Source organism: Paramisgurnus dabryanus, chromosome 13, assembly GCF_030506205.2.
Source record: "Paramisgurnus dabryanus chromosome 13, PD_genome_1.1, whole genome shotgun sequence".
Lineage (NCBI taxonomy): Eukaryota > Metazoa > Chordata > Actinopteri > Cypriniformes > Cobitidae > Paramisgurnus > Paramisgurnus dabryanus.
The window spans coordinates 25,552,735-25,611,274 of NC_133349.1; the positions used below are offsets into that span (position 1 = coordinate 25,552,735).

A 58,540-nucleotide genomic window follows, 5' to 3' on the forward strand; every position below is an offset into this window, starting at 1 on the left:
GGAGCTGCAATTGTAACCTTTCTTCCCCTTTGGCAAAAGATTGACAAAGATGAACGCGTCAAGAGTTGAATTGGTTATTAGACCACCTGAGGCATTTTATAGTTACGTCACGTTATCAAAGGAAATGAACAGACCTCTAATCTTGGATGGGCTGGTTAGCATCGGAGAGTCTTTAGATTACTCTGAGAGTTCATTTTGCTTTGCTAAAATTGACTCAAGACTAATGAGTTATTTTTCTGGAGTGCTCCAATTTCCCCTGTGCCCTGGAAGGAGGATCAGTCATAGTTACTGGCTCTTTGAATAACCTGAAATTCACAGGCCATCAATCACAAGGCTTCCTTTCGTCAGTCTTTCTCCTCTTCAAGTCAATTAGAGATGGGCTTTTGGGCTCTCTTGGTACCCGACTCATTTAGACAAATTGAAGTCGTAGTGGAAGAACAATTCAATAATTCTGTTCACTGGATGTGGTGTAGAAATATGTCTGTCATTTCAGGCGATCTAGCCAACTGAAATGTAGCTTAAATGTTTTTTTAAAGCACAAAAACAATAGGTGTATTGATTTGTCGTATTTAGAGGTTGGTATATGCAAATTGTTTGCTATTTAATTTAATTGCTCCCAGTTATCTTATCAATAATAAACTCTCAGTATGATTTGTGCAGAACCTACATACCATTAGAGGAAAATACAAAACATATTACAGTAAATGATGGTTATCAGGGTAGATCAAAGACAGCTTGACAGTAATAGCATTGCCATTTGCCAACAAACATTTCCATTTGTACCTAAAAGTCAAATATATTCATATTTAAAGGATTAGTAAATCTATCCGTATTTTTGTATTCTTTTTTCATCCTTAAGCTAAGCTAGTTGCAATTTTGCTTGTTTTGCTAAATTCATTAGTAAGAGACTCACCATTTCATTAGTAGTTCAATTTGTAAAACTACATTAGCTAATGGGAAACAGCAAAAGAGTACCAGATCTGTTTAAAGAGGCAGACAGAAAAAAGTAATTTCATCTAAAAGTACAGCTCAACAATAATCTCCAACAGTAAGTGGTTTTAATAAGATACTCATTTGTAAATTGTATTCATCACAACATTACTAAGACTCTGAAATCTGATTGGATGAGCTGCTTTTAAATAGCTGATAGCACTGGCTTCTGGCTTTATGACACACATGCCTACTACATCTAATTTGAAACAATTCAACCTGTATGTGAGCATACTTTTTGACTCAAGGGCCACAGCAAGTTTTGTGAAGGACTGGATACTGTTATGTAAATGACAAAGTAGGCATTTTTATTCATTACAATACAAATCAACACTCACTTACTACAGATAGGATTATAGACATGAAGCTCATTACCATCTTCAACCTTAAATTTCCGGTATATCTCTTGTGCATGTCACTAGATATACATCACTGAGAATACATCGGTTTCACATGATTTTGAATTAAGTTTTCGTAAAATTATTATTTTTAATTATATTCAATTATGTACACCAGTTCAACATGATTGAATCAAGTTTTCTTAAAATGGAAGTCTTAAAATTTCTTAAAATTTTCTTAAAATTTAATTTTAAGATCTTAATTCATTAATGTGCAATCGGTGTCCACAAGGTATTTTTCAGTATACAAATGTGAAAACTCGTAAAAAGTATTACGATTAAGTGAAAATTTTGACTTCATCGCAAGACAGCAGAACTCGATGTCCCAACAGAAATCTACAGCCCCATCTATTGGATTTTATTTGTATTGCACCCCCAATATAATCCCTTAGAAAAAAATACAATTGATTTATTATAATAAAATTGTATACCTGTTTTATTTAGCTGATTGATAAAGGCTTCCATCGTTTAAAACTCCCTTACTAAAATACCCATGTTTTTGTGGTAAAAGTGTAGTAACCATGGTTTCTTGGTGAAATGATTATTACTACTATAGCAAAACTATAACCAAACTAACTACAAAATAAATAAACTGACTAACTACAGTAACCATGTATTTTAACTGTAATAAAACCATGATGGTTCATTTTTGTAAGGGCTATAAAATACCACAGCTGCAACTATGGTTAATGTAGTGAGACCATGCTAAATTTGAAGTCACCTATTTGTTTTACGACAAATAAAAATAAATAATCGTTTGGTTAATTTCGGTACCGAAATCATTTGACGTCACACACCGATTGGCTTGCGCAGCGTTCCAGTCACGTGCATTCAACTGCAGTTTTTTTCACGCCGGACCGAGAGGTGGCGAGCGCGCGCACGATCAGCCGTTTAAACATCGCTCGCTCGCGCGGCGGTTGTGGGTAATATTAATGGCGGAAATCTGAGTCTGCTCTTGGGAAAATAAAATCTTCAGTTTTCTCTCTTTACACATTGAATACTTGGATTAATATACACCTTCACCTGCCGTGCAAGTGAATAAACATCAGTAAACTTAAGGGAATGGCTGAAACAGGCTCAGGTGAGCGAGCTTTAAAAAATTCACTTAGTAATAAATGCTACAGCAGTTACAGGCGCTGCTGTCAATGTAAACAGATGATTTCTCACAAACACGGGCTTATTTTGAGTTTAGTTTATATAGTTATTAATATTAAATCATATTATGTTTACAGTGCGTGTTGTAATAACGACTTTTGAGTTCGAGTTGAATATATTTAATTAAATTCAGTGAACTGGCCCACCACTGTTTATATACGCAGGCAATGTCAGTCAAGTTTGTGGCTTTAAGATGCAAGTTTACGTTTTAAGAAATGCTTTCCCCCCTTAAGTTCTAAATGCTTTTTTGTTAGTTCGTTTTTTTACAAATATCAATATTAAAGGTTTAAAGCTTATGTGGGTTACAGCGTTTATAGTCGTATAATGATAGTAAATGCTGCCATTAGTTAAGTTGAGTCAAACACGTGTGACCAAACTACATCTGTTCCCTCTTAAGAACAAACTGGTGACATGAAACATGACAGCTCTTCATCTCCTGGGATCTCAGATCAAGAGAAGGAGATGGCAGCCAATGCCTTTGAGGCTTTTAAGGTAAGTGTATTAAAGAAACTGAAACAGATGATCTATATGCACTGTTGCTTTTGTGGTCACTCTTGAAAAGATATATTGTGTTGTTTTGTAGGCTGAAAATTATGACGAGTCCCTGAAACACCTTGACAACCTTCAGGAGTTGAACAAGGAGGACTATAAGATTGCAATGAATAAAGCAGTGGCAGAATTTTATAAAAGTGGACAGACAACAACCAGCACACTGAAGCATGCGTTAATGACCTTGAAGAATCAGGTTTGATGTTTCATTTGCCTTTATAGTTGGTCATTTATTAAACGTGTTAGATGAACTGGATTTTGGTAAGTTTCTCATGTTCCTGGGTCAACATTATTGGCTATGTTTACATGCGCAAAATTTTGTCAAACCGACTGAATTCAATCTGATTGCAGGTTCCCACAGTACAGTTTACATTCTGATTAAAATTTCGTATACATGTACATTCTATATAATCCGAACCAAACGTCCTGCGTTTCAAAACCAGCCCAATGAATATTCAAAACTAGCCTTAAAAGCATCCCAATGACTATTTACAGTCCAAACACCAATAACTTATTAACGAAATACTTTCATCTTTAGTCCACAGAAAAAAATCAACTCGCTGAAAAGGTTTGAAAGTAGCCCAAATCTGAAGTCCGCCAAAACTTGGCAACGCAGCATACAGCATCTTTCATCCAGTTCACGCTTTATCTTTGGATAAATGTACAAAGTCAAAATTCAGTTGGAGAAAGTTTTTAGATATAGGCAAAGAAAACACACTTTTCAAAAGGAACGGCACTATTTTATTGCTTTATGTAATGTTATTTAAGACATGAATGCTGCAGAATGTACAACACATGGCCACTTTAAATAAAAGTCATGCACTTAAGCACAATTCTTCTGTGCATGTGCACAAGATATTTTTCGATTAATCGTTTTTTAAAACGTGGTTGATTCAGAATCGATTCTCAAAGAGCATAATCGATTTTTTTTCCCCATGATTTTTTCTGCAAACATTGAACGTAAGATTAACGTTAATCAAATTACTAGTCTTCTTCACTAGATGTCACTCTCTTTTTTGCCTTGCGCGATGTTACCAAGGCAAGACAACAAACGTTAGTGTTGTGGCTTTTACCTTCTTTTTATTAATTACGCACTTGTAAACTTCTGTTCACTGTTATTTTTTTTCAATATAGTATTTGTAGTAAATCTATATTCATTGTGTTGAATCGAGAATAAAAACCAACCCGAGAATCGGAATCGGAAATAGAATCGAGAATAGAAATTGAATCGATTTGATAGCTTGTGAATCGAAATTGAATCGATCTGGAACATCTGAATCGATACCCAGCCCTAGATAATACATACTGCATGCATACTTTTTTCCTGATGATCGGGTCACAGATCGGACTACACCACTTCTTACAATTCGATCGAAATGTGCAATTTAATCATATTGATTAAGGTGTTTACATGAAGGCTTTTTAATCTGATTAAGCCACCAATACAATTACAAACTGATTGTTTGGTTGCTTGTAGGGATGCACCGATAGGATTTTTTTGGGCGGATACCGATTTAAACAGACAACTTCTGGACGATACCGATGCCGATATTAAACACTTGTGTACAATACTATACAGTTGGTCTATTAGCTAGTTTATTTCTGCATCAAATTATTTTTACTGAACATGGATTTTATCTAATTAACATTCAACTGACCAATCTAATAAGAGAGGCACAAAATAAGCTCAAACAAATATAATAAGACAGCATGACAACCTTTAAAGGTGGTTTTTGCTATTCAGCATTTATTTTATTAACAACATTAACTCATTTTTTACATATAATGGATTTCTTTATGGAGTTAATTAATAAACAATCTGTATCGGCCTTTCTCGTGCTATTGCCGATATGCCGATGGTTTAAAATTCATCAAAAATCGGCCGATAAATATCGGCGGCCGATACATCGGTGCATCACTAGTTGCTTGTAAACGTACCTATTGTTTGTCCAACCAATCAGATTTCAGGGTTAGGTTATGCACAACAACAGGATTATTGTTACAGGAATACAGATGATGTTAATCCAGGAATGTGCATTACTTGGCAAAACCAAGCTGGGTTGTTATAATTTAATGCTTGATCTTGGTAATGATTTGTATTCTATAAATATAAAGATCATGGTATTTAGGCCTTGTCCACACAGACTTTTTTTACGCACTTCGGCAGTTCATCCACACAAAACGCGGTATCCGGTCACTGAAACCGACATTTTTTAAAACCTCTGCCAGGGTGAGGATTTTCAGAAACTGTGGTTGTTGTGTAGACAGTAAAACCAGGGTTTTTGCTTCTGATTAAGGCTTCTGATTGGCCAGTGTGGCTTTACAATTAGGGTTATATAACTGCCTGCTGTTGTTGTATGCTCTTGACAGCGTATTTTTGCGTTTTCATGTAGGCAGAGATTTCTTTTAAATCAAGCTTGTGTGGATTTTTTTTAAACCGCAGGAGCAAAACTGTGGTTATGTCCATGCGGACTAGGCCTTATTTAGTAAGATGTTGTTTAACAAATGCAAAAGCATGGATTACTGATGATCATTTATCATTGCTTGTAGATGCACACAACCGTGGATGATATCGATGGTTTGGATGATGTTGAAAACAGTATCCTCTGCTACAATCAAGCGGTTATTCATTACCACATGCGACAGTATTCAGAAGCTGTAGCCATCGGGGAGAAACTTTATCAGTTTCTTGAACCTTTCGGTATGTTTCAGAATACAGCAATATGTACAATAAATTTTTTGTAGTGCACTAGACCAGCGCTAAAAATAAAATGGGTCTGGTGCTATAATGTGGCATGGCTTGATGATGTTCTCTGTCCTAGAAGAAACGTTTGCTCAGTCCGTTTGTTTCCTGTTGGTGGATCTTTACCTGCTCACCTTTCAACCTGAAAAGGCGCTACATCTGTTGGCCATGCTGGAGAAACTGACTGTAAAAGAAGGAAACCACAAGAATGGCAAAGGAGAGGTGATAAAGGCATGCTGCTTTAAAGTGGACATAAACTGTTAATCTTGCTAAAGGAGTAGTTCACCCAAAAATGAACCACGGCGGTAATCCATAAGATGATAATTAGTTCTCGACTTTCATGATTGTGTGTTTTGTTAAAATCAGACAGGGCTTAAGCCTAGCTCATACTAAAATGCATCTTTGAGCTGACTTAACTAAAACCTGCTTGCACTTTCATATCTTAACATAAATCAAATATATGTATCAAACTATGCCTATTCAGTGTTGTTAATGTGTGACCTTGTCTGTGAAATTCTCATAATGTAATGATGAGATTAGGAGCATCCAAGTTTGATTTTTACGTTGATTTCCCTCTTTAGCATGATCTTACTTAAAGATATCAAGGTTATATTTTCACAGAATGATCTTTACATTATGTAGGATGATTTTATGTAGAAAACAGTAAATCATAAAAAACACTTTAGTTCACAAATGTGTACTTTTTACTCAACTTAAATTTTGCCCCTGTATGATTCCTAACAGAACACAAATAAAGATTCGGCCGCTCAGAAAGCAGAGTTCACAGCTAAGATCGAGGCAGCCAAGTCAAAAATGCATCAGGTAAGTGGTGTAAGGGTGTGACCGATGTTAAACCTGTTAGGCTGTAATGACTGTGCTGTACAGGGATAAAGCATAACCTGAAATGTAACTGCTGCCTTTAATAGGAATTGCATTGTAAATAAATACTATATAGCTATACTTAATCTCAAAGTTGGCATTGGAAAGAAGTGGATCAGCTTCCAATCATGTGTTAAATCTATGATATGTGTGCATGCAGTATAAAGTACGAGCGTACATACAGATGAAGTCGTTGAAGGCCTGCAAAAGAGAAATCAAATCTGTGATGAACACATCTGGAAATGTGAGTATTTTTTTTTTAGTCACTAAGGGTGTTTTCACACATTTTGTTGCACAACGTGGTGCGGCCTCGGAGTGCACCAAAATACATTATATAATTTTTCGGTTAGTGCAGTTCGTGCTCACATATGTTGTTTTTACCATACTCGAAACGCCGCACCGTACACCGTGTGACAACAGTCAGCGCTGTCATTGGTCTCTGACAGCGCTTACCCCCACGTTTCCACAACAACCAGCCTGACAGGAAGAGCGAAGCTAGCAAGATAAGGATATAAATGATGCATGTCTTTGCGAAGTTTCTTTGCTTTAAAACAAAATTGCGCAACTACTCTTTTAAAGCCCTTCTCACGGAGCCGTTTGCTAAAAATAATGAAAGTGTCACTATTTTTTGTGTGTAGAGGACAGCTATGCATTTATAAAATCATCAGCTCACAGCGCCAGTACACAGCGAATATCTACAACAGACCAAGATGGCTTTATTTGTTGTTTACCCACAATATAACACCTGGCTCACGTCTAGGGATGCAGCGATTATAGATTTTGATGGTACGGTTATAGTCTGATAAATAATCACGGTTGTACGGTTATTACGGTTATTAAGGATTAATTTATTTCACAACATTAATGTATAAAATCACATGAATAAATTTTTAATCAATTGCTACATTTTTCTGTATTTTCAGTTTGTGTATTTTCTCTACAATTCTTGGACAAATGATAATAATAATAACTTAGCTGGCTTTGACTTAAACAGTATAGGTGCCTTTAAAACCTGTAGGCTATTCATTTTAATGATCTTTTGAATAAATGTAATTTTACATTTGGACTGAATAAAGTTATATTATTTTGGTTTGTTTGAAGTATTGAAGTAAAATATATGAAGTAAAAATGATAAGAGCCTCTCAAAACGAATAATAACACAGGGTCATCCTGGGCCAGGCCAGTCATTTTGACAGGTGTAGCTTAATATTACACAAAAATCAAATATAAATATTAGGGGTGGCAAGATTAACGTGTTAACTCATGCTATTCATTAATTAATCATTAACGCGTTAAAATAATTCAACGTAATGAAATGCAGTCAGACCACCAGGAGCCCCGCCCGGGTTTGATCCGCGAGCAGGAGGTTTTTAATGCTGTACAGAGTAGACCGATTGAAGTGTGGCTCTTTCATGTACGGATGCAGGTGCGCGCGCGCACACACACACCCACCCACACACACACATACACACTCACACACAAACCAGATGCACGAACAACCAAGAGACGCGTCACGCGCACATATTCTTTTGAACGCGGAGCTTTGTCATACAATGCACAAACCAGATGCACAAACAACCAAGAGACGCGTCACGCCCACATACTCTTTTGAACGCGGAGCTTTGTCATACAATGCATCATGACGCATGCGCCTCTTGGTGCTTCGTGGATCTGGTTTGTGCGTGCGTGAAACAAAAACACACGGTGTAGCGAAGGCTTTACGGTTACTTAACCGTGACGTTTTAAAGCGCGGTTAATAGTGAAACCGGTTAATCGCTGCATCCCTACTCACGTCACGACGGAAGTGGCTCAAACATGTGGAGAACTTCCTGTATTTAGTTCAACCTGAGGTCAAGCAGCGTTCACACCACAAATGGGTCGCACCTGAGTTCGGCGACAGCCGCTCGGAGACCACCTGTTTAGAGCGGTCTCGATGCGGCCGTTTAGTGCGCACCAGAGTGCGGCTGTTGTGTTCACACTGACGCAAACTAACCGCACTTGGACCGACACGTCATTTGTGCCGACTTAAACAGTGCATGTGTGAAAGCACCCTAAGACATGTTTATTTTGAAGCAGCCTAATTTAGACACTTCAGGAATACGTTAAACTGTAATTTTCGCTGACTGTATGTTTGTTTGCGCTTCTTTAGTCTGCACCCTCCCTTTTCCTGAAGAGTAACTTTGAGTATTTGAGGGGAAATTATCGTAAAGCTGTGAAACTCCTCAACAGCTCAAACATCGCCGAGCATCCAGGACCACTGAAGACTGGTAAACCCACTATAATACAATAACCAGTAGTCAATAACCACCTGTATCAGCTTTAGAAAGAAAAGCAGTGATGTAAAGGCAAACAAGCCAACCAGCATTGTACCCTTAGTCTGTTCAATGAGGTTAACTGTTTGTGTGATTTTATTAGATTACCAGTGTTACTAGCTGCTTACCTAAAACCGTAAAATAATTTTTCTGTTTGTTTGGATTTAACATAAAGATTTATCATTAATAGGTGAATGTGTGAGGTGTATGTTCTGGAATAATCTGGGCTGCATCCATTTCGCCATGGGGAAACACAACCTGGGTCTGTTTTACTTCAAGAAAGCTCTACAGGAGAATGACAACACGTGTGCCCAGCTTGGGGATGGCAGTAATGGACAGGGTAAGAGAAAAATCTATAAAAAACAATGGTCAAAAATGATCCCAAGCTGTCACTGGGGCAGTACCCTTTTAAAAAAAAAAATGTAATCTGTATCACTTGGGTACAGATATGTTTACATTTGGTATCAATATGTACCAATAATTTTGTAATTTTTCAAAATCCAAAGGTCCAGCTCTGAACCAGAAAAAGTGGTTTTTAAGTAGCAATAAAACATTGGTGGTCTAGAATTAAGAACCGATTGTGTCAGGGGGTGAGGTTTCTGAGACCGAAGAGTATGCAACAAAGTCGCTTTTCCATGTGACCACGTCGGAGCTTGCCCTGTTGTGTGGCAAAACATTCAACAAAATGGCTGTTTTTATAGCGGCTGCTGTGAAAAATGCCAGTAAAAGTGACTATTATCAGCTTAAATTGAATTTAGTTGACCTTAACAGTGACCCTAACAACTTGCAAAACAACCAGTAGTTCATGGACATTGGCATATGGCCAGGCATTGCTTTTCCTGACATATATGTTTGTCTTGCCTAACACTATTAAACCATCCCACCTTTCTAGAACACACGGCTCATCATAATGGATGTTTTTTTAATAAAGGCTCACTGACAAAACTTTACAATTACACAGAATAAGAGTATTCATTGGTGTATTTTAAAAGGATTGTTTATCCCAAAATTTAATATACCTGACATATGCCTACTGCTACTGCTTTAACTCTCCTTTCAGTGTTTTTTGTAGCTCCAAATTTTTGTTGAATATGTTAGCACAGTCGATCACACAACTACTTTTCCCATTTTAGACGCGTTTTTCTCGCAATGCTAATGCTGTCGCTCATACTTTTTGCCACTTAGTGGGCATAAACGCAGTCACTTTCGCCAAAGGTGACATCACGTGCATACCCCCTATATTAGAAGGGTAGCTACATGCTAAGGCTAACCTTGTTTTGGGTAAACTATAAAATATGTTATGCCCATAACGTTACCTTTGTTTATATATCACGTCAAGCTGCACTTACACGTTGGATTCGTCACATTTGGATGCCAATGTAGTCAAGCAAAGTCATGACCATAAATAGTGTTTCGATAAATTACCCCGAGCTGCACGTTCATGTTGATTTACCGCCTTTGGATGCCCAAAGCTGTAGGTGCACAAAGCCATTAATAATAACACAACATCTGTCATTGTCAATGGTTTGTCTTTGTTTGGCGCTACCACCCTAACATTGCTGGAAAACATGAGACGTATACAGTGACGTGGACTGCTCTGTGGTGGAGCTCTAGTACGTGGAAAGGCAAACCGGTTCATAGGAGGCTCGCCAGTCGAACCAACTTCGAATCAGCAACAGCACTAGCTCTGAACTAGCACCCGGTTCTTTCTGGTGGAAAGGGGGGTATAGGTGTAAGGTGGGTTCGATCACGGTTGGAGCTAATCTTTGTAGGACAGTGGCCCTCCTGCACCAGGAATGCCCACCCCTGACTTAAGGTGTACTTTTTGAAGGTGCACCACCACCCTAGTGACAGCTAGGGACTATTTTTCTGACAGTGTACAGTTGAATTTGCAATTTAGTTATCGGTTAAAGAGATTTCAATTACAAGTGTTTTACTGCAGTAATTATGTTTACATTTTCTCTCCACAGCATCTAAAAAGTTTTTGGGGATCCCCATGTGCGCTCTGTTAGCCAATAAACGCTACGAGCTGCTGTATAACTGTGGGATTCAGTTGCTTCATATCGGCCGACCGCTGGCAGCATTTGAGTGTCTGATGGAGGCGGTGCAGGTGTATCACTCGAACCCTCGACTGTGGCTCAGACTGGCAGAGTGCTGCATCACAGCCAATAAAGGGGTACAGACGATTTTAGCTTTATAATATTTATAACAAAAGATCTAATACATCTCTCATTTGTTTTATTTGGTTAAAAGCCTGTTCATTAAATTTGTGTAGTATTGCGATGTTTGAAATCTTGTACTTGTTTTGCACACTGAGAACTTTGACATGAAAGTGTAAACTTGTTCTTAATGTGTACGGTATGCAAGCTCTTTGTTAATTTTTTTCCCCTGAAAATGCATAAAATATGTACATTTTGAAGGTGTTTAATTATGTGAAATTTTCTTATTTTCTTCAGAGCTCAGAGCAAGAAACAAAGGGTTTGCCCAGTAAAAAGGGGATTGTGCAAGCTGTTGTTGGTCAGGGCTACCATCGCAAAATTGTTCTGGCATCACAGTCTACACAAAACACCATTTACAGGTGACAAACACTTTTTAACTTTGTGTAACTGAAGCAATTTACTAGTAATTGAGAATGTATAATGTTTTTTTGTGATTAGAACAGACATAGCAAGGGTTCAAATTGAAGGGTTGAAGTTGTGTAATGTCAAATTTTCTCCAGTAGATGTCATCCTAATACACTTTTCCATAGAAGTGACTAAACACATTGAAAGTATGTTGCTCCAAACCTGTATGAGTTTCTTTATTCTGTTGAACACAAAAGAAGATATTTTCTAAATGATGGTAGGCACACAGTAGACTGTACCCATTGTCTTCCATTGTATTTTTTTTTCCTACTATGGAAGTCAAAGGGTCAACTGTGTGCTTACCATCATTATTAAAAATATCTTCTTTTGTGTTCAACTGAATTAATAGATTCATACAACATGAGGGTAAAGAAATGATGAAATAATTTTAATTTTTGAATGAACCATTCCTTTAATCACGTAATCTTTTGGATCTAAAACACTGGATACTAAAGAAATGGTATCAGAAATCTGTAATGCAGTGACCATGCTATTGTTTTGTAACAACTCTTTCTGCATGCTTGTTTGTGTGTGCCCAGTGAGGGTCAGTCGTCAGCAATCCCAGTGGCCAGTATGGAGTTTGCGGCAATCTGTCTGCGAAACGCTTTACTCCTGCTGCCAGAGCATCAACAGTCTGACAGCAAATCAGACAACGGCTCCAAGAGCTGCAGCCAATCGGGCAGCACAGAGAGCTGCGGCGAGACCGGTGATGCCTGCAGGTATCCAGCACCAGACCACCCTCATTACAGCTTCTGTCATGTGCTAGAAATATTAACAAATACTCAGAGTTTAGCTGTTTAGACACAAACCAGTGCTTTGACCTGTTGACCTTTTTCTTTGACTGACAGTGGAAAGACCCAAGAAGCAGACAAGTTTATTCCTGCCACCCCGTCGTCACCATTGAGAAAGCAGGAGGTGGAAAACCTCAGGTGAGATTACAGTGGACTGTTCTGGAATGAACGCGTCTCACTTTATAACGTTGAGAAAAACAGCCTGAAGACACTTGAAATGACTGGTTTTGGAGGTGTGAGTCAGCTTAGCCCACTGAGTCATAAATCTTGTCAGCTAATAAGTTTCCTATGAGACACCAAGGTACAACATTTGGCACACAGATGTCTCAAAAATCTAATGTTGTGAAGTTTTAATGAGATCGTAAGTATAATTACATTGATTAGTTCCAAGTATTTGGACCTTAAAGGAAAACATCAAAATTTTTGAGTATTTTACTATGTTTTTATCTCAACTTAGACAAATTAATACATACCTATCTTTTTTTTTTCAATGCATGCACTTAATCTTTGTACAGCGTGTTGTGAATGTGTTAGCATTTAGCCAAGCCCCATTTATTCCTTAGGATCCAAACAGAGATGAATTTAAAAGCCACCGAACACTTCCATGTTTTCCCTATTTAAAGACTGTTACATGAGTAAGTATGGTGGCACAAAATAAAACGTGGGGATTTTTTTTAAGCGGATAAAAAATGACAACTATATTGTATGGCGGGAGAGCACTCAGTTTGTAGCACTTTGACCTCGGGCGCAGTAATATTGATGGAAGTTTGAGCGAAAGAGGGTAGTCAGAAGTGAAAATAACCATGTTTTATTTTGTCTTTACTTATTTTATTTTTATTTATTTTGGCTTCTAAATTCATCCCTGTTTGGATCCTAAGGAATGAATGGGGCTAGGCTAAATGCTAACACATTCACAGTGCCACTATACAAAGATTAAGTGCACGCATTGAAAATTATAGGTATGTATTAATTTATATAAGTTGAGGTAAGAACATAGTAAGATATTGAAAAACGGTGGTGTTTTCCTTTAAAATTGCATTTTCAATTGACATGGGAATACTCCATCTGTTTGCTTACATTGCGGACGCAAATGCATGTATCCGATTCATATCTGATTTAATTCCACATATGAATGAAGCCTTAAAGGAGTAGTCCACTATATAGATGGGGCCCATTGACTTGCCGTAGTATTTTTTTTCCTACTATAAAAAGTCAATGGACCCCATCTTTAAAGTGGACTACTACTTTAAACTGATCTGAGAATATGCACTTTTTCCTGCATACGCGTTTGTGGGTCAAATCCGATCTGTGCCACATGAGGAAAAAATCGGAATTGAGTCACTTTAAAAATGCGATGTAAATTGGATCTATTATTTAAACCCATTCAGTGTAATGCTCCTTTGGTAGCAGGCTTTGCTTCAGGTGTAGCCTTTCTGGCATTTAATTGTGAAAAACCCTCCATCTGACTCACCCAGCACCTCTCACTTATTTTATGTCCTTGCTTCACATAAGTGTGTGTTTTTTTTTCCTTTGGGGATTGATTAGAGCCTCCACCCGTCCTCTCGTTCTCTCCCATCCCCCTCACTTTTGATCCAGCGGGCTGGCCGGATGTGGTTTCTAGTGAAGGGAAGGGGTGTTGCCTGTGGATTGTGTTGACCCTGCATTAACACACCGATACAGTGACACTTTTACGAGACCGAGCAGTGCACCATTTACTCAAACAGCTCTTCTTGGAATCCTGCAGGCTTTTGTGTCATTTCCTCTTTTGCCCTCTTATACTCTTTTCCTGTAATGAGGAGTTTGTAGTGAAGCGTGGTGTTTAGGACACCAAGCAAACATGATTCATCTGCTTGATCATTGTTAAAGTGCAAGATAAAATTATCATACGTTAAATTTGTGCCTGTGGTAGTGCTTTGCAAAAAGCTACAACTTTTTAAAGCGATAATTCACCCAAAAATAAAAATTCTATCATTTTATCACTCTCATGTGTTACAAACCTTTTAAACATTTCTTTGTTCCAATGAACACAAAGGAAGGTTTGAGGAATGTTCTTAATTAAACTGATCATGAGCCCCTTTCACTTCCATAGTATTCTTTTACCCTACTTCGTTTTTCCTAAATAAACAGCCAAACAACTCTCATATGACAATAGCAGTTAATTAATTCATGCTGCAATGCATGATTGGTAAAATTTTCAAATCCAAAGACTTAAATAAGTTAAATAAGTGGATTCAACTCAAAATTTCTTGTTGAATGATCAATTTGTGCATTAAACTTAAACACTTGCGTAATGGAGGAAATTTTCAGGGTTAAGGTTAAAGGATTAGTCTGTTTTCTTAAAACAAATCCAGATAATTTACTCTCCACCATGTCATCCAAAATGTTGTTGTCTTTCTTTGTTCAGTTGAGAAGGAATTATGTTTTTTGAGGAAAACATTCCAGGATTTTTCTCATTTTAATGGACCCCAACACTTAACAGTTTTGTTCAAAGCAGCTTCAAAGGACTCTAAACGATCCCAAACGAGACATAAGGGTCTTATCTAGGGAAACGATTGTCATTTTTGACAAGAAAAATAAAAAATATGGCCTTTTAAACCACAACTTCTCGCCTATCTCCGGTCCTGTGATGCACCAGCGCGACCTCACGCAATACGTCATCACGTCAAGAGGTCACATATGATGTATGCGAAACTACGCCCCAGTGTTTACAAGTGTGGAGAAAGAGGACCGCGCCAACGTTGTTGTATGTCCAATGATACTAATTAATGTCTTTGTGTCAGTTATTGTTTAAAATGGTCCGCAAATGTGCGTTTCATATATGTAACACGTGACCTTTCTGTGTCACTACGCAATTGCGTGAGGTCGCGCTGGCGCAAAGTTGTGGTTTAAAAGTGCATATTGTTTTTTTTTCTTGCCAAGAATGGCAATCATTTCGCTAGATAAGACCCTTATGCCTCATTTGAGATAGTTTAGAGTCCTTTGAAACTGTGATTTTAAACTGCATTAAAACTGTAAAGTGTTGGGGTCCATTAAAGTCTATTAAATGAGAAAAATCCTGGAATGTTTTCCTCAAAAAACATAATTTCTTCTGGACTGAACAAAGAAAGACATTAACATTTTGGATGACATGGGGGTAAGTAAATTATCTGGATGTTTTTTAAGAAAATAGAATAATCCCTTAAGTGTTCTTATTTATTTGAGTTAAAACAAAATAAGGGGTTAACAGTGAATATCTCAGCTGTTGCATTAACTATAATGAAACAGATTTAGTTGTATTGTTTGTTCATAACAGACCAGTCGATAGTCACTTAAAACTGTGAAATGTGCTTAAAGACTCACTTTTATCTTTGTTTTCGTCTCTCTGCTCCAGATGTGCGATTTTAGCATGCAGTGCGTATGTGGCTCTTGCTCTTGGGGACAACTTAATGGCTCTTAACCACGCAGAAAAGCTCCTACATCAGACAAAACTGTCAGGATCACTCAAGTAAGTCCATCTCTCTTCTTCAATCTGATTTAAATCTTGTATATGTCTTCCACATTAGCATTCAGGAAATATTTGAGCTTCTCTAATGCCACTATGATTGACAGCTGCTCTGGCCAATCCTGAGTGATTGGAACATTTGAATTAGTGATTACATCTGTGTTTAGTTTGGTAGCCGTTTCTGGTCGGTTTGTTTTTTTTCTATCTGGATTTCCCAGACACAGATGAAGCTCAGACTAAGTAGTAAATTACCACTCTCAATACGAAACAGTCAGTTTACCTTTAGTCTTTGTCTTGGGAAGTGGCTTTAAATAATGGATTCTGAATCAATATTTGATGAGGTGTGCGCTGTGCTCTCAGGTTCCTAGGTCACCTATATGCCGCCGAAGCCCTGATCTCACTGGACAGAATCTCCGATGCCATCGCACATCTCAACCCGGAGAACGTAACCGATGTGTCTTTAGGCTTGTCGCCCAGCGAACAAGACCAAGGTACACTAACACACAATAAAATGTTTAGGTGTAAAAGAGCACATGGGGTGTCGGGTACTGATGTGTGTTTGTGCTGACCAACAGGTTCTGATAAAGGAGATCTGGATCCTGTTGAGTCCTGTAAGTAACATTGTGATTCATCTTCTCTTTATTAAAATGTTATATTTTCAAACTTTTTTTATGCACCATCAAATTCCAGATTTTCAAATATCGTCTTATCCTTACAAAGTACACATCAATGGAAAGCTTATTTATTCATGCAGCATTCCAATGATTTAAGTTGTGTGATCTAGGTTCAAATTGAGTAAATAATGAAGTTACAGTTTGTTGATGTGTTTGCGTGTGTTGCAGCAGGGAAGCAGACCCCATTATGTTACCCAAGCTCAGTGAGTTCTGCCCGAGCCACGATGCTTTTCAACCTGGGCAGTGCGTATTGCTTGAGGAGCGAGTATGATAAAGCACGCAAGTGCCTCCATCAGGTAAGCGCATGGTCCATGTCAAGCATTTGTGTCTTTCGTTCACGTAAACGTTCACAGTCACGTGACTTTCTGATGTGTCTGTATACTAGGCTGCTTCAATGGTGAACACTAAGGAGATTCCTCCAGAAGCCATTTTACTGGGTGTTTACTTAGAACTGCAGAATGGTGAGTCACACGCTTCTCTAAGGACTAGATTGTGTATACTACGGGTTTACCACTGCAGATGTTTGCATCTCAGTCCAGTTTCTAACAGTAGGCAGCAAAATTATTTGAGTGCATTGTGGGGATTTTAGTGAAATTTTAATTGAGTACTGCACATTTAATTTTTATTCACATTTTATTATAATTTTGTCTGTTGTGATTAGAGTATCATATTACTTATATGCTAACTTAAAGGATTAGTAAATTTTCTTAAAAAATTAATTAACCCACCACCATGTCATCCAAAATGTTGATGTCTTTTTTGTTCAGTCGAGAAGAAATTATGTTTTTTGAGGAAAACATTGCAGGATTTTTCTCATTTTAATGGTCTTTAATAGAGCCCAACATTTAATACTTAACTCAACACTTAACAGTTTTTTTCAACGGAGTTTCAAAGGTCTATAAACGATCCCAAACGAGACATAAGGGTCTTATCTAGCAAAACGATTGTCATTTTTGACAAGAAAAATAACAAATATACACTTTTAAAGCACAACTTCTCGTTTAGATCCGGTCCAGCGCGACCTAACGTAAATGCGTAGTGACGTAGGGAGGTCACGTGTTACATATATAAAACGCACATTTGCGGACCATTGTAAACAATAAACTGACACAAAGACATTAATTAGTATCAGTTGACATACAACAACGTAGGAACGGTCCTCTTTCTCAACACTTGTAAACACTGGGGCGGAGTTTCGCGGTCGTCCTCTGTGACCTCTTGACGTCATGACGTATTGCGTGGGGTCACGTTGGCGCATCACGACCGGATTTAAACGAGAAGTTGTGCTTTAAAAGTGTATATTTGTTATTTTTATTTTCAAAAATGACAATCGTTTGGCTAGATAAGACCCTTATGCCTCGTTTGGGATCGTTTAGAGTCCTTTGAAACTCCGTTGAAAAAAACTGTTAAGTGTTGAGTTAAGTATTAAATGTTGGGCTCTATTAAACTCCATCAAAATGAGAAAAATCCTGCAATGTTTTCCTCAAAAAACATAATTTCTTCTCGACTGAACAAAGAAAGACATCAACATTTTGGATGACATGGTGGTGAGTAAATTATCTGGATTTTTTTAAGAAAATGGACTAATCCTTTAAAGCTACAGTTTGAGAGCTGGGCATCAGCAGGTTCTTGTACTCCACTTTCATAAAAAAATCTGATATTTACTCACCTCCCTGTCATCCAAGATGTTGATGTCTTTCATTGTTCAGTCGAGAAGAAATTAATTTTTTTGAGGAAAACATTCCAAGATTTTTCTCTTTTATAGTGGACTTCAGTGGACCTCAACAGTTTTAAGTTTCAATGCAGCTTCAAAAGCCTCCAAACAATCTCAACCATGGCATAAGGGTCTTATCTAGTGAAATGATAATATTCGCCAAAAAGAAAAAATAATTTTAAACCACAACTTCTCGTCTTGCACTAGCCGTGTGACGCGCCAGCATGACCTTACATATTACGTAATTACATCGATAGGTCATGCATTACATATGTGAAACGCACAGTTGCGGACCATTTTAAATAATAAACTGACACAAAGACATTAATTAGTATCATTTTACAGAACGATCCTCTTTCTCCATACTTGTAAGCATTGGAGCGGTAGTTTCGGATATGTCGTGCTTGACCTTTTGACGTGATTATGTAAAACATAAGGTCACGCTGGCTCGTCACACAGCTAATGCAAGACAAGGAGTTGTGGTGTAAAAGCACTTTTTGGGCAAAAATGACAATCGTTTTGCTAGATAAGACCCCTAAGGCCGGGTTATACCTTTTTTCTGAGTCGGCTGGCGTGTGCACGCGTCCGCGCAGCTTTCCAAGTATACTCCCCGCGGCTACACGTGGATGGCCGCGTTGGACACGTATACGCAATACAAATTATTTCTTATTCAAATTATTAGTAAAATTATTATTGATTTTCAACATTTACAGTACATTAAAACATTTGGATAGATGAAGAAAAGTATGGGTCCACTACTGCAAACAAAGTTTAGAACAAACAACAGGAAAACAAAGAACAGAAACCAAAACAACATGGTGACAAAAGTGCTCCACAGCTTTCTGTTCTTGGTGAAAATAAATGAAGAAAAGATGATGGTGTGCGCAAATGCTGTCTATTGTAGTGTAGTGTCCTGTCTCAACATTTTCACTTGCATGCACGGTCTTAAATTTTGGGCAGCACATGGACGTTGCACGCGGACCCTCCACGCATATGCGGACGTCCTTAGTATACCTTCGGTTGAAATCGTTTAGAGTCCTTAGAAGCTGCATTGAAACTAAAGTCCAATATACGGAGAAAAATCCTAGAATGTTTTCCTTAAAAAAATTATTTTGTCCCCGACTGAACAAATAGAGACATAACATCTTGGATGACATGGGGGTGTGTAAAATAATTGAAATTTTTATTTGAAAGTGGAATATTCCTTTATTTTTTGATTCTTTGTAAAACATGACAATGGTAACTAGCCAAATGATTTTCTGAGGTTAGACATTCACCTTTCCAATTCTTTCACTTTCAATAATTTTTCGAATTTTGCTCTTGCAGGAAACACACATCTGGCCTTACAGATCATCAAGAGGAACCAGCTCCTCCCCTCCATCAAGCCCGAATCCTCCCCCGACCTCCGCAAGAAACCACCTCCCTTCCACTCAACACAGCCCATACAGACACCAGCCCCCTTTACGCAAGTACAGCGCAAGTGATTCACTCGCACAACCCCCGTCCCCCAAACGCGCCGAAACACATCTTAAATATTATTTATGAGGCTGCAGCAACTCCGCAGAAAGACGGACGGATTGGAGACGTGGACCGATTGTCTGTTAAAGACTGATAGAAGTGTGTGATGACTTTTGGGGGTCTATGAAATTATAAATAAATTTTATTTACACTCAGTGGTGTGACGTTTATGAGTGGAGACAAAGCACCACCTATGAAGACCAAGTCTCCTGAGAGGAGAGATTGACGTGACTGCATGACCTCAAAAAAAATCATCATTGGTCATTGTTATGATCTTTTAGCCTAAAATCATGAACGCTCGTAGTAGGATGAGATTTTCCTCTCTTTTAAAGTGTATAACTTTCTCTTCTACTGGTGCATACAAACTCAATAATAAATACTAAATGTGCACGCAAGTCTCGTCTCTGGTGCTGTGCGTGGACAGATGTCGGCTTGCTTTCATGTGTGGTCTCTTCTCTTTATGCCCTCTTTCCTCAGGGTGGCCCATCACCTCTCCCATGCTGGCCCATTCTTATGCTAAATCCCCCTGCACCCCCAACCCCACGCCTTCTGTTTTTCCATCCACATTTCTTTTCATTGTTACCCAGATCTTCCCTCTGACGTGCTGTCAGTGATCCGAGAGGTCTTCTTTAAGCTTTGATGGAACAGATTTGGTTTTGCAGCCATCTGATGCTTAAAGTAGCGGATTATGTTGTTTCCAACCCTTTTCATCGTGATAATAAATATCTTCATCTTGTAAAATCAGGATATGCTATTATTTACAAAAACATCAAATTCAGAAAAAGCACCCACATAATTTTAAATGCCAATCAATCGAGGCATATTTACCCTTATCCTAATCTATCTATAGAGCAGCTATCATTGTTTACAGCCCAGTCGGTCCCATCTGCCAAACCACAAACATTTTCCTGCAGGCTTGAGCTGGATTTGGTTGACCTCCTGGGCTACGCCCCTCTCTGACCTTTGACCTGTTGGTATGCAGGGACGCCCATTCCTCAAACAGCATTGGGGGCTTTGTGAAGCTTTTGTCAAGTAATTTAGACTGAACAAAGTCTCTTTGTGATAACGCTCCTTAAACAGGATGACCAAATATTTCACACAGTGATTTAAGGTGCACTGTTAACCATAACCTTGTATTCATAAACCATCTGAGAGATTATTGGTTAGCGGCATTTAAAAATACTAAATTAAAGGTACATAGTAGTAAAACACTCATATGTGTGTGACTCTGGACCACTAAACCATTCATAAGGGTCTTTTTTTAGATTTAAACATTATTATACATCTGAATAAATAGGCTTTCCATTAATGTCTGGTTTGTTAGGATAGGATAATATTTGAGAGATCCAACTAACAGAAAATCTGGAATCTGAGGTTGCAAAAAATTAAAATATTTAGAAAATCTATAAAGTCCTTACTAACTCATATATACTGTAGGAGATTTACAAAATATCTTCATGGATCATGATCTTTAATGATTTTTGGCATATATTATAGAATATTTTTCTAATATAATTTTGACCTGTAATGTATTTTTGGCTTTTGTTACAAATATACCCGTGCTACTTAAGACTGTTTTTTTTTTGGTCCAGGGTCACACATAGCTTTTTAAGTTTTTTAACATCCATCATGAGCTGGAGGGGAATTCCTTTGTGTCAATAAAACATCGACACTATCATTCAGAACAAACCCAGCTAGTTAGATGACACGCCTTTCGACGGAGAACAGATTATTTGCAGAAACCTCATGGCTGCCTTGCTTTTTACTGTCAAAAGGCCGACTCTTGCGGGACATCTGAGTGTTTAAAGCTTGACAAACTTGCTTAGGTTGTTGAAAAGTCAGATTTTATCTGACGGATCATTTGGACCTTCTAAAAGTGATAGTTCATCCAAAAATCATTTTCTCACTCTCATGTTGTTACAAACCGTATACATTTCTTTGTTCTGATGAACACAAATCTTATTTGTGTTCATCAGAACAAAGAAATGTATACGGTTTGTAACAACATGAGAGTAAATGAGGACAGAATTTTCATTTTCTGATCTTTTTAACACTACAATGGTTAAGATAGCTTAATTCATACAAGGCTAAGCTAAATTCAGGACCTGGTCTTTGATAAATTAAGATAAAACAGATAAAAATTATTGGTGTTGTATCTTGAGATAAATCAATGGCACTGGCTTATTTTAAGATCTGTCAGTGCAAGTTATTTTCAATTGAGACAGCTCAAACATGTATTTTAGTCTTGGACTAGCCTTAAGCCTTTTCTCTTAAACCAGGGGCCTCATGTATAAAACTGTGCATAGGATCCTTACTAAAAGTCTACGTATGCACAAAAGCCAAAAATGGCATACACCAAAAAATATGAAGACTTATAAAACAAAGCAATGTTCCCTTTATAAATCACAGATCACCTGCAAGTGTGCGTACATGAATCATCCTAATATCCCACCCTGCAAGCCCATTCTCCCATCAAGTTTGTTTTTTTATAAATCACAACCTTTGCGTGGGAAATGGCGTACGCACGTTTCCAGCCCAGTTTTGTGCGTACGCACGCTTTGTAAAAGAGGCCCCAGGTGTATTGTCCAAAATAGTCAAGATCTCCATGCTCTGATGTTTTGACTGGTCAACCTAAACTCAATATAATATTTAAAAAAAGGAAATATATATATAAAAGGAATATACCTGGAACATTATTCCTGTCAATGAAACGAATTCCAACTACCATCTCTCCTACCTTCATGTGCTATCTGAATTATTATAATCCAATTCAGATATTCCACATAATGCACCCTAAAGTAATCATATTAATATGGGTTTCATGTCATAAGAAGCCATAAACTGTGTGGCACAAACTAACGCTTTGGCTCTATTATTAAAAAATTATTTTAATTAGATGAATCATTTTTTTACACAATCAATACACAGATTTTTGCTACAAATGAACACTTAAAGTTTGTTTCTGGGACGTACTGTTATCGTACAATTACACCGAAAGTGACAGGAGTGCAAAGGTTACAACTTACCCCATAGGTGGGATTAAAAATAATTCAATAAAATTCTGTCTGTATACTAAAGGTGGATATTGTTTATGTATCTGCCTATAATAGATAGATATCCACACATTCATTATTTAACTATCCCTGTATTATGCATCAATGCATAAAAATAGATTTTTTTTAAACGGCTTCACAATTGTAAGACAAAAAAATCTTAATTGTGAGTTGTTTCCCGTGATACTGTATGAAGAGTTATTACATTAATCAACATTATTTTCATTGTTGTTATTTCATCATCATTGTGTACCTGAGGCTCAATTGTAACACTGCGTTACAACTAACCCCGCTGTGTAAAAATGTTTTCAATCCCAGCTATCAATCAGTTTACCAGGAGTTGCTGACATGTTTCAAAATGGTGCTATGTTTTAGGTGATTAAAATAATATAATGTTTGAAACTCAGATGAAGACATTTACTTCCATGCCTCCAAAACACTCTTTGTTCAAAATCTTAAAGGGGTGGTACCACTCCTCCCGCGGTAGTAACTCCTTCTTCATTTTTTCGTACATTATCGGAAAGATTCGGTTAAGCTAATCTTTCTTTTATAAATGTGATTCAACTAAAGACTCTTCAGAGATATAAAGGATGTCATACTATATAGGTACTTCTGATTAACACCAGAAATGCAGAAACAGCTTGTGTTATGTGAGCTTTAACCAAAACACATCAAAACTGTTCAGAAATTCACAGGAGATCATCTTCTAACAGTAAGAGAAAACGACCTAAAGCACAAATTGCTCAACCCTGTAGAGATACACTTGTGTTCAAATGCTTGACTGAATTTTTTTTTTTTTGTGATCTTAAAAATCTTTTCAAACATTTAAGCATGCACCTTCAAATGAAATGACTTTCAAATGAAATAAATGTGCTAACATTTTACTTTTCTAATGATAGAAATTACTCTTATATTCCAAGAATATTTTTGAAATGGATGACTTGGACTGATTAATGAAAGGAAAGCAGTCAATGAGTCCAAAATAGATGTGAACTAATTTAATAAAGTTTAAAGAAAGCATCTCAGGGTGAAACATCAAGCAGCTGCTTGATAAAATCCCAAATGGTACATTTCTGCAAACTCGAGGAAAATGGGGACTACAGTGAAGATGATAAAATACGCTTTCCATTTATTTTGAATGATTATTGCCATTTGTGTTATTCCCTTGTTTTAACGAGTTTACCATCATTTAAAATGTGGACAATATAAACCTTTGAACAGTAGTGTATATATATTTGACACTGGACCACAAAACCATTCATAAAGTTTTTTTTTTAGACTAATACATCTATAAATAAGCTTTCTATTGATGTATGATTTGTTAGGATAGGAGAATATTTGGTTGCGATACAACTAATAAAAAATCTAAATATTCAGAAAAATTCTCTTTAAAGTTGTCCAGACAAAGTCCTTAGCAACTGCATCCATCAAATTTTTATATATTTACAGTTCATTAAACATGATCTTTACTTAATATACTAATGATTTTAAAGGACATTAAAAAATGTCATTTTGATTCATACAATGAATTGTTGGCTGTTACAAATATACAAACAAATGAAGAGTTTGGTTCCAAAATCCAATAATTTTGACTGATTTCAGTAAAAATGTGTTTCTATATAAGAAAGTGACGAGATGAAAACCACTATTTTCTGTTAAACTTTCGCATAGCATCTTTAGGTTATAATAACATTAAAAATTCAAATCCACAATTTAATTTTCAAAGATTTATTATGATTTTTTTTTAAATGCTATAAATCTTTTAAATCAATATATAAATAAATGTGCCATGTTATATTCATTTAGTTGACTAGAGGTATACACTGATAAAAAAATAAACATTAATAGCATTAATCAAAACACTTACTGGCTGAAATTTTTTGACAGCGAACAGCTGTAAAATGTTTTAGTCATGCTCTTTTCGTTGACTTTGAGTAAAATAATGGAAAGTTTTTCATAAGATCCTCTGGGATCATTGTGTTAGCATGACAGAAGCTTGATGCTGTTGCTAAGGACAAGCAACAGCCGCCATTTTCCCTTCACCCGAGTGCCTCTCACATAAATTATTTGATGGCTTCCGTTTCTTCCCCACCACAGGTTTATCAATGCCATTAAAAGTATTATTTTGCTTTTGTTTGTTGATCACAAAGTACAAAGTAGATGAGAAAAACTAGGATTCTGTGTATATTCAAAGCACCGCCATTGTTGTTTACAATGCATGGAATGGTGCGCTGTGATTTGTTGAGCAGATTTATTGCATTCCGCAAAGAAGGAGGACTGCCGTTTATTACGTTTTGTGAAAAAAGGGAGAAAAGATGACGCAGTAACACAACAGATATCGGATTTTTTGTAAAAATTAAGAATTTACTTTTTAATACTGACCTGATAAAATACTGATTTTGGTGGTAACTACTTTTTTTTAATGGCGTTAATCGCGTTTTGGAATCAAACTCTTAAAATATACCTGCGTTTCTTGTGGTCCACGGTCACAAATAACAATTACTTGAACAGACGGAAAAACAGAGCCAATATCTTTAGAGGTTGCACCAAGCAACTTGGCAAGGTTGGCACGGTTGTGGTCATGTTGTAGGATGCCTTGTTTATACTCAGAGGCGACCTTAACATAGAGGCATAGGTAGGCGGCTGCTTGGGGCCCCCTACCAGCGGTCATATTGGGGGCCCTCAATTAACCAACAATAAATATTTGGTTTCAATTTTTTTGCATAAATCTGTTAATCAACCTCAGTCCCGATTAAAACTGCTAAATGTTTGATAAAAAAAAATCCAGGATTTTAACTCTTTAATTGCCAATGAGTTTTTCAAAAACTCAAAACTGATTTGGGGAAACACACATACAATTACTTATTTTTAACCCTGGACAACCCAAGAAGATTTTGAGTAGCAGCAATTAACATTGGCCAAATTTGACCCCATGGGTTCTCCAGGGTTAATATCAAAAGTGATTGAATTTTTTTTTCCTTTTATCTCAGTCTTGGGCATGTGGAAGATTAGTAACAACACTGGCCTTGATGCATTGCTAGTTTTTGTGCAGCACCAGATTTAAAAAAAAAAAAAAAAAAATCTCCCTCATTTACTGTTCGTGGCTGTTTTTGCCCCATTGACTTATTCTCTATTGGTTTGTGTAGTCCTATACTTTGTGTGTTCTTTGCTTTCCATCTTCATTTTGGAGTAAAACAAAATTTTTGTTCTCTTTTATAGATCGGATAGGGGGGCTCCATACATACCTAAGCCTTGGGCCCCCAATTTGCTAAATCCGCCACTGTTTATACTCCTTGGATTGGTCAGCTAATGCAGGGGGGTCTCCAACCTTTTTGTGAGCAATAAAACTGTAGGGCTAGTTCTTGATATAGTCACAACTTTTATACTTGATGTTTTATCATTGTTTAAAAACATGGAAGAAACCCAGCTTATATAAAAATATGTAATAAATTAAAATTGATTAATAGGATGTGCTTTGGTGGGCAACTTACAGACCCCGTGCGGGCACCATGTTGGTGACCACTGGTCTAATGCTTCAGTTTAAAAACACATTGTGTAATGCTAATAGCTTACTTTTGATTTTATCAAGCTAGTCATTTCAAATTCAGAATAAATAAACACAAAACAAATGCAGGATCCAAAAAGGTACAACTTTATTTATTTGTAAACAACCAAACATAAAAAACAAAACAAAAACCTGCATAGGAAATGTTTAAAGTCCACAAAAGACGAGAGAACAAGACTGCAGACCGCTAAATATTTTCTATAGTCTCATCAGCCTTATTCTCAAAGTAAATCATGACAGTTGTGTTGCTTTGGTTGAGGGGGTGATGGATGGAGGGACGCCGAGTGCCGATCTAAAAATTCAAAGAGAGATGGAGAGAGTCAAGCGCCTCTTGGAGGGGCTCCTAAGCCATTATCATCTCCACCTGAGAGGACAACTGACCTGGAATCAGAATTGCTACTTTGATCCTACTTTAATCGTTATATTTTAAAAGGCAAAACCGATGCCAGGTCTGAGCTTCGGGCCGATTCTCTCAATATCTTTTGGTTGATCCAGTTTCAATTATAACTGGTTCTTGAAAAGCAATTTCTGGAGCTTTAAGGCATTTCTGATTCAATTCTGTAGCAGCCATTAAACTTGAACAGATTTACCATAGTACATGACGTAAATCCAATTAAAGAGGCAAACGGCAAGCTGTTTTATATACCTCCAAGGTCAAGACTATAAAATCAAGTGTGAGGTTGAGACATGCTGGTTTAAATGTTATGAGTTCACCCCCTCCCTGACTCTTAAACCGTGATGTGGTTAAAAAGGATCCCGTGGAATTCAACAACAGTATTTTTTCCATCATAACACACAAAAACTCATGAGTTACTAACAAAGGATTTACTATCAAACCGTAGGAAACAAATATTGAATTTTAATCAAATCTCTACAAAGCTACCTGAGTTGTTTTAATGTGTGTAGACACATTTTTTTTCCATAAGATAATACAATCATAAAAAGGGTCTATGACCATACAATTCTGAACTGTTACATTTTTCTGTTTTTCCCCAGTAAGGAAGAGGTCATAAGCTGGAATACACCAGAAATGGTGACAAAACCCGTACAATTAGAGACCGTAGGTCCAAACAAATAACACCAAACAAAAAAAAAAAAAAATAGTAGTACACAATGTGAAATTCAAAGACACAAACTGAGTTTGATAACAGCGTCTTTCATTAAACTTAGCAAAAATTATATATATATTTTACAGACAGCGACATTATTTGGATGACACATCAAACACTGAACCTCTATAGCGTGCTGATTTCTGTCTGAAAATTCACCTTTTAAGATTTTTTTACATAGTGGTTTATCAATACTGATCTCGCCTGAGAACCACAACCCGTAAAACGTCTGATTCCTTCACCAAACCCAACGCGACCAACTGGACATCAGTGTCCACGAGTTTAAACATCTTCAATTACGTGTCCTACAGAGAACTAGTAACAATCACGGACACATAAAAACATCATCTTACCTCCATCTTTAAAGATATCAAGAACGTGTTCATGATCTCTATGCCAAACCTATTCATCTTTGGGCAAAAATATAAATACATCTAGACACTGAGGTTTCATTTGCACAAGGTCTTTGGCAGTTTTCCAGTTCTGTCGATACCAAAAGCTAAAGCTAAGGAGGGTCGTGATCGTGGTAAGGCTTGTGTACCTTACTCCGTAAAGCTATCCATAAAGAGTATTTATCTTTATCTCTCCCCCAGTCGTTTTTGGTATATCATATAAGTATCTCCTTTTCGAACATCCATATTTTACATCCACCCATCTGCAAAAATATCAAATTTAACCATTCCCTCTTAAAGAGAGCAGGGATGCCATACTTAAATATAAAACACAGATCAATGTGATAGTAATAATACTGTGAGACCTATGTGTGTGTTCGAGGGGTGGAGCAGCAGCAAATCTTTTACTCTTTATTGCATAAGCTTTTCGTTTCCATCAATCCAGGCCTTGTGACCCTTGCTGGTACTTTTAATCGATAAATACGGTGGATGTCTATCTGCGAGACATTCAGCTCTTACTTTCCAAGCAAAATCCTATAATTAACACATCCTTTAAAATGTGACATAAATAAACCCGATGATCCACAAATCGCAACAAATATGTTTATAACAACGTAATATATTTAAGAATAAAGACTGATGAATAGAGTACTAAATGAGAATGCTATTGTGACTATTTTTTGGCACATGTCCGTTTTTTATCATTACCGTTTGGCAAAACATTCAAATCAGATATTTTAGCATCACAAGGCACCGCTAACTACATGCAAGCATATTAATACTCATGATTGGATCGGGTGGACACAGGATAGCCAAGACAAAACAAGTCATTCAGCTTTCCCACAATTTGTTAATTTAAATGTTTTGTCACCTAAACGTTAAGCGGATTAAACCCAAAAGTGATATGAGTAGATAAGATGTATAGTATGTATAGGGCTACATCAAAGTCGAGGCAAGCGAGGTGGTACAAATAGTCCAAAACTTAACCAGTTAGTACTTCTCATTGCCGATTACATTCAGGCATTTGTGCAATTCCGGTCATATCCGTTAGATCACTAAAATCGGAAAAACGTGTGCTTTTGTTCAGCTGTAAACCAGTGCTATAAATTCCCCAAATGCATTGCTTCCTCTTTTTCCTTTTAATCAATCGAGCGCAGAAACAAACGGCACTTTAAATTGGTTATTCGCAAGTCAGGCACGGTCTATCCAATTTTAAACTGGGCTCAATTGATTCAAAGTGGTTTTAAATGATGTTACACCGACAGTGAATGGTCTCCTTGGAAATCTTTCTTTATGGCCTGCACTGCTTCCTGTGTCCATTTAATCAATAGAACAACAAAAACCAAACTGTGATCTAATGCACCTGTTTGTAATGAGAGTACAACTCTTAAGCCAACATATATATATGAATATACATCCATTTTTAAAGGATAGAATAAAAGAAATAAATCATCTTTAGCGGAACTGGATTATATCCTCGTTTTCCTATTTGTATCTGATATGTGCCTTTACTTTGTCGAAAATCGAGCATTTTTGGAAAAACGAAAAACAACAAACACAAATATAAGGGCTTAATCATTTTTACACTTTGATATTTAGTGTCTACATTCTGTTTGTATGTTTCACCCAAAAATAAAATAAAAAATAGATCATCTATAAACACCCCGCTCGATTTTTCCGTTATATTCCCCATTTGAAAAAATCATGGGTATTTGTTTTTCCCTCCACTGCATTTGCACTCCAGAGCAAGTCTTGATTACGTCGGGAAATTTAACTTAATACATTCGGATGATTTTCATCATGAATTTTTGGTAATTGCTTCCACTTGCATAACTTTCAAATGGACCGTAAAGTGAGGTAAATGTGTAATGAGGCTCATAAACCCAGAGGTAAAGTACGGTAAATGAGGTAATAGGTTTAGATGAGGTACACGATAAATGTCAGATTTAAAATATACATGAAAATCCAAAAAAACATTGCAGTAGATATATCAAAATGTTATCCTAACGTTTCCGCCAAAATATGCAGCTCTTTTAATCGTCCATCATTTTGAGAAACATTCAGGGATTTAACTTGCGTTCTGTGCACAGTAACAATCAGGAAAATTTTGTGCGAACTGTGCAAATATCCGAACATTGCTTCATTTTTTTTTTCAATTTGTCACGTCCTCGAATTCTATGAATAAACAAAACGCTGAGGTAGACATTTTTATATAAAACTTCACGGACTAGGTCTCTGCACAAACGCGAGTACATTCATACATAAGCTAGATGAGGTAGGTGTAATGCAGAGAGAGAAAATATTTTAAGAATGCAAGAAATTCCCTGAGAAACGAAAAAGAAAGGTTCGAAAACACGTACCAAGAGCAAAACACTATTAACTCTTGCTGTAAAATCAATCATCTGGTGTTACACCTTGAGTGAGAATTGCACAAAGCAATAACAGACCAAGTGTCAAGTGTCGTCATAACTCCATCATAACTGCATTTGCCCCTGATAAATGTGCAAAATCTTCTTTTTCATTTGTACAGTTTTGTCTCGAACCTTAAAGGTCAGAACATGAGGATTCGGTTATTCCCAAAGTCCACAGCGACAATCATTCCATCGGGGGTTACCGCTATACCCGAGGGGCGGTCCATCTGCCCGAAGCCACTACCGTGAGTCCCAAACTTGCATAAAAAGTTGCCGTTGGGTTCGAACACCTGAATGCGATGGTTGCGCGAGTCGGCGACGATGATTCGATCTTCCTGGTCCACGGCTACACCTTGCGGGCGCAAGAACTGACCGTTCCCCGTACCCTCTGAACCGAGGAAACGAGCCGACTGGCAGTCGGGTCTGATGACTAGCAGTCGATGATTGTTGAAATCGGTCACCACGAGGTGACCTTCCTGATTGAAGGCCACACCACGGGGTGAATCGAAATGTTTCCAGAGGGCCCCCTCGAACCCGTATTTGTTGAGGAATGTCCCATCAGGCCCGAAGAGTTGAACGCGGTGGTTGCGTGTATCCGAAACCAGGATCTTCCCCTCGGGGTTAACGGCTACATCCCATGGGTAGTTAAACTGCCCATTCTTGGTGCCCTTCTCGCCAAACTTGAGAAGAAACTGGCCGTCAAAGGAGAAGATCTGGATGCGGTGATTGTCCTTATCCGCCACAATGATTCTTCTCTGGCTGTCGCAGGCAACACCCGCGGGCCGGTCAAACTGACCCGGTCGAGAGCCCAAAGTGCCAAACTTGTGGTGGAACGTGCCGCAAGGTTTGAAGATCTGCACACGGTTGTTGCTTCTGTCAGCGACCACCACGTAGCCTTCTTTATCCACACAGATGCCCCAAGGTCTACACAGTTGCCCATCCCCATCGCCTTCTCCTCCAAAACTAGCGATGGGCAAGCCCACGCCTCCGTAACTGCGACCGGACTTGACCATCACTTTGAAGGGACTTCCCTCGATGTGCTGATTACATATAAGCACAGAGAGCAAATGCTCACCCTCGCTCTTAGGAAGGTAGCTGACTGTGTATGTCCCATCTTGGTGGTCAGAAACATCAGCGCTGAAGAGATTACCATCTGGACTCATGAGCACAACAGACACGCTGTCACCGCCAGACATCCGAGGCTCTCCGTCGTGATCGTACCCTACCACGGTAAAGGAAACCATCTTTCCTTGCAGAGCTCTCTTGATGCCTTCGCCGTGAGCTTTGGAAGCTGTGGCAAAGGCTCCGCTGCTGATGAGGCCCATAGACTTGATGGCTATTAGTAGAGCCTGGTCCGGTGGAGTGAACATGATGCGATCGTCTTCCTGGGGTTGTAGAATGCAACGGAGGGATTTGAGCTCCTGCAGCTGATTTAACATGTGCTCGCGTGCTAGCAGGACGTCTATGCTGCGCCCCTCTTCTAGGACCTGTGTCACTGTGGCAATTGTGCTATCCAGCTTGGTGAGATTCTGGTGTAGTTTCTCAACCTGCAGGTAAAGTGACTTTGCCTTCACCTGTCGGATCTTTTCCACCTGTGTACAAACATAAAAGTTTTAAATGGCTTGACAGTGCAGTTGCCACTAGTGGCTTTATGTTCTACCGAGCCAGTTAATCACAAATCATTTACATTGCCTAGTTGCATTATACTACAGTTAGGCACCATGTCTCATGTTTGGGGAAGACCTTAAAAGCAACAAGAAGGAATGGTTTATCTTTTAAATGCATGGAGGCAGGAGCTTTGCAACTGGTCTAATATTAAGAACATATCAGTATGGTAACAAAGTCACTAATTTTAATGCTGGCATATGCAATATAACATCTACTGTTATATTTAGAGTGCACGTGTGTTTGTTTACCTTCCAGAGCAGCTCACACTCGCGTTCCTCTAGAGCTTTCTTATGACGGAGAGTGATGGTCTTCACCTCTGACTGCACAACCTTGGCCTTCAACTCCACTTGCTCAGCAATGGCCTGTGCTTTCTCGATGCTCAGCTGAAAGATTTCAACATCATGGATTTAGACAAACTGAAAGTACACTCTCATCTCAAAAATGCTGTTTAGCAGTTTAAATGAGCTTACACTTCAGAAACAGTATTATTTAGCTCTATTTAACGATTATATATAGAAAACGCTTCCACACCAATCAAAACAGCTAAAACCTCTTAATTTGAAAGGATCCGGGAAAGCATGAGGGTGCCCATTGTGAGGTCACACAATGAAGGGATAAAGGTCAATCTCTGGTGCCCTGACCCCTAACATCTGCTTAAACAGCAGATTGGACCTATACACAGCCCTACACTTGCCAGCTAGCGTTAAAACTGTCCACCAACCCATTCATCATATAAACCTAAATCGGCCATCTTGATCCAAGGCTGGTATTTATCTGGTTGAGTCGAGTGACCTGAAACCAGGTAACTCAACTTTGCCCTTTTTCCCCAATGGGAACAGTTTAAAATATAAAAAGCGTTCTCTCTATTAGCCCCCTATGCTTCTTCTTTCACATTACCAATATTACGGATGTCTGGTCATACAAAACCAACCTGAAACTTGCACATTGAGGGAAACACCACAGGCGTCACATGACTGAAGGTCAAAGAGTTTGGAGAAAAAGTGTGGGAAAGAACAATGTTTAGTATAAAGCAAACCAAATTGAAGCTCAATCTGAGTTTCAAAGAAGGTCCAGAAGTTTAGCTGTATCATACACATCACTTTAAAAACGTATAACTAGTTAATTCATCCAGGATCGTTTACTAGACCCAAATCTACTTGAGTGTGGATTCTTTGTTAACTATTATAAATATCGACACAGCGATACATTGTCAAACTCCTGGTGATGTGCGTATTGATACAGAACTTTCCGTATCGATTCTGACGCACTTTCGAAGGTAGCTAATTATAGTGCAATTTTTTTGTTATTATTATTTGTGTGATGGATCGTAGTTTATTTGTGACCCATACGGAAAGAACGTTGTGACCCGCGGATTAAGTTTAGCATAATAGTGCATTATATCACAAATATCTTAAACTAAACTGCTGCATAGGACAAGTCGTGAAGTTAAAGTAGGTCGTAAAAAAGGCAAGTCACGTCGTAAACCCAATGAATACTTGATTTGTCCACGTGAAGTCCATGTGTATTATGAAAGGAAAAAAGAATATATAACTAAATCAGTCCACAACAAATTCATGACTACTTATCTCTATGACAGATTGAGCTGTCAATCAGAAGTCAGATATAGGTACTTGGTGAACAGGGAAAACATCTGCGTTACGGGTGACAAAAATGCAGTAAATGAGATTATGAAGCGTTACAAAAACCCAAGCTGTAAGGGACTCGTTTCTGGATTGGGTCCTTCATATGCAGTGTTTCCAGAACAAAGATTGTGACCCCGGGCCTTCGGCATTGTTATTAAGCTGCATGCGCTTTCAAACTCATAAATGTGTTAGAGGCTTTCCATTTAACACCATCCAGTAACAGGATTAGAGATATACTGGGACACGTAGCCAATCAAGCGCATTAAAACACAGGTCAAGCTCAGTCAGTTGATTTATTTGATATGGTGCTGAATTGTATGAAACATAAGGAAAGGTTTAGATCAGTGGTTTTCAAACTGGGGGCCGCGAGATGGTGCCAGGGGGGCCCCAGTTTTATGACATTTTATGAAATACATTAATTTATCATGAATTCTGTGTAATTAAACCTAAAAAATAAGGCTACTAACCAAAAGCAGTACTTTTTGTATAATTTAATGTTTTTTAATTCAAATGTAAAAAAAAATTTAGTTTAGCAAACATTTCACAACTCGGTGCCTACACAAAGTTAGGCTGATCAATAAACTATAAGTTTATAATATGAGGCTTTTACGTTATACCATTATGGTTTGAAAGCGATCAAATTGGCCGATAAACATGGGCAGTCAATACATCAGTGCATATCCAGTAGAAAGTAGTAAAAAAACATTTGCCATGACTTAAATTAATCAATGAATTTCAGGGGCGTCCAGTAATACAAGGGTTACAACAACTAATCGATAAAATCGTTAAGCGATTATGACAATAGTTGTCAACAAATGTTACTATTGATTAGTTGGTCTGTGAAATCACGTGCTCCCGCGTCACCGTCATTTTGGACAACATTGTTTATACAACGCCTGCTACGCGTTAATAAAGTGAGGCACTTCTTCTGCATAAAGCTAAGCAAACACATAACATTGTGGGACAAACTTTATGCCTACAGGTATGTTAATATGCTATGAACGTTGCCAGGGCCATTGAATAAGATGTATGCAATTAGCACAGAAGATAATCCTGAGTTTTGTCAGTCACTGGTGAAGGAAGCAGGTTGGGGGCGTATTCTAATGTTATCGGGACATTTGAAAACCTCAGGGGTATAAACTCCCATTGGAATTCGTTTTCTATAGCGTCCTCCTCTAAACGAAACCCATCACTTCTGCCTTTCACTTTTAAATTCACTGCTGGTTTCCTTGCCAACCGGTCTTGTGTCACTCGAGAAGGATGGAATTGGACAGCCCTAATGGGGGCTATATTACCCCCACCCTTCACCCGTGGTTCCTCTTTGAAGAGTGACACAGAGATGGAAACATTTCCTCTGTGTGTGACTAATGATCCACCCCGCAAGGGCCATCAGAGGGCTGAATAGAGGCAGTAACCGAGCATTGGGCCACCCCCTCTCCTTCTGTATCCATTCTCTTCATTCAGCCGGAGTGGGGGTGGGCACGCACAATGATGCTAATGGAGGGCAAGCTTTAAAAAACCCTTTTCATTACACAAAGTAGATATCAGGACCCTACACAGAGGCACATGACATGTTCATATGTGTGATAAACAAAGCTTATTATTTATGTAAATGTAATTATATGTAATAAATATTTCTTATCAAGTGAATACAGTAAACACATTTCATCAGACCACCCAAAACGGATCTTATTGCATCTGTAAACAAGCCTAAGTGATCACTAACCTGCACTGCTTGTCTGCCCTGCTGTGCGTCGGCGAGCAGCTGGATGGTCAGAGCTCTGGAGTCTTGTAGGGCTTCTTGCAGGTAGGTGAAACTGTGACCCGCGTGTCTGCCCAGGCTGCACTCTCTACAGATGGGCACGGCGCAGCTGTCGCAGTAAAAACGCAGCACCTGTTAATGAAAACCAGAGAAAGCATTAAAGATTGTTATTTATCAGAAACAAAGAGGAGTCAACCAGACAGAGTAGATGAAATCTGTGTATCTGAAGGGCAAAGTTCACTAAAATGACTCTAATGCAGATCTCATAAATAGTTATGTTGGTCAACTGCCAAGACTATAAATGTTTACAGTAACATATGAGAGACATAGAGATGTGTTTATCACATTTAGCATATGTTCCAGTAAAAGGATACACGTCCCTAATCGATTCAAGCCCAGCACATTTATTTTACTCTTCCAAGAGCTAAGCTTTAAAAAAGGACACTCCACTTTTTTTTTTTTACCATTTTGGAATCCATTGAGCTGATCTCCGGGTCTGGCGCTACCACTTTTAGCATAGCTTAGTAAAATCCATTGAATCTGATTAGACCATTCGCATCACGCTAAAAAATAACCAAAGAATTTCAAAATTTTTTCTATTTAAAACTTGACTCTTCTGTAGTTACATTGTGTACTAAGACCAACGGAAAATTAAAAGTTGTGATTTTTTTTAGGCAGATATGGCCAGGAACTATACTCTTATTCTGGCGTAATAATCAAGGACTTTGCTGCCGTACCATGGCTTCAGGAGGCACAATGATATTACGCAGTGCCCGAAAATAGTCCCCTGCTATTGAAAGTTACCAAGCGAACTATTTTCCAGAGCCTATTTTTTTTTAAAAGTGGAGTGTCCCTTTAATACATACGTTGCACACAGTACTACTTTCTTTTCAGTGCACTTTTTTATCGAAGTAGCATGTATAATGCTTGAACACAGCAGACTGTTCTGATTCGGCCACATTTTAAATCTGTACCATGACAAAAAACACAATGTATATCTTTGAAATGTCTTGGCAAAAAGGAAGTGATGTGGGAACAGTGAGTTTCCTCTGCTTTGACACACAACTGATGGATAGCTTGAGGTCTATTGTTTCGTCACTCATCTCACCCATCTAAGAGTCCTATACATTTTGATGCATTGCTTGAACAGGATATGTCCATCCATCAAAGTAGAATTTTTTTTTTAAAGTGGCATGTGGGTGAAAAGCTACTCGCTTGAACCAAAATAAACCAAAAGTGCAATTAACTGTTTGATTATAGTGCACTTTAAACTCCAAATCACGTACTGAAATATTTATTATTTTAAATTTATCAGCTTTTCAATTCTTTATTCTGATTGATTGAGAAATGCTCCATGGATACGCATTATTTGTCAATAAACGCACACCAAAAATTGTCAAATGTCTTAAAATAACCACCAGAACAATGTCTATGGTAACAGTGGTATAAGAAGAAAAATGGACTCCTTTTTCCTTTAAAGTTATTTGACAATAACGCACACCCGCCATATAACCACTTATATCGTAAATTATTCCTTACATTTGATTTAAATATTACAATGTATAAAAATCAAAGTTAGTAATAATGTACAGATTTTGCTCTATCAAAAAATTAATTGGTCACGTGTCAAATTTCCTATTTTGTCTTCTAATCCTAAAAACTGAAGCAACTAGGGATGCACCGATACCGATACTGGTATCGGCCTCGATACCACATTTTCTAAAGTACTCGTACTCGTTAAAAGTCCCCCAATACCTGGAATCGATACCACAGTCTGAGAAATGTCTATGTTTGAGCGGTGTGTAAGGGGTTAATGACTCTTGTGTTGTCCAAAGAGGCAGAGTTTACAACAAACTGGAAAACTAGTCCTTTGTTTTTTTGTTAAATTATATGACTAAAGCTGTTACCTGTAAATTTAAATCGTGTTTTTTTATTAAGTACTCTGTATCGGTATCGGCAAGTACTGAAATGCAAGTACTCGTACTTATACTCGTATTCCAAAAAAGTGGTATCGGTGCATCCCTAGAAGCAACTTTACCATGGTATCACAAATAAAAAATATTAACCATGTGTATGCATCTTATTCTTCCTAGGGCTGCATGATATTGAAGGGGAATTGTGATATGCAATACCTTGATCAATTATGCAACACACAATGTGTGATAATGCTTTAAGTTTGTTAAATCAATCTGAATAATAATAAAATACATTTAAACTAAAAATTCTTTCTGGAAAAAAAACGTAACTCTTTTTGTCTAACCAGTCTCTTTACTATCTCCATCAACCTTAAACTTTTGACCATGCATAACTTTTTGAAGTTTTAAAAACATTTAATTATTGCATACCATTGCTATAAGTGTTCTGCGATATGCACATTTGTGAGATTCCGATAATTCCAAGTCCAGAGGTCTTACCTTCACACTGCAAATGATGCGCACAGCTATTCAATATCAATAAACTAGAATTAATAATCAGCCAACAATTAATACTTCACAACCCTTCCTGAGATTGAAAACTTAAAGCAAAATTTGCAAGCAGGTTTTAAGTCCATCGAAGCCAAACAAACTCTCCAACTACCACTGCTCCAGGTTACCTCAAGTCTGAAGTATAATTATATTTTTACACATATGCGACGTCAGCGTATGCGTCTACGGGAGTATGTAGTGTGTAAGCCAGAAGAGGCACTGCAATTTGTCGTAATGCGCATGCATCGCACGTCTGTGTACGTGAAAGTTAAATAAACCATGCTTTGAAAGGCTGTGCGTTCGACCACGCGCGTATAATCTAGTAAACGTAAAAAAAAAAAAAATCTCCTAGCTTCAGTCTCAGGTTCAGTACTTTCTTTTAAAACCCACCAGGCTACCTTCTCGTACCTTAATAGCTTTACCAAAGCCTAGATCAAACGCTAATTATATCTGTGACTGAGGCAGCTGCGTGTAAATCTAGAGTTGTGATTCCACTCATGTTACCTGCTCATAAAAGTGAGTCACCTCTCTGTGGGCCAGATGCTACAAGCGTGCTAGTGTGTGCAGAGGTCACGTGGAAGCGTGGCCCAGGAAGCGGTTTTCCGGAGTGACGGGAATTAGCAGGAACCCCCAGTAGACGACAGATTGAACTTTGAGTGACCACCCGTCATTTTCGTTCAACTGGGATGTAGCATGTTCAGTTATGACTAATTTAAACACATGCCACCAACAATTTTTTTTATTACAATTTCAGTGAGTTGCAACTAAACTTTATTTTCAACTGTTCTATACAGAACACGAGGATCTGCTGACCCACTAGACTCTAAGAAAGACAACAAACTTGTCGTTTCTCATTTCCAGGAACTGTGAGGAACTGTGTTAGTGGGAGCAGCATTCCCAAGGAAAAAACCCAGACACCATTACAATGATGCCATTGTTAGATTCAGATGAGGTTGGTTTATTACTACAAGTGAAGTGACCCTGGACTTACTATAAAGCGTAAAATGTTGTAAACTTTGTTGAAAAAGCGCTAATAAACTCAGTAGCTTGAGTAGCACTAACACTGTCACGTAGGCCACCCTTAGCGATGTTTCCATCCAGTTTTATTATCAGCAAAGAGAATACACATAAAAAAAGGTTGCGAATTAGCGGTCTCCAAGCTTTTTCCATTCACACACCAATAATATGGTGTTGTGTGATGACGTCATGAATGATAAAAACAAATTTGCACAAGTTTTGAGGTATCGCAAAAAATTATCTACCTAATTTGTTGAGAGAGATAAAAATCATAGAGAGAATTCAGTGCAGTTTATTCAAATTTGCCAGCTGTCATTTCAATTTCACAAAAAATCCAAATGCAAAAAACTGCTGCAATGCTGCAGTCTTCAGGTCTTTAAGAGTTCATTAGAAACTAAAATGCGGGTCTAAAGCTATAAAGCGACTAAAGCTCAGCTGGGACCAGATATGGTCTGATACTTGAAGCCTTGTCTCCGGTAATTTAAAATTAGTGTGATTTCACTGAATGGACCTGATTATAAGGAGAAACCATTGAATATTTAAGGGAATAAACACAATTTTACTGCACACAGTATACATCTTAAAGGATAATTTAACACTTTGGGTCTCATGTCTGGTTTGTTTTGGATGAACTACAGTGATGGACACAGAACTTTTGACAATGGTTCGTGTCTTGAGTTTTTGACTCGTTTAGAAGCGTCTCTTGACTGCTTCAGAATGGAAGTCAATGACCATGCACAAACATGTCATTAAAAGAACACTTAACGTTCATTTTCAAAACTGTGCTTCTCACCGAGTGGTTTGTGGTGTTCGTTGATGATTAAAAACAAGTTGTGAAGCGAAATACAGTTTCTGTCGTGTTTTATTTGGCATTTTGTAAAATTCCATTGATCTCTCTTGTAAGACTCATTGCTCGCTGATATATCACTCCGCCACTGGGAAACAGAAAAGGGTCTGTTTACATGTAGTTGTAGTTTTTTCGCTCGGTTTCTCTTAGAAGAAAATTTTTCCATATTTGTAGGGCTGGACCAGAATATTTGAATATTTGCTCCGTGGGTTGACATTCGATTTTCAGTTTGAGATTCGAATATATATATATATATATATATATTAATATTTCACAGCGTTAATGCAGAGCTTTTGCCAAGCAGGAAGTGCGCTTCACGCTCCCGCTCTATAGGTGGCGCAGAGAGACCAACATCCATAGCCAACAGCCACCAAACGCCACCAGTGGAAGAGATCGCCTCGAACGGAAAGCGCGCTTCCTGCTTTGGCATTCACGCTAATAGTGTTGTAAATAACGTCCAGTTTCTTGCAAAAACTGATTGATTTGCTTCACAAGACGTCAATATGTCACACGGAGTTATGGGGGATTACTGTTGTATTGGATATATATGCTTTAGCTCTTAAAGTGTGCGGATCGGTTGACTTGCATGACAGAGCACTGGGGTTTCTGCAAATATCTTCTTTATTGTTCTGCTGATGAAAAAACATATTGGATGGTGTAAGTGTTATAAATAAACTTAATTTGGAAAGTATGCTACCGTTTTATTACAGTTTGTTGAACTTCGTTCATTTATTTTCGTTGTTTTATTTAAATAGCCTACACTTTACGTTGTCAGTAATTACTGTGCTGTTAATTTCTGATACGGGAGTGTTTGTTTGTTAGAAAAAATGTAAGGCTACCTTATTAAAAGTGCTCTTGTGTTTTGTTTCACTAATGCTGTTCTCGCAGGATGCGTGACAGGCATGCCGAGTGTGCTAACGCTTCAGACTCAAATATAGAGCGGAAGTATATATGCGGTTGTGAGGTATCTGAAAAAAAATAGTTCCACTATAGCAAATAACACGGATTGAAATCATACATTGCGCCAATATATTTGTTTTTAATCATCAACGAACACCACGAACTACTCGGTGAGTAGTACAGTTTTGAAAATGAATGTTAAGTGTTGTTTTAATGACATGTTTGTGCATGGTCATTGACTTCCATTCTGAAGCAGTCAAGAGACGCTTCTAAACGAGTCAAAAAGTCAAGACACGACCCATTGTCAAAATTTCTGTGTCCATCACTGTAGTTCATCCAAAACAAACCAGAAATGAGACTCAAAGTGTTAAATACCGGAATTATCCTTTAACATCTATCAGGTAATGACTCTGTTTTTCAATGCGTCTTCATTACAGTTTTTATAGTTTTTGGTTTTATTTAGGCTTTTTAAAATCTTTTTTGGACATTTGTACTGCTGTTTATTTGATTTCAGTTAACAAAAATTTTTGAAAAGTTTAAGTAAATTATATTAACCCCGCTAAGGTGAAGAAATTAATGAAATGAACAAAGCAGCAGGGCAAATCAGGCTGCAACATTTTAGAGCGCCCAATGTTTGCTGTTGTGCCCTTCAGAGGTTGATGAAAATCTATCACGTGACACCACATTTATTTGCATTAAACCTATTTTTCCAAACTATTTTTTTTTGTGCAACATTTGAGGTATCGACATAGCGTTTATGCGCAAAACTTAAACAAAAAATTATTTTGTCGACACTTGCAAAATTGAATGGATAATAAGCATTTCCATCAGCTATAAACTGTAAACTTTTTGGGGAAGTTTACACTTGGTATTAAGATGTGTTTTCGTAGATCGGATCACAAGTGGACGAGAGAGACACATTCTAGTTACACCTGATATTAAATCCGTCTCTTGTCCACTTTTGACCGCTTCTGCCCTGATTACTTTGAGGGGATGGTCTCTGAAGACTGCAGGCGAGTCTCTCTCTCTGTCATTTAAACATAAGGGGGAGTAATGACGGGTTTAAATTGACGCAAACTAATATTATGCCAGAATCCGCTGCTTGTGTTGTAAGTTAACATGCTGCACAGTGTTGTGTACATGTATATGTTAAGTGATTTCTCTGATATTTCAGCGAAATTGATGAAATAAGATTACACAACTTTCACATGCTCGCAAAATGAAACTAATAAAAGACGTGGTGATCAGCCGCTTTAGATTTATCAATGAAAGCCTAGATAGCGCTGTACACTGTGGGTTTGCGCTAGAAGTCAGAAAAGACGTAAAACATTGTGTTCAGTACCTCAGATTAGATAAATAGGCGGAGAGAAAGCGGTCTCTTGTGGCTGTTCGAACACATTCAACCACACGCGCGTTTACACTACAAAAGCAATCCGATCGAAGAGGTTTTCGACTACCTCTGAATGTGGTTGAAAGTGGACGAGCTCAAATCTGTCTTTAGCATTGTCCAGCTTTGATCCAATCGACGAAAACACAACTTAATATCAAGTGTAAACAGCCTCTTTGATGCATTAAAGCTTTTCTTGCAAAAAAAGCCATGAATGGAAACATGGTTATTGTTGTTATAGTTGTCAAGTATTCATGCATGTAGATTGAACTCCGTTTTCACAGATTTGCATTTTTGTCGTTTATGCAGAAACAATAAATGGCATTATTTTCAAAAACAAATTCAAGTTTTCAGGACCTCAAAACATTTTGTATGTGTAAACAAACAGCCATAACATAAAAGGTTTCCTGGTTGTGGTTATTGTGCAAACGACCCCAAGTTTTCAAGAGAAGGGTACAGGCCTCTTGTTGCGCCTGTGGAGTGCACCAGTCTTTAAAGCAGCTGTGGGAAGATTGAGTTTCTCAACCCGAGGCAAAAACAGAAGTGTGTTTCTCAATTTGAGTGCAGATTACCAGCACCTTAAACAATTTGACGTGTTTATGTTACATTTTTCAGCCAAACATGTTGGGAAGCATCAATCGAGTCTTGTTTCCAACCACAAACACTCATGCTGTATACAACCACAAACAAACTTGTTTGTCTTATACGTCTATCACCACAGCCAGACCTAACAAGCTAAAATTACACTGTCTGATCTAAAGATGTCTGACTTACATTTGGCATAAAAAGACGGCTACAGAAATAACATGACACGCATAACTGTGTTGAAATGTAGACTGTGTAAAACCCACAGTGAGTGACATAATAATTAAAAAGGATTACAAATTTCAAATAAGAGATTTACTGTGCGATGTAAACAGCTTAATTGATTTTAATGAAAGTATCTGCAGGAGTTACAGCACAGAGAGGGCTGGTGACCTGCAGGATGAGATCAGTCACTTTTCCTAGCTGAACGACATGAGCACATGGGTTCACTTTGTATAGTAAGGCACGGCAGAGATCTAGCTTGATCTGAAACATGCTTTGAAGTAAATCCATAACACAGCAGTAAAATAAGAGAGACCAATTCATTGCGGTATGTGTCACAACGTTATCCATCCCAGGACAAAAGCCCAATGCACATCAAAACTCTGAATCACAAAATAAAGGGCAAACACAGATTTACCTTGTGGGTTGTTAACGTGCCACTACAGCGATTGCATAGCAAAAGTGGTGCACGGATGGCCAAATTATTCACAGCGACCGCATCTCGCAGGCTGACGATAGGACGATCTCAAAATGGGGCGTATCGCCCAACTCTAGCCCTGTTATCACAATTACACCACCCCTGACAGCTGTCAGCTGTAAGTTCATGGCAACTGTGCTCCCTGCCATTGATAGCCATTAGGATAACAGGATAATGCGCCATGCCACACTGCTAGAATCTTCAAGGGGTGGTTTGAGGAACATGAGGGTGAATTGCTGTTAATGCCTTTGCCTCCAAATTCATCTGACATGAACCAAATTTAACATTAGTGGTTTGACTTGGAAAAACAGGTCTGCGCTACATCACCACCACCCCGAAATAAACGGGAACTTGAGGACCTGCTGTGGACATTATGGTGCCAGATACCCCAGGAAATTGATTGGCACTGTGTCAAATCAATGTTTGATGGTAAAGGGCAAAACTTTGTTTGCAGAGCACAGTCACACCGATGTCATAACTATGAACTATCCGTCTGACAAACTTTTTCTGGGAAGTCACACATCCCTTTGAGGTTTTCTCTCTTCCTACAACACACATGGACAAAATTTACCAACTCTCTCTACACACAACCACTCGCTGGGGGAGGTGCCTCTTCATGGAGATGATCTTATTGGCTGTTGATGAGAGGCAAATCAACTGGGCCACTGACACAAAGGACTTCTGCATGCACACGTGTGTATGAGTGTTTTGTGAAGCGTGAACGAGTTTGTACAGACACGCTGTGCAGGCGGCTGAGCTTCGCTCTGGTTGCGCTGAATTCAATTTGCTGAACAAAAACATGCATAAACGGCTTTTGTGGCCCACACGTAATGTTCAGGGAACTTATGCAAAAAATCAATAACAACAGAGTGCATCTAGAGTAGATTTTTTTTATAAAGAGCAAAAATTACCTTACTTCAAATTATAGCTAAAGCGTATCAACTACTACACCAAGCTAACTTCATCGTTTAAAATTAATGTATACAATGTTAAGTGTTCATTATAGTTGTGCATAGGTCCTACAGCGTAGCCGCGATGGTGTAGGTTCCGCGTTGGTTTTCATTTATACTTTTGCGTCAAAGTGCAATCACACATGCAGACCGTAGGTAGGCAGTATCCACGCGTGTAACCACAGTAGCAGCGCAACTGTCAAAGAAGAAGAAGGTTGGCAAGTTTACCCACAAACGAAGAAGAAATAGCAACTTGTTGTGTATGATTTGAGAAGACCAGCAACGATGGAAGTAAATACTTCCTAAATACGACTTTTGTTGCAGTTTGAGATAAATCACTCCTCAACTAGGCTCATTGTTTTCACTGTCGCAAACGGAAATACCTATGACACAGTGTTTTTAGCTGACGGGAGGGGTTCTGGTGGACCAATCACAGCAGAACTGACGCGCTGTTAAAAATTTGCCGAGGTGCACGTCAGGTTACGCAGAGCTACGCACAGGCTACGGATAACCTACGGCGTAGCTACGGCATAGAGTTTATGCAAGACTATAAATCGGGCTTTAGCTACGATCCTTGAATTCTTGCCAGGCAGCCAAATCCACTCAGTGGTTATCTATGCTCACGGTCTCCACTCGTATTTAGAAAACCATTGTTAGGCACTATCCAGACCGATAAACAAACATAGTCCACAAGTTAACTTTGGGCGAGGCGCATTACTGTGACGTGCGTCTGAAAAAAACGTCTATAGGACCTAAATGACACAAAACATCACAAATGACAATTACATAACAGTATATGACATTTTACAGAACCCAAAATGGGAAATCAATTCATACAAACACATAATTTGTCTAATAAACTGTTGAAACGCTCATTAAACTCTAACAATTACCAAACTGTTACGTTGAATAAAACATCTATAAAACAATGTCCCTCATAGAGCCCTGAACTAAAACTGAGGCTTTACATAGATTAACCTCCTGTCTTCTGATGATCAGGATAGAAAAACACCACAGACAACATGACAAGCCTCCAGACCCATCACCATCTCAAAACATGCGGTCCATACCATAACAAGAGCTTTGAAGAGCTGCCAGCTGTTTCTTATATAAAATTCCATAAGCACTTCCATGTGGCATGGCTGTTCGTATGGAAGGGGAGAGGAAAGTTCATCTGGAAAGCCGCTAAGCCCTCAAATACGCACACAAATACATGTGTAGAAATGTCAGAGGTGAGGGTTGAATAGGTCTGATGATGTCAGGCTTGGACAGAGGTTAAACTGCCCACAATGCACTACTGCCACATGGTGCTGTATTTCATGATGGCATTGCTGGCACCTCTGTAGCCAAAGCAGCTGATATGAGCCACAGATCTAATATCAGGTCACACTTTACAGAGCATTGAGGATTAAGTAGACCACCTCCATCCAGAAGGTCACCACCATTACTGCTGCTAATACGTGGGTTAAGAGTTTGAACCATAGACTGTAAAAAATAAAATGGACGACGTTTCTCCATAAACTTCCATTGTACAAAAATGAAGCCAAAAGGTCTTAAAAATGGCCACTGACATCTTACGCCGATGGTGTCATTAGGAGCGCAGTAGTCACTGTCAACTGTAGCCACGTTCTTAAGGTCCTGCCTATAACTTTGGGTCCTTGCCACCCAATAACATCATAAATTCACTGTCTGGTTGCACACAGCAATGCAATTCAAGAACAAAACTGTGGACAAGCCTGCATGCTTCTGTACAACATTTGGCGTAATTTACGAGTCTGGACAAAAAACTTCAGACAAGCACATATACTGTATAACAATACTAGCAGACGCCCTAAATGTTTTTATTACCATTTGTCAGAACAATGAAAGACCTTCAGCTATACAGGATGCGTTTTAAAACTCGTGAAATGCTGGACAGCACCCCTTCGTCTTATGGACTTTAGCAGCAGTTATACATCTATGATGAAACTCGCATCAAAACTGAGAATGAACTGACAAACGCACAAAACCTGACTTTCCACATCCGTGGGAACTGGAAGTTTCGTAAGGTGACCCGAGATTACATGTTGAAATGAAAAGCTCAAACATGCCTAAAAACATAAAGCAGGGTATGAATCTGTTCATCTGGTGAAAAACAGAGTTTCAAATGCACTTTGTTTATGGGAAGGATCAGATTTTTTAAGGGCCAAAAAAATTTGTTACTTACTAACTTAAAGTGTGTTCTGTTAATTTGTTAGTAGAATGTTTTTCTGAACATTGCCAGTGCCGAACTGCACCGAAACGGTCACTATAAAACCGTGATGCGAACTGAACCATGAGCAGTGTGAATCGTTACACCCCTAATGGACAACAACTTTTGTTGCAGCAAATTGTTATATACGGCTCCTAAACTTGGTCCATCTTTTGGGTTTCATTTTTTGCTAAACTTAACTGTCCAGGATTGAAGGCCCAAGACAACAAAAGGTCTGTTTGATTCCTCAATTTCAAATGTAACAAATGGCTTCCTGTTTAATTTTGGCAATAAAAATCTCACAGTCTGAGCCTTGAAACAAAACGACAGAAGTCTAGACGATGGCGACGGAGCCGTGGAGTGTTTTGACTGGTAGAATTAGTAAAACGTTCCACAGTGTACCTGGCCGACTGCATTCCCTTCTCCATCCTGACCGACTACATCTGCCTTTTTTCTTCTAACAGCATTAAATGTTCAGACATATGTTCCTCCAGCACTTTACTCTGCTTTACAGCTACAGGCTTAGGGGAGAAAGGAAGGTAGTATGGCAAGTAAGAACCATGTTTAAAGCCCATTCTGTCAAAGACACTCTTTTCAAACATGTATGGAATAAAACTGTTTGTGTTTTTGAACACACATGGAAAAACATTTAACCCCAATAAATGTCTGGGCTTTGTATCAGGGAGAGATATCCTGCATAAATGTGCTGACAACTTTAAATTCCACAAGGACGTTGCCTCCAACGGAGAAAAACCCGCTCTGCAAACTCTTCTTAACCCCTGAAAGCTTCTCCTTCACGTGGCCTGTGTCTTTTTTCCTTAAAGCAGAGTTTGTTTTAAATGTGGAAGCCAGCATATTCCATGTCAAAGCCATTAGAAACGTGCATATGAACATGGTTAAAAGCAAAGAGAGTTGCAGGGTAATGGAGTTCCTGAGACAGGCTGTAAAACACACAGAGCAGCGCTTCTGGCCGGCATTAATGAAATACCCCCTTGCTAAATCCAGATACATACCATGAAAAAGTTGTCTGAGCAACAAAAGGACATACATTTCACATGAAATACGACAACCCCAATGGAGTATATTAAGGTCAAGACCTAGCTACTTAGGGTACATTTACCCAACAACTACAAATTAAAATGTCAACAACATTGTCGAAATGATCCCAGTTCACATGGATCCGGCAAAAAAAAAACTTAAAACAATGTATTATGTATGCCAGTCTAGTAGTTGGCGATGGCACACGATGTGGAAAAAAAGTGTTTTTTTTTGTGGAAAATGGTGTCATGTAGAAAAACCCCTTAGATGGGCAAAAGTCAAGTGATTGGCACACAAAGCCACATAAACAATTTGCTTTAAAACCATTGTCAAAATCAGAAACAAATTTTGGGCTGTTATCCCTCCAAACAAATGCATCACACATAATAAATCAGCCATTCGTATGAGCCAAATAAAAATCTGTCAGAAAAAGGTACAGCAGAAGGTCACTGGGACAGTAACCTTTAAAAGGGTCAACATATGTACAATTTAGGTACAGGTACCTTTGAGGTACTAATATACAATCTTTAGATATAAAGGTGTACTTTTCAAAAGTAGACTACTCCAGTGACAGCTTTTCTACCTTTTTTTCTGAGAAAATAAGTAAAGGGGATGATTTCAAGCCAATCAATCTCTCCATCTGTAAAGCCAATAGATCAGCGTTGGGAACTTAAGAAAAAGAAGAAATTTGCAGTTCTGTCACAAAAAAGATGGATAGCTCATGAGAGAGCAGGGTCGGGTATGGTTTCTATGGTACTTCTCTGACCCATCTAATCCCACATAGAATCTATTCTGGCAGTTTGGGATGACCCTTAACCCAACTCAGGCCCTAAGGCAAGGGAGGACAGCAATTTTGAGATAATATGCTTACTCATGCTCATGCATTATGTAAGCGTGGGGGACCCCAGGGGAGCTTCTAGAGCAGTGGTTCTCAAACTGGGTGCCGGGGCAAGATGGTGCCAGGGGGGCCCCAGTTTTATGACATTTTATAAAATAAATTAATTTATCATGAATTCTGTGCAAGTAAACCTAAAAAATAAGGCTACTAACCAACAGCACTACGTTCTATCATTTAATATGTTTTGTTTAATTAAAAGACAAACTAAAACAGTTTGAGAACCACTGTTCTAGAGGGTCACCAGAAAAATACTGAAAAAAAAAAGAAATTGTAAAATGGATTTATCGGGTCTCTAATTTTTTTCTGAACAGCAGAACTGTTTATTTTTGGTTTGTATTTTTCTTGTGCGTTTTCATTTTTACTGTCCTCTTTATTTCACTCACTGAGGTTTGTAAGGCATTATTCCTTGTAAAGCTCAAAATATATTGTTGAAGGTCCTGCAATACACATTTTAATAAAAAAAATTTCTGTCCAGGCTTATAGATCAGCATTATTTTAGGTGTATCTAATTATAATATCCGTTTTAAAAATTCATTTATATTTTAACTAGGGGGTCCCTTACAAAGGGTTCATAATATTTGGCGGTCCTTGGCATCAAAGTCTAAAAACCCCTGATGTAAGCACCTGACATTAAAATCGATGATGTTTGAAGTGAATGAAGACACATCCAGGGCTCCAGACTAACTTTTTTCACTAGGAGCACAGTGGCCCCCAACTGAAAATTTTAGGGGCGCAACCAGAAAATTTAGGGGCACACACCGTAAATCAACATGCTAACCAAATATTCACATTTCTACTAATTTCCACTGTATTACTAATAAATACTTGATGATAGATGCAGAAATTACAATGTGCGGTTTCAAATTCAGTGTCACATTTTATTGTGCACTTTTGGAAAAAAAGGTCAAATTTACTGGTTGCACATGTGCGACTGGATGTAAAATTCAGTGGCACACTCTCAAATTTTAGGGGCATAATGCCACCATTTGGGGGCAGTCTGGAGCCCTGACATCGAAAAGAAATTACTGAATATTCTGCCATTATTTACCTAACTCTATATTAACCTAAACGTATTTCCATGAAACACAAAAGGCATTATGTAAAGAGCTGAAGTGTGTCACCATTTACAGTCACCCTTTATTAAATGAATGTGAATGGAGACTGTGGGCGGTAGTCAAACTCAACCTGACGTCTCCTTGTGTGCTCAAAAAAAGAAAGAAGAAAATCATAAAGGTCTGAAACAATGTTTGAGGAAGCAATGACAGAATTTTTACTTTTGGAAATGACACTATCCCTTTAAGCGATTGCAGTGTAAGTACAGCAAAAAAGACCTCTCCTCCTACAACCAAAGAAGTCAATGGTATAAACTGTGGACAGTGCATAAATAATGCAAGGGCAATTACTTTCAAACAAAGAGATGCACATCATTACCCCTCCCATTAATTAAAAAGTGAAACAAAAGATTTTTGTTCAGGTTTCAGTGCATACAAGAGCTGATGCTTTGATGACAAAGTGCTGGTAACCGTAACTATGAATCATTTTGGGAACGGGATGGTGCTGAATAGTACTCACTGACTCTTACACATCACTGTTTGACCTTTCAGCATTTATTGACCTCCAGCACACACAGCTTTCCTCACAGAGTAGCAGGAATGTGAAAAGCATCTACTGGTCAGATCTGTTTACTCAAACGAAAATACTCCATTGAGAGAGAGAGAGAGACTAGAGGTCTGGGAGGGAGTGGGAGGGACAGTGATTGAGAATACCACTGTTCGTCTCCCAGGTGGATTCTGGGAAGTGATGTCATTGGACTCTATAGGCACAGCCAACCCAATCTACTGAGATTACTGGATGCTCTACAGATGATAATAGATTACATGAGTTACAATGAAAAACTTGAGAACCCAGTGAAATTGGAGTCCTGTTATGTGCATAGAAGTTGTTGCGGTGATATATTTTTTCAATACTACGAAACTGATGATTTTTCCTGCATTGAGACATCGACTCTCCCACTGTCCTATAAAAATAACTTCTTTCAGACATGGATACAACATCACATGGAGGAACTATCCAAGTAGGTTAAATGTGATAGGTTTATTTTGCACACAATTTAAAGTACTTAAAATATGGTTGTTGTTATTGAAAAAAAAATATTAAACTTCAGGCACAGGGCACTGGTTTTTGGTCTGAGTTCACCGTGCTGCCCCCACACAAAATGCCACCCATGGCCAGATGCCCATGTCGCCCATGCTTATATATACCACTGCACATTTGTGGGCTCGCGATCTACACATCTTTTGAAATACCAACTAGAAGAATTTCTAAATTTTCAGGTCGCACATGTGTAAGTACTTGTAAAAACGTCTTGCGCTGTCTAAAACAAAAACACACTAAACAAATGGAAACATTTGGCCACAGTCTGGAGCCCTGAACATGAATGTGTAACTTAAACAAGATGAACGGAATGCATATATTTCAAAAGAATATAATGAAAAAATGTAATGTAAAATTACATTCTCACTACAAAAAAATGGATCTAGATTAAAACAATAACCACAGTTTAATTTTAATTGCATTTATTTCTCTTTAATTAGACTTGATAGCTAAACAAGACTTTTCCAGTCCTACACCATGGACAGTGTAAAGACCACAGTTAAAAACTAGAAAATATCCATATTTGCAATATATAAATTAAATTATAGGTCTTTGATGTTCACACAGAACATACACAGAAGTGTGCAATTGATGTGGCCGATGAATCAGCTAAAATTCTCTTTCACATCTCGTCACTAAAGCCGGTTCCGTGATTAGTAGTAAATCACCATCACCTGCTTTCAGATGGAGTGGCATTTACTAGACAGAGCCATAGTTCACTGACAAGCTAGGCAATATCATATTTATTACCGCAGGCAATTCATTCTAGCTCCAGGTAAAACATTGGTCAAACAGAAAACAGCATTAAGGCCTGGTGAAAAAAATATATGCCATCTAGAAAGCATGTTGTGTGTGCTGTATGTGTTCTGCATACTACACTGAAATTCATAATTCTAAAAACGAAGTTATTTCTAAGATGCCATTATATCCAGGCAGGCAGGCTAACTTCTGATTAATGGGAAAAACCAAAATGAAGCTCAATACAACCTGCCTGTGCATTAGGGATAGTTCACCCAAAAATGTAAATTCTGTCATCATTTACTCACTCTCATTTCTTTGTACTGATGAAAACAAAGGAAGATATTTTGAAGAATGCTTGTAACCAAAATGGGGTCCACGTTTGGTTACAGACATTTCTTAAAATATCTTCCTTTGTTTTCATCAGAACAAAGACATTTATACAAGTTTGTAACAACATGAGAGTGAGTAAATGATGACAGAATTTTCCTTTTTGGGGGAACTATCCCTTTAAGGGGCATTGACACCAAAGCATTTAAATGCTGATGAAAACGTCAGGCAGACGCCGACTATAGCCGCTTGCCAGGTTTTTTCAGCCGAGCGCTTGATCGCTATGATACTTCTGCTTTGTTTATCTGTTGTCGAACAATGCACCGGTTGGTTGTCGTGGTCCCATCCCTCCTCCACTGTGATTGGACGGCTGATTGAGAAGTGACACCGACGTGCCAAAGTTAAAATTTAAATCTTGGCACAAAGCCTAGAAAAACCGCCACAGACAAAACTCGGCAGTTGCTGGCTTTTTTTTAAACGCTGCACAACAATTGAAAACATACGCCGGTCATCGGCATACATATCTTTGTGTGCACGCCCGCGTAATGTTCAGCTTCTGAACACCAATTTAGAAAAAGCTTTCCTCCAAAGCAATTTACAGTACCATTTATTTAAGTCGGAGTCAGTCAAGTGACTGGTGGTTAAAGAGCACCCATTTCATTGCTAAAAAAAACGTAATTTTGTGTATTTGGTATTTTTTTACATGGTTTATGGTTAAAACACACATTCTTTTTCACATTCCGTTCATTTTTGTAGCTCCAGATTTCACTCTCTTCCTGAAATGCACAGATTTGAAAAGCTCTGTGTCCCTGATTGGCCAGCTAATCTGTACGTTGTGATTGGTCTAAATACCTCTGACATCAGCCTGAAATGTGACGCTCTTTACCATGTTTGAAAGATTCGCTCACACACTTACACAACAAGGAAATGTAAAATCGTTAATCGGACCATTGGTCCTCTTTAACAATACTGATGGTTTGAACATGCAACCTATTAGTAACTGCTTATGCGGCTAATACAAATTCTAATGGTTTTTTGTTTATTTCAAATACTAGGGCTGAACAATATATCGTTGAAGGTTTTAATAACAAAGCTGGTGTGTTATATTAACAAACAACTATGTTCCTCAAGTTGCCAACTCGGAGCTATACGAGAAATGCAATGCCTCATATCACAATAATAATAATAATAATAATGTTTAATATACATATATGACATATGTTATATATATACAATGTCAAACCCCCTCCCCCAATATAAATCAGCTGTTTACCAATTAAAAGAATGCCTTTATGTAATGTTTTATTCCTGCAGGATCTTATTGGTTTCCATTAGCCAAACAAAAGAACCAAACACATTACCAATACAGACCATTACAACAAATACCAACACGTCTCCCATTATATCCATTAAAATCTCTGTGATTGTTTATAATGTGTTTTTAGCTGGGCAAAACCTCAACCACAAGGCCATCAAGCAAATGATATGCACAAATCATAAAGACTTATATGGCAGATGTATCAGCTATCATTTAACTCACCGCGTTGTCATGTTGCTGACAAAAGTCCATCCTCTCCTGGAAAATGTTCAGCATGGAAAAGCTGTTATGGAAGGACTGGGTCAGGTTCACAGGTGTGTTTGAGTTGTTGGCGCGGTTGGCCAGGTGCAAGCTTTCCATCAGCCCCTCAATGAAGTGATCTTTGGTGAGCCGGACTCTCTGGTGGGCGCGCACGCAGTTATCACACAGGTACTCCTGGCAGTCCAGGCAGTGGGAGGTAGCGGGGTTACCCTCATCACAAGAACTGCACTGAGGATCCGAGAGGTGCTGGGGTCTCAGAAGACCACCCTGATGGACCACCGAAGACCGACCGTTCTTGACCTGCTCTTCGGCGGACACCACCACATCCAGCAGGTTGCTGAAGAGAAAGTTGGAGGAGGGGAGGGCGTCGACGCCCGATTCGGACAGAGATACTTTTTGGTCACACGTGGGGCATCTGAGCTTCAGAGGGTCACCGGGGTTTCGGTGGCCCTCTAGGCATTGCCTGCAAAAGGCGTGCAGACAAGGCAGGACGTGCAGTCTCCTGGTGGATGAGGTAGATGAGGAACTGGAGGTCTGAGAGGAAGAGGAGGAGGTAGATGAGTTGGAGGAGATCGGAGCAGAGCAGCCGCACAGCTCCTTGCACAGCGGACATGTTTGCAGGTCGGAGTCTGGGAAAGACGCCATTTGCGCAGAGGACCAAAGGATAACTTCAGACATAAAGATGCGTTAAGACACACGATGGCTTGAGAAAGATTTCCCTGATTTCTTTAGCAGATTCTTAATGTAGATCGTAGACTGAACAGACTGTACTGCGAACTACATACCACTGGTATACATTCATGAGGCTCTGTTTTTACAATTAAAGCTCAACAATAACGCTCGCGTTCGTATAATAACTTCTTTGGTGCACTTTAACCGTTTGGAAAAGTGTCATTTTGAGGCCTTATAAATTCTCGGTGTGGGGCTTTAACATTGTTGCGAAACATGAAATCCGCTGCAAGGTCCCTGCTCCGCTCCGATCCTCCCCCACCGTCGCATGACGCGAGGGGCAAACGCGCGCGATACACTGTCAATATTTCTCTTCCCAAACGCAAACACGTCGGTTTTCCATGAACGCGCGTCAGTCGACCATCTGCGCGATTTTATTCTCAACGTATGTGCTCGTGCAGGACGCGATTAAATAATTCAAAGTATGTCCCATGTAGCCCGTTAGCACGGAACGAGCCTTCAAGATGTCGTTGCGATGATGAGTCTCATGCAGAAAAGCTCATTTTAACTTCCCTCAGTTTGGCGAGGAGTAAAAAAGTAATCATTCGACCTTTCGCTTCCACCTAACGTTGCGTTTTTCCTCAGGTTTCAACCGCACATCCGATGAGAAAAATACGCACGGCCCACATTCGCCTCGTAGCAAAACAAACGACGCGCGTCCTTAATCCGCGTTCATTTTTTTCATTCGGACGACAATTCAACAATGCGTGATCTCAAACGAAAGAGTCCTTACTGAAAAAGGCTCAAGCACACTTCCGCCTGAGATCACTCTGGGGGCGTGGCGTAGGTTCTGAGGGGGCGTGGCAACGGATCCACCAATAATATAGTACACTGGAATGTTCTACGTGTAGTCAATGATTGAAATGGGAATATATGTCTGTCAAAGTGTATCATTTATTGTAGGAAAACACAATAGTGTTTACTGTTTGATTGACAATTTAATTATAATACAATTAAAATACATTAACAAGTCCTGTTTTTGCATGTTTTCTTTCTATTTTGAGGGAATTGTGTGTGACACCCGAAGCAAAATATGTGTGCTTCCTGCTGAGTGACTTTTTCACCCACCTCACTCATTTTTTAATGATCATGTAAAATGATGTTCTTTGGAAAATTAGCTAAACATTACTGGATTTGATGTGATGAATGCTTAAGCCTCATTAATGCGAAAGTAGCAATACATTAGACAAAAAGAGGTTAAGAAGAAACATTATCCTAGTACATGCAGACCCCCTGGCTGTACTCTCACGTCCATCGCTGTTTTAAATTCTCACTGCCATCATCTCTCAACAGTAAAAACTCATTTCCCCCACACCTGAAACTATGAAATCAATTTCAACCCTTTGTAATTGATGCTACCCCTCCTGAGGGCCCCTTCTGTAATAGATAGCTACCACATGTAGGACTGGCTTTTGTGCGCATTTATGGGCACTTAGGACGGGGTGCTGGGGTGGCTCTTGTGACAAGGGAGGAAGCTTCTCGGTGGGGCTCAGGCTCCAGATGCAGGCTGCCCAATAAAGCAGTGGGATGCCAGGCTGAAAGACAGAGCTTTGGGAGGGACCCTTTGACCCCATTATTGTGGTTTGGATTAGAGCTGGCCGCACTGCTGCCGAGCTCCGGCCATCCGAAGGACATTCCATTGATCTGCATGAGGAAAAGCCGGAACGGGGGTTGGGTAAGGGCAGAGGCCCAGCAAAACTAAGCAAAGCAAGGAAGGGTCATGTCAGATGGTGGAAATGACCACAGGCGATGTAGGCAAAGGTTATTAGTTTGTTTGTTTGTGTGTGAGGACCAATGCACCGATTATTTCTTATGCTCAGAAAACATCTGCCTTAATAAGATGGTTTATTAAAGTCCAGATTCTGGTATTGGTCAAGAGTGAATATTCGATTTAAAAAAATGATTAAAAAGATGGAAGATGGCAACTATAAATTGCAATGTGGCACATATGTGTAGTGAATGTACAAGTTCAAATCAAATGGTTACTCACAAAATTTGTTGTGCAATGGTGCACCTTGTGCACAAGCGTACATTTTTGATTGCCTTTATGTGGTGCCCCTTAACAATGCAAGTAAAAGATTCATTATCAGTGGGGTTTCCCACCGACCTGTCTTAATCATGGGATTACACTTATATCCACTTACTTAACAAAGAGTCTTGCCCTGTTGCACCCTGTCGTATCACTGTTGCCCTGAGAGTGTGAACTGCTTCATTGTAATTGCTATGGAGTTTGCAATTCAATGTGACATAAAATATTCATGTTGATTGACTAAATATTATACTAGTAAAATATCTGATCAGATGACTTAAGGTATTTGTGCAAAAGTCTGACAACCATCACCAGCTTTGTTGTTTTAGCAAAGTTTGAATGTCCATCCATATTTATTTTTCACTCCTAATATTAAGATACAAACAGAAAATATAGGAAATATGTACACAAAATTAAAAACAAAACAGTTTTCAGAACTAAATGTCTTCTTCAGGCATCAGTCAGTATTTAATGTGACCTCTCTTGGCAAGAAACACATCTTGAGTTTTTTTTTTGAGGAGGCCGAAGTCCTAAAGTTATTCGATGAGGGGAGTTTACCCTAAACACTTCAGCTAATACCTTTATACTGTTTATTTAATACTACATATACATTTCCTGTATTTTCTGGATGTATTCTAATAAAGAGACTGAGAAACATTTTAAATATGATCACTATACCATTGCAAAAACAACACATCTAATGGTAGCATGGTGGCCTAAGACTTTTGCACGGTAAATGTCACCCTGTCTGTGAAATCCAGGCTGAAGTCTTATAAAGTAATTATAAGTTTAGGAGCATCGAAGTTTGTTTTCAATCATTGATTTCACTTTAATTCCCATCTTTGATATGACCTCAGTCAACATCAAAGTTATATTTTCACATAATGCTCTTTACATTATGTAGGATTATTTTATGCAGAAACAGTATATTACAAAAATTAGTTGGGATTTCTCACAGGCAGGATCACATATCATTTTTTTATATATTTCTGGAGAAATTAACTCATTTAGATACTATTTATAAACCATTTAAATATATATCCGGTAAACAATGCAAATATGATTATTATTGTAAAAGTTGACCGTCTCAGCCAAATTACAGTATAGCAAAAACAGCCTATTTGTTCAAAGAAGTATGAGTCAGATCCTTCAGACGAGATATTTGCTCTTTGATTTTAATGAGGGGTTTCTTTAAGTTTACTAATGAAGGAAATGAATGTCTGTGAGAGTTCCTGTATTTGACCCTTGCATTATCATCACAAACACGGTGTATGTTTTTTTATATATGAAGATCTCATGGTATACCGTAAGTAGTTTCAATCAGTTTGCAGTTAAACAAGAAAACAAAACAGATTATGACAATTTGATACGAATATGTAGAGCTAAGTTTTATTGACACTTCCAACAGTCGTTCTTTTTTTTTTAAAAAGTTGAAGTATTTATTCATATAAATATATGCTTATATCAAAATGATGAGACTGAATAATAATAGTTTAAACACTCACTTCTGGCATTTTTCTTCATTTTCAAATGATCTTATGACAACACAACAAGCCTTATGACGGGGTTTAAAATTTTTGGGTAACTACAATAAAAAATATTTATTTTTGCTCTGAATGATTATGAAGTTTAAAACTTTTGTTGTACAAAATAACACACAAGCCTCTTTGAACAGAAAACGCTGCCTGGTCTGTGACCCCCTTGCTGATACCGTCTGTCTCAACCCTCCATGAGTAAATCTGTCTAAAAGCAGACAGTATAAGCGGTCAGGCCATGAACAGACTCACAGGTAATGTCTGAAAGCAATGATTCACATGTCATTCAGCTCAGCACTAATGCTCAGTAATGTAGGGGGCCTGCAAGTTCACCACAGAGGAATTTGAAACTTTTTTAAACTATTTGTTACACAGTAAAACTGTTTGATGTTTGCAACAAGGAATTTGCTATTGCAATTAATCAAATATCCTTTTCTAAAAAGATAACCAACCGTCGATGATAGCATGCGAATACATGATCAAATTCAGCTACCATTTGTTCAAAAGTATACTTTAACTTTTCTGTGGATGTGTAGATAATTTTAACCATCTAATGTAGTCATACACTCCAAGAAAAAAGATACATAAAGGAACAAAAGTTGTCACTGGAATGGTTATTTTTAAAAAGTATACTTTTGTATCTAAAAGGTACATACTTATATGTACCTAAATGGTACATAAAAGGACCTTTTTTAAAGGGGCCATGGCACAAAACTTTTTTAAGATGTCGAATAAATCTTTGGTGTCCCCAGAGCACATATGTGAAGTTTTAGCTCAAAATACCATATACATAATTTATTATAACATGTTAAAATTGCCACTTTGTAGGTGTGAGCAAAAATGTGCCATTTTGGGTGTGTCCTTAAAATGCAAATGAGCTGATGAAATGCAAACACTGATCACAAAGATGGTGGTTTGTTGCATTTAAAACTCAATTGTGCTGTGAATTATTTTCTGCACTAAATGGCAGTGCTGTGATTGGATAGTGCAGATTAAGG

General features: G+C 38.3%; 2 protein-coding genes across 4 annotated transcripts; one reads left to right on the forward strand and one right to left on the reverse strand.

The window, feature by feature from the left end:
• Nucleotides 1-2,293: 2,293 nt before the first annotated feature.
• Nucleotides 2,294-20,569, forward strand: cnot10 (CCR4-NOT transcription complex, subunit 10). 3 transcript variants are annotated; one of them, XM_073811664.1, is made up of 19 exons: nucleotides 2,294-2,469; nucleotides 2,941-3,035; nucleotides 3,127-3,288; nucleotides 5,643-5,793; nucleotides 5,915-6,057; nucleotides 6,580-6,657; nucleotides 6,875-6,958; nucleotides 8,864-8,981; nucleotides 9,217-9,366; nucleotides 10,997-11,202; nucleotides 11,483-11,604; nucleotides 12,190-12,369; nucleotides 12,499-12,579; nucleotides 15,812-15,925; nucleotides 16,283-16,413; nucleotides 16,498-16,533; nucleotides 16,765-16,892; nucleotides 16,982-17,057; nucleotides 19,637-20,569. In XM_073811664.1, exons 1-19 carry the CDS (start codon nucleotides 2,451-2,453, stop codon nucleotides 19,792-19,794), a joined length of 2,232 nt encoding a protein of 743 aa, XP_073667765.1. In that variant the 5' UTR covers nucleotides 2,294-2,450; the 3' UTR covers nucleotides 19,795-20,569. The 3 variants fall into 3 exon arrangements, with proteins under 3 accessions (XP_073667765.1, XP_073667767.1, XP_073667766.1); XM_073811666.1 differs by having other exon boundaries at nucleotides 16,768-16,892; XM_073811665.1 differs by having other exon boundaries at nucleotides 5,918-6,057.
• A 5,943-nt stretch (nucleotides 20,570-26,512) lies between these two features.
• Nucleotides 26,513-54,842, reverse strand: trim71 (tripartite motif containing 71, E3 ubiquitin protein ligase). Its single transcript, XM_065270074.2, has 4 exons — nucleotides 53,211-54,842; nucleotides 35,396-35,563; nucleotides 32,275-32,409; nucleotides 26,513-31,950 (listed from the first exon to the last, which is right to left on the reverse strand). The coding sequence occupies exons 1-4, from the start codon at nucleotides 53,925-53,927 to the stop codon at nucleotides 30,499-30,501; spliced, it is 2,472 nt and encodes an 823-aa protein (XP_065126146.1). The 5' UTR covers nucleotides 53,928-54,842; the 3' UTR covers nucleotides 26,513-30,498.
• Between the last annotated feature and the right edge of the window lie 3,698 nt (nucleotides 54,843-58,540).

Bases quoted from the DNA above. Each gene is read 5' to 3' on its own strand.
- cnot10 (XM_073811664.1), top strand. The intron at 8,982-9,216 runs GTAAACCCACTA...TATCATTAATAG, and splicing joins TCCAGGACCACTGAAGACTG to GTGAATGTGTGAGGTGTATG. The intron at 11,203-11,482 runs GTACAGACGATT...TATTTTCTTCAG, and splicing joins GCATCACAGCCAATAAAGGG to AGCTCAGAGCAAGAAACAAA.
- trim71 (XM_065270074.2), bottom strand. From the start codon at position 53,927: ATGTCTGAAGTTATCCTTTGGTCCTCTGCGCAAATGGCGTCTTTCCCA. The intron at 35,564-53,210 runs GTGAGTTAAATG...TTTCATTAACAG, and splicing joins GTCAGCAACATGACAACGCG to GTGCTGCGTTTTTACTGCGA. The intron at 31,951-32,274 runs GTAAACAAACAC...GTTTGTACACAG, and splicing joins AGTGTGAGCTGCTCTGGAAG to GTGGAAAAGATCCGACAGGT.